A 72,089-nucleotide genomic window follows, 5' to 3' on the forward strand; every position below is an offset into this window, starting at 1 on the left:
AGATTTAATATATAAAATACCCAAATTGAAAAAAAAATTGTAAGTAATAAAACGAAACAAACTAAAAAAAACACAAAAGAAAAAAAAACTGGACTGATATTTCTCGATAAACAAAGAACATTATTATGTCGTCGACTCCGCTCCTCTAAATTCAAAGATTGAAAAGGGAGCTATATCATATGAAAATATTGAATAAGTGGACTCCAAACTTCCTCAAATTTAAGCGAAAGATCAACAGTGCCACTCCTAATTTTTTCGAAGTTTATACACGATATAGTTTGAGAGAACCATTGAAAAGTAGTAGGGGGTATTGGATCCTTCCTTTTATGCCAAATGGATCGCTTGGCCATTAGTGTAACAAAGGCAATCATACTACAAGCAGCAGCAGATAAGTGGCCAGATTCCACCATTGGTAGCCCAAAAACTGCAGTGATTGGGTGAGGTTGTAAATCAATATTCAATACAATTCAAATAATGTTAAAAATGTCCTTCCAATATTTTTCCAAAAGAGGACAGGACCAAAATATATGTGTCAGAGGAGCTACCTCGGAATTACATCTGTCACATATAGGATTTATATGATGGTAAAAACGGGCTAACTTTTCCTTCGACATATGGATCCTGTGAACCACCCTAAATTGTATCAAAGAGTGTCTGGCACACATTGAAGATGTATTAACTAATTGAACAATTTTCTTCCATGTCTCTGTGGGTAAAAGTATCTGGAGTTCTCTTTCCCATTCATTCTTAATATTGTCAAGTGAGTCTGGACGTATTTTCATAATTAGATCATAAATTATTGCTATCAAGCCTTTCCGATAGAGATTAAAGCCTAAAATCTTTCCGTAATTTCAATTTTATATGGAGTTGGAAAAGAAGGCATTGTAACTTCTAAAAAAATTTTAATCTGTAAGTATCGAAAGAAGTGTGATTTAGGCAAATTGTATTTATTAGACAACTGTTCAAAAGATAAAAAAAGTTATCAATGAATAAATCACGAAAACATGTTATTCCCTCCATTTTCCGTATTCCCTTCATTTTCCATAAAGAAAAAAACTAAGTCGATTCTGGATGGTTGAAAGAAAAAATCAGATTGAATGGGGTTTGAGAAGTTAAATTTATTTAATCCAAAGAATTTACGGAATTGAAACCATATTCGTATTGGATTGGTTAGTCATATGTTTACTCAATTTAGTAAGTGCTAAAGGGAGTGAGGCTCCTAAAATAGAAACTAATGAAAATCCTTGCACTGATTCATACTCAAGGTTTACCCATTTGGGACATTGAATTACATCTAAATCTTGTGCGCTAAAAATTAAATATTTGATAGTAATTGCCCAGTAATATAATCTAAGGTTAGGCAAAGCCATGTCACCATCCTTTTTTACTTTTTATAGATATTTCTCACATAACCTTGGGTTTTTATTCTGCCATATATATATGAAAGAATTTTAGAATCAATAGCGTCAAAGAAAGATTTCGGGATGAAAGTTGGAATCGCCTGAAATAGATATAGAATTTTAGTAAAAATATTCATCTTAACCGCATTAATTCGGCCTGTCAATGATAGAGATAATGGGGACAAATAATTGTTTAAAGTGATCAATTAAAGGTAACAAGTTAACTTTAAACAGGTCCTTATGCTTCTTGGTAATTTTAACACCTAAATACGTAAAATGGTATGTTACTAATCTAAATAGTAATTGTCTATAAATTGGGGTTTGCATATTTAATGTGAATAGTTCACTCTTATTAAGATTTCATCTACAACCAGAAAAGAAACCACTAAACTGAGCAAGCAGTGATAGTACTGCAGGGATGGATTCCTCCGGGTTTGAAATATAAAGTAACAGATCATCTGCATATAGAGATACCTTATGAATCCCCTGTCCACGAGTGATACCAGATATATTAAAAGAATCCCGAAGGGCAATTGCCAAGTGTTCCAAGGCAATATCAAACAATAAAGGACTTAGAGGGCAACCCTGTCTAGTACCTCATAAAAGCCTGAACAGAGGCGATCTCTGATTATTAGTAAGTATTGAAGCCATAGGTGTGTGATAATTCAGTTTGATCGCAGACATAAAATTGGGACTAAAATTAAATTTCTCAAGTGTATTAAATAAATATTCCCATTCGACTCTATCAAACGCCTTTTCAGCATCTAATGACAAAGCATATTCTGGAATTTTAGATGAGGGGGTATACATGATATTCATTAACCTCCTAATGTTAAAATCCAAATAACGATTCTGGATAAATCCTGCCTGGTTATCAAAGATAATTTGTGGAAAAACCTTTTCCAATCTAGAAGCCAATATTTTGGAAAATATTTTGGCATCCACATTTAATAAAGAAATAGGTCTGCAAGATGAACAGTCAGTGGGATCTTTATCCTTTTTAAGAATTAAAGAGATAGTTGCTTCATAAAAGGATTGGGGTAGTTTACCCACTGATAGGGCATCTTTAAAAATTTTTCCTAACCAGGGAGAAAGAAGATCAGAAAAAGATTTTAAAAATTCGACTGTATACCAACCAGGACCGGGTCTTTTACCCGAATTCATTGAAAAAATTGCCTTCTTTATTTCTTCCTCCGAAATGGGTGCATCTAATATTGAACGTTCATTGCGTGACAATTTCGGAGTCTTCAGGTCTCTTAAAAATTCATGCATTAATGTAGGGATAAATCAGGGAATTCTGATTGGTATAAAGAAGTGTAAAATTCTTGAAAAGATTTATTAATTTGTTCATGGTCCACCGTATAGTTACCATCTGGTTTACGAATTTTAATAATCTGACGTTTAGTTGAAGTAGCCTTCAATTGATTGGCAAGCAATCTACCAGATTTGGCACCATGTATATAAAACTGACTTCTGGGTTTAAGTAATTGATTTTCGATTGGAGATGCTAATAGTAAACTATGTTGTAATCGGAGTTCTGTTCTCTTTTTATAAAGCTCCAAATTAGGATTATCAGAATATTTTAATCGATTTCTTTAATCTTATCAGCCAATATACGTATTTCATTATTAGTTCGTTTTTTTCTTCAATCCAGCAGAATATGAAATAATTTGACCGCTGATATATGCTTTAAAAGTATCCCATATTATCCCACTGGAGATTTCTTCAATAAAATTAGTTAAAAAGAAAAATGAAATCTGTTCTTTAATAAATTGAAGAAATTCTAAAGCTTGCAATAGAGAAGGATTGAATCGCCATTGTCTAAGACCAAAGGGTACATCTGCTAATTTAATTGATAATTTCAACGGCGCATGATCAGAAATAACAATTGCATCATATTTACAGCCCATAAGAAATGGAGCTAATTTAAGCATATTTTTAAGAGTAGAATGACATCTCTCCAGAGCTCCCTGACATTCTGGATGATACGCAGATGATACAGTCTATTTTGCTCCTAGCTCATAGACTAATTATTGAAATAAACCCAACATAAAATTACGCCCCTGGTCGGACTGGCTTTCTTTCGGCAAACCAACCAAAGTAAAAAAAGTAAAAGAGTCTTTGACACAGTCTTGGCCTTAATATTTATGAATGGTATTGCCTCTGGAAATCTAGAAGTTGCACACATGATGGCTAACAAATACTGATTCCCAGCTTTAGACTTTGGTAATGGGCCAACACAGTCTACAATCACCTTGGAAAAGGGTTCACCAAAGGCAGGAATAGGCTGCAAAGGAGCCACCGGTGGGCTTTGATTCGGTTTACCTACCATCTGACATGTGTGACAAGTCCTACAAAACATCACAACACCCTTCCTGAAACCAGGCCAAAAGAATTGTTTTAAAATCTTTCTTTCAGTTTTATTCACACCAAAATGACGACCTAGAGGCATATTATGGGCCAGGTTTAAAACCTAATTCCTATAAACTTTAGGAACCACAACCTGGTGAATAACTTCCCATTCCTGACTAGCAGAGACATGCGTAGGTCTCCATTTCCACACTAACACTCCATTCTTGACATAATATCCAGTTGGCACTTTCTCAATCTCATCACATGAGAGTACTTTTTCTCTCAGTTCAGTAAGCTCGGGATCTTTAGTCTGGTCCATTATAAATTCTTTCCTGAGCAGAGACAAATCTTTATATTCAGGCCCAATAAAAGGATTTTGATCCTCCAGTGAAGGCAGAAAAGTCTCAGAAAGGTCATCATGACTTGCATCTGTTAAGGGGAACATCAGGCTGTATAGGACTATCGGCCTTGGCTAATTCCTTTGCCCTAGCTCGAGACACTGCACAGGATGGTAAACATCTGGATGGTTGTTGGACTCACCAATACTTGGTTTGGTCGGTAACCGTACCACAGGGACAATTTCTCCACCTGCAAGGTCATTCCTTAATAACAAAGAAACTCCTTCCACTGGCAAACTAGGTCGTATCCCTATCTAAACAGGTGTTTCTACGAACTTTGACTTTAAAATTACCTGGTGCAAAGGTACAGACACAGTGTCACCTGTAACGCCTCGCACTAGATTCATCTCAACAGTATCATTTTCTTCAGCAAAATTTAAAACACTGTCCAACTGTCGTCCCGAAATCAATTTCCCTATCTGTCCGCTGTACATAACACAGTGCCACGAGGTCGATTCGAACAAATACCTTTATTAGCAGTGCACCGCTGGGAGAATTCTCTTCAGCACTCACTAAGAGTCGCTTTCCGAGTTCTCTCAGTACAAAGGGGTAGACAGAGATTTATACAGGTGTTGTCACGCACACTTTAATGAGTCAGGTGCCGGAGTTCTTGGTTGAGCAGCAAACGGACTAAGGGCTACTGCAGATGGACAAAGAGCAGCGTCACACCACAGGTTCAGCTAATCATTTTGCAATCAGGTGAGACAAAGGCAGGTATCACCTTCATTGTTTGAGACAGCCTTCCCATTTCCCGTTAAGATCAAGCATAATGGGAATCCAATTAAGTTCCAGACACAGCAATTACCACACAGCACCCAGCCCAGGTAAGCAGTGGTGTGGCTGTTCTGGCCTGAAGGACACTTTTTAAATCAGTATTTCGAGCAGCCATAATCCTCATCCGATTTAAGATATCAATACAGTTCTAGTTTATTAATCCTACACCTTCTCATTCCCTCCTTTTTATCATTTCATGATAAACTAGAGCGGCGCTGAGAACGGGGCCGAGAGCTTATTAATAAGGACCTTGCAACAAGTATTTAGACAGGCCAGCACCACACAGCATACTATTATAATCACGATTAGTCCCACAGCTCCATGCAGCAGGTATGATGCCCACGATCCTCCTAGCAGCCACCCCAACCAACTTGTCCCTCCTGTAAATCCCTGTCTAAAGCTACCTACTTCCGTCTGAATGTCCTGAATGGCATGGGAGATGTTGTAGGACTCGTCTCTCACGTTGGTGATGCATTTGTCCCCAACTATAGCACATACTCCTCCTTGCTGAGCCAACTGGTAGTCCAGAGCATACCGGGTCTGCTGGGCATAATGTCAAAGCTCTGCCAGTTCCCGGTTCACTGCCTTCAGGCCCTCCATAGTACTGTTTCCCGGTGCAACCAGTCCACAAATAAGGTAGTTCCGGTTTTTTGTGGTTATTGTTCCTGCCGAACCCCCCAGAAAGAGAGTACTCAGGAATCCATAGCTTAACGATGCTAAGGGAGATCCCAATGACATAAGATCCCTCCAATCCTCACAGAACTCCTCACTAACTGACTGCACCACAAGTCTTCGTCGGACATGAGCCTTATGGGGGCAGGGGACCGTGACCGGCCCGATCGTTCCCATTGCAAACCAGGCTGGCAGAGTGGGGGTGGCTGTGGTGTAAATGCCATTAAAGAGGAACACATACCCTTCCTTAGCCCGGTAGCAGGTTACATTACCCGATTGCCGTGGACTGGGCATTTGAGAATACCAAGAGATCCCAGCAACATTTCTCCCATGCTCCCTCAGGTAATTCTCCCTGGTTAGCCATTCTAAAGAGACATTAGACAATCTTAAATGGGTTCCGTTCCCTTCCCCACAAACCCATCGCTCTCCTGCAAGTAACGTAGCACACCTGGTGGCAGCGCACTCACAGCTAAACCATCCCCCTTTAAACCCGCAATTCCTCTCTGTACATGTAGTGGCGGCACATGCTATCGTATGCTGTACAATTGCTAGCCCACAACCCCACCCTATGCCGGTGAAACAGTGGGAGAAGGACGGTTGGTTGGCAGTACTACTAGGTCCTGTTACTGTTCCTTGCAAGCATTTACCCGGCAGCACCCTCCTGTAAGTTCCCATCTGTCCAACACACTTTGGTTTTGGAAATTCATACTATAAGGGGGCCCTGGGGCTCCAGCTTGGTGTGGCTGTAAAAAGGCCTTCCACTGACTCTGCCAAGGGGTAACAAACGGTGCGATTCCCATGTGGCTGCATATGTATTTTGCAAAACAAATTATCCTCTAACGCCCACACAAGAGTACTGGTAATGGTGAGGAGTCCGAATTTAAAAGGTATTAGCTTTCCACCGGTGGCCATCGTTTGCAGTCGCTCAGATGAATCCAACGTTCCTGGCCTTTTACTTTCACAGCTGTCGGTGTTTGGAGTAGTATCTGGAAGGGGCCTTTCCACCGAGGTCCCAGTTTAGGGCGCTCCCAATCCCGTATCAGTACCGAGTGTCCGATTTCCAGGTCAGGCAATTCCGTGTTCTGCCCTTCAGGTGGTTTAAAGTCACTCTCCACCTGCGAATGAAGAAACTTTAAAGAGGACGTAAGTTGTCTGAAATACCTTTGTAGTTCATCCCCCATGATATTGTCAACTTGTGTGGGGGGGGTTGGGTGTCAGCGTCCCATGGGGTTCTTCCAGGACGACCATAGACAATTTCAGCAGCCGATACCCCGGTGGCTGAGTGGGGGGTGATTCTCATATGGTATAATGCTAAGGGGAGAAACTTCAACCAGTTTAGACCTGTCTCTGACACTAATTTGGTTAGTTTATTCTTAAGGGTGCTGTTAGCTCTCTCTACTACACCTGCTGACTGAGGGTGGTAGGTGCAGTGGAACTGCTGTTCGATATGCAATGCCTCGCACAATTCCTTATTTATTTTTCCTTATGAAGTGGGGGCCATTGTCAGAACTTATCCGTCGGGGTACACAAAACCTTGGTAAAACCTCTGTGAGCAATAACTTTACCACCGTTGAGGCCTTATTGTTGGTGGTTGGAAAAGCTTCAATCCATCTGCTAAATACATCAACAATAATAAGACAGTACTTGTAACAATGTACACGCGGTAATTCAATAAAGTCGAGTTGTATGCATTCAAAAGGACCACCTGGCAAGGGGGTTTTGCCTGGGGTGCACTTCACCCCTTTCCCAGCATTGGTTTGTTGGCATATCAAGCACGACCGTATTTTGCCTTGTGCTGCTTCCTCCAATCTGGGGTGCCACCAGGTATGTAGTAAAATGTTACTCATTCCCTCCTTGCCAAGGTGGGTGTCAGAATGTAGGCAGTCAATAAGCATTGGTAACAAAGAATCAGGTATACATACTTGACCGACTGGAGTAACCCAGAGGCCGTGTGGCGCAGAGTGCGTACACCCGTGCGCCTTCCAACATTTGTTTTTCTGAGTCAGGGGCGTCCCCCTGTAAGTGCTGCACAGTGACCATGTCTGGGGTGCCCGGCGTTGCTATGTTTGGCTTGCAAACAACTGCTTGTTTTTCCATAGTGGAAACGGTTTTAGACCCCTGGCGTGCTGCCAATTTCGCTTCTATATCTGCCCTGTTATTGCCCTGGGTTATTGGGGAGGCATCTGAAAGGTGAGCGGAGCATTTAATGATGGCCAATTTGTTTGGGAGGAGGATGGTTTGGAGGAGGTTCTTTACATAAACCGCATTCTGTATGGGGCTACCTGTAGAGGTCAGAAATCCCCTGTGTGCCCAGAGTTGGTCAAAATCAAGGGCAACTCCAAAAGCAAGCGGGAGTCAGTGAAGATAGTAGCTACTTTGTCCTTGGCTAAAATGCAAGCTCGGGTCAGGGCAAAGAGTTCTGCTTTTTGGGCAGAGACTGGGTGCTGCAGAGATGCCGATTCCACACTCTGGGCGTCGTTAACCACAGTATAGCCGCTAAGGCGGATGCCCTGTTCAGAAATGTAGGAACTACCGTCGACGTACAGGTTTAAGTCGGCTGACTGGATGGCCTTACCTGAAAGGTCCGGGCGGGGTGCAGTTAAAAAGTGGTTACGCATTAGACAGTCATGAGGTTGGTCCGCAAGATCCTCAGGTGGGGGCTCTAGGAAGGTGGCAGGATTAATGGTCGTACAGTAAGCAAAAGTGAGGAGTGGGTTATTCAGGAGTGCTACCTCGTATCTGTTTAAGCGGGCCTGGGTAAGGTGTTGAGTCTGGTGAGAAGTTAAGAGTGCCGTTACGGTATGGGAGGAATAAACCATCACTGCCTGTTGCAGGGTTATATTGGAGGCTGCTGTTACTAGGGAATAAATGGCTGGAAGCATTTGTGAACATGGTGGAAGTCCCCTTGCAACTGGGTCCAGCCGAGTGGAGTAGTATGGCACCGGTCTTTTCCTCTCCCCATGGGTTTGAGTAAGGACGGCTGTAGCGCAGTCCTCTAGGACATTCACGAAGAGCTGAAATGGGCGATCATACAAAGGGCGTCCCAGGGCCGGGGTTCTGGCAAGGGCCTGTTTGAGGCTATCAAAGGCCTCCCTTTGTTCCTTGGTAAGTTCAAAGCGTCCCACGGACTGGCTTGAGGCCAAGAGTGTGAGGTGCTTAGTAAGGAGCGCCACGTTAGGTAGCCACTGTCTGCAGAAATTTACTAACCCTAAGAAGGCGCGCATACCCTTTGGGGTAGTGGGCGGTGGGGTGGCAATGATGGGTGCAATACGTTCGGGAGTGAGCCGTCGCTCGGTAGCACTTAAGAGGGTGCCCAGAAATTTTACCTGGTGCTGGGTTCGTTTTACATTCTGTGGAGGTATTACGTATCCCCACGAGTGGAGAGCGTTAAGTAGTCTATTCGTGTCCGCGATGTTGGCGGGCTCCGAGGGGCTTGCTAGTAAAAGGTCATCTACATACTGGACGACGGTGTATTTATCAGAAAGGTGCAACCCCTGGAGTTGATTATGTAAAGCCTGGGAAAAAATAGTCGGGGAGTGTATAAAACCTTGCGGGAGGCACGTCCAAGTGTATTGCTGACCTTGGAAGGTGAAAGCAAACAGGTACTGCGAGTCGGGAGAGAGGGGAATTGCGAAAAATACATGCTGCAGGTCCGCAATGGTAAAAACGCAAGAGTCGGCGGGGATACTGCTGAGAATGGTAGCTGGATTCGGGACCACGGGATGTAGTGGCTCCACTATCTCGTTGACCTTACGTAGGTCTTGTACAAGGCGCCACTGTTCGTCCGGGTTTGGGGACGGGTAAAATGGGGGTGTTACAAGGTGATTGGCAAGGAACCAAGATGTCCGTCGACTGCCTCTCTCCGAAGGGGATACTGTGGGACGGAAGGCAGTTGTGCTCCCGGTCTTACACAGATCTGGACTGGGGTCACTGGGGTGTATCCCACCTCGGACTTCGATGCGGCCCATAAATTGGGGGTGGGTTCATCCGAAGGGAGTCGATGGGGCTGGTGATGGTGTAAACAGCCCGTCACCGAGAAAGGGACCCCCCTGGCAGAGCCTGAGGAACCCCGAAAAGGCCTTTGTCTGCCTGTACCTCAAGCCGGTGGGCTAGGAATCTCAGTTCCTTTGGTCTATGTCCCTCGTTAACTGACAGGGTAATGTGAGGGGACATCAAGCCTGACTGATTCCAGAATTCATTAGGCACTTGGACTAGAAGTGCTGCCCCCTCCTTCCCCACTACTTCCCCTAAAATAGTGACGGTCACCATGCTACCCAGGAGAGGAGCATACAACCCTTCTAGTTCCCTTGAGGCCCCAGTGGGGTCGTAAGCTAACGGCACATGCGGGTCAGTGGTTTCCAAGGGTGGGTTAAAGTCGCTGCTCGTGAGGTTCACCGTCCACCACTGAGGAGGCTGGTGAATCCAAAGGATCCTATGGTTTTTATTACCAGTAATGGTAATACCTTCATCCAGGCATTGTACTTTGAGTTGGAAGGAGCAGAGCAGGTCCCTTCCGGCTAGGTTAACCCCCAGGCTTGTGGTTACTGCAAACTGGATCAGGTATTCCTGATCTTCAAATTTAACTTGTAAGGGTTCAGTTAAGGGGTAGGATCTTTCCCGTCCCTCCAGTCCGCTCAATGGAACTGAAGCAGTGGACAGTTTAAAATCATGCTGGGTAATATAAGGGGCTTCAAGGGTCGAAGTATTTGCTCCCGTGTCTATCATAAAGGGAATCGAGTTTCCTACAACTAAGAAATTGACGATGGGTTCATCGTCCAGGTTATCGGTGAGGGCAGGGTACATGGAGAGGCTACTCTCCACGTCTAGTCGGGCAGTAAACGGGTTGTTGGTTGAAAAATGTTGTCTACCAGGGGGTCTGGTCTGCCGATGACGGTAGTGGGGGCAGTCCCTCCTCCAATGGTCAGGTGCCCCACAAAGGTAGCATCCCGTTGGCTTGGCGTTCGCCGGTGCGGGTTGTTGGGGTCCCCTGGGTCCTAGGTAATTACGAGAGGGTGGTGGTGGTGGCCCACAAGGGGGCCCGTACACTGGGGCTCTTAAGTCATTGAGGTATAGTGGGTATCCTTTACCGGACCAGTCAACCCCTTCTGGAACGCAAAATTGCCGCTCCATTTGATAGCCCGTATTGTCGGAGTAGGAAGGTTGGGGCCGAGGGGGTCTCTGCACCATTTCCTGTTTTATCCTTGTGGCTTTCGACTCGCCCCCGTTACTCCAGAAATGGACTAGCGCCCTCCTCATGGCTTGTCGTGTGTGGTCAGGCCAGTTCATGTCATTAGTGCGGATAGAAGAGGCCACTCCTGCAGGGATGCATTGTAATAAGAGGGCGTTAAACTGGGGGGAGGCATTACTTCTGTTGTAGGCATCGTCCTCCCGCATAGGTACCGTAAAGTGAACAGAAACGGTCCCAAAAGTCTGGGCCGTCCTCACCTTGTTTTGCTCGGCATTCTAAAACTTTAGTTATGACAATAGGCTGTTGGAGGGTTTTACGAAGGGCAGTTCTAATAGTGGCCACCTGGTCCTGAGGCCGGACGGCCGCCAGAAAGGCTGTGCAGTCAGCATAGTTCCCCAGGTGTTCTTTCCACTGTGCCACTTCATTAGTCGTAAGGGTCATGCAACAAAGGCTGAAAAGGTCTTGTGGGGCGGCCTGATACATCTGAATTGTCCCAATCACATAATCTGTGAAATCCTCCGGGTAGGTTTTAGGGTTGGGCGCCCGACTCAATATTAAGCACATCTCCTGAGGCTTCCAAGGGGTGTAAATTTGGATTGTAGGATTAGCGCTGGCTTGGGCTGGATCAGGATTGGGAACACTACTGTTGGGGAATTGTTTCTTAACCTTGGCTCCCTTAACCCCGTTCAACATGGTCGGTAAACTGGGATCTGTAGGGTCGCCATAATCAGTGGTATAATCAGAGTCGGTGTCCGTCTGAGAATCTATTGAAGGACCGTCCCTTGGCCAGAAAGCTCCGTCGTTTGTCTGTGGCCTTAGAGCCACCTGTCTGTGGGCTTTCCCTTCGACTAAGCCGCATCCTGGTTCGGGACTCAATAGGTTCATGGACTTGTCCTGTGGGCGGGATTTGGCTAGCAGTCGCTGGTGGTAGGGGCGGGACGGCTGGCGGGTTAGCCGCATTATATGGGGGAGGCAATGAAACTGAGGAGTAAATAGGGGCTGTGGGTCAGACCATCCAATCCTCCTCCTCTTCGTCCGTATCATTGCTTTGGAACAACAGGGGAACGCCAGACATGTCGGGAGGTACCTCCACTTTATCCTTACTACGTTTATTTTTATTTCCGCTCTTCTCCTTATACACCTCATTTACCTCTCCTCTCTCCCTTCTGTTCCTTTCAGCATCGTGGTCTCCGCACTGAGACTTCAGGACTCCCCAACTCTTAGGATTTCCCTGTTCATCACACACACTAATTCCCCTTCTGCGTGCATTATGTTCCCAGCTAGCCTGCTTAGATTTATTTGTTAAGTCTTCGGCCGTTTTTCTCCAAGTGGACATTAATAATTTCCATTTTTCCCCTGTATTCCTCTTCCAAATTGCCTTTTCTGCCTTTAGGCATTTATCTACGTCCCAAGTTCCCCCCAATGGCCATATTTCTTTTCCCAATTTCTTATTGAGGCATGCTGAAAATTTACGGAAGTTACTCTCGTTCTTCGGATCGTCTTTACATAACTTAGATAGTTGGGTATTGGACCCAGACTTATCGAGAGTTTGTCCCATATTTGTATTCTACCCGATCGGACGGTACGAATCGCTGCGATTACCTATAAGATCGGTCTCTTTCCTTCACCCACTTCAGGTTCCTGACCTACCCGTGGGGGATTTCCCCTCTTAAGAACAGGTCTAAGGCAGGGTGGTAGTACTGGAGAACCGACCTCAGAACTTAGAGCTCAAAACCTTGAAATTCACAACTTAAAATCCCAAATCCAAAACTGGGGACTCGAACCCCCAGCAGGACTTAACTTAACTGGGGACTCGAACCCCGAACAGAACTTAACTGGGGACTCGAACCCCGAACAGAACTTAACTTAACTGGGGACTCGAACCCCTTCTTACCTTTGGCACTCAGACAGGTTCGCGAGGAGTCCGTCAGAGGATTGTCGGTAAACGAAGGGATCTATCAGGTGTCCGACTGCCTGAGAGGGATCAAGGTGAATCGTACCTTGTGGGCCCGTCCGTCTCAGGTGACCTGTCGGTCGCTCACGCCGCTTCCGAAACCTCGTCTTGGACTCCTGGCTGGCTCGCCAAATTGTCGTCCCGAAATCAATTTCCCTATCCGTCCGCTGTAAATAACACAGTGCCACGAGGTCGATTCGAACAAATACCTTTATTAGCAGTGCACCGCTGGGAGAATTCTCTTCAGCACTCACTAAGAGTCGCTTCCCGAGTTCTCTCAGTACAAAGGGGTAGACAGAGATTTATACAGGTATTGTCACGCACACTTTAATGAGTCAGGTGCCGGAGTTCTTGGTTGAGCAGCAAACGGACAAAGGGCTACTGCAGATGGACAAAGAGCAGCGTCACACCACAGGTTCAGCTAATCATTTTGCAATCGGGTGAGACAAAGGCAGGTATCACCTTCATTGTTTGAGACAGCCTTCCCATTTCCCGTTAAGATTGACCATCATCTCCATAGTCAAGCATAATGGGAATCCAATTAAGTTCCAGACACAGCAATTACCACACAGCACCCAGCCCAGGTAAGCAGTGGTGTGACTGTTCTGGCCTGAAGGACACTTTTTAAATCAGTATTTCTAGCAGCCATAATTCTCATCCGTCTTAAAATATCAATACTGTTATAGTTTATTAATCCTACACCTCCTCACAACAAGATAGATTGGGAAGCCCCAGTATCTCTAAGGATTTTCACTGGCACTTGGGGTAACCCAACATTTCAGTGAAACAAAACTCTCTGATACATAACAACGGAATTACTCCCTAACCTCATCCAACTTTTCAAACTTTACCTCTGGCAAGGACTTATCTTTAACAACATGTCCTAAACCCTTTTGATTTTCGTGTTTAACTACGTGAAAATAAGCTTTTGGCACTGTAGTGAGAAAACATATGGCTGTCAGCTACGGGACCTATTGCGGCAAGAGATGTCCCATTTCCGCCCACAGGACCCTTCACCCACGGAATAGCAGACCCCCTGCCTCCTCCCATAGGATGAAGGCCAGTGTCCCCAGCGTATCTGCTCCGTCACCCCCCCGCTTGGGGAGATCTGAAGCCACATATACCTGTAGCAGTACACTGGGGAAAAGGGAACCTACAGAGGTGGATGACAATCGTGGACACGCGATATGGAGCATACCATCGTACCAGGGAACCCTGCTGTTTGGAAGGGACCACAGATGCAAATAGAGGGGTTAGGGGTCTCCCTTTTGCTAACCAACGAGGTTGAGGTCCGCATGGCCGTCGGGATCCAACCTTCCCTCCCCCCGAACGGTGGCCGTTTTAATCGCGGACTCGTCCGGGTGTATACTGGGGATCAATGACCTGAAGGGACAGTCCCTGCACACTAGTCGGGGCAAGTTTACTTTCGGAGTCGCCCGAGCCACGGTGGTGGTCGGGGCGGCTAAGTGGGAGCCAATTGTCGTCCCCCATCCCCCGCAGGTAGTCTACAGTCGACAGTATATGGTACCGGGTGGACACAAGTATATCACAGAGGCTGTGCAAGGCTTGCTGCGGGAGGGAGTTATTAGGCCCGCAGCCTCCCCTTTCAATAGCCCCGTCTGGCCCGTCCGGATAAAGAATGGGACCTGGTGCATGACGGTGGACTACCGGCAGTTGAAAAAGGCTGCCCCCCCCCCCCAATCGCTTCCGCAGTACCCGATATAATCACCCTCGTGGAGAACGTCTCAGGGCACCCAGACAAGTCATGGTACGCCGTTATAGATTTTGCCAATGCTTCTTCTCCATCCCCCTCCACGACACTTCCCAGGATCAGTTCGTCTTTACCTGGGACGGGAGGCAATACACATTTAGACGCCTCCCCCAAGGGTACATCCACAGTCCAACCATATGCCATGGGTTAATTGCACGGGATTTGCAAACCATTCAACCTCCCCAGGGGGTGGTAGCCACCTATTATATTGATGACGTCCTGCTGCAAGGACATTCCGAGGTCATTGTTGCAGAAGTCCTTGACATGGTAATTTCCTCTCTCAGAGAGCGGGGCTGAGCCATTAATATGGAAAAGGTAAAAGGCCCAGCCCAGGATGTATTGTTCTTAGGAATCCGCTGGCACGCTGGAGGGAGGGAGATCCCTGAGCCCGCAAGGAACAACATTTTGAATTTTGCATTTCCCAAAAACAAAACCTACACACAGAGGTTCGTGGGACTCCTTGGCTACTGGCGACAGCATATCCCGCACCTTACTATGATCCTGAGACCCCTCCATAGGGTTTCCCGAAAAAAGGCCACCTTTACCTGGGGGCCTGAACGGCAGGCTGCCTTTGAGACAACGAAGCAAGCTGTGGAACAAGCCCTGCCCCTTGCCCCCCGCCACGAAGTGGTCCCCTTTGAATTACAGGTCTCCAGTAGCGAGTCGATCGCTGAATGGAGCCTCAGGCAAAAGACACAGGGGCGCAGAGTCCCGCTCGGCTTCTGGACCAAGTCCTTGCCGGAGGCCGCTGCCCGCTACAGCCCTTTCGACCACCAGCAGCTGGCCTGTTACATGGCGCTCCTCGCCACAGAGCACCAAACTGGCATTGACCCCGTCATACTTCTCCCCCATCTGCCCATCATGCGATGGATCAAGTCTCCCGACTCCACTCACAAAGAGGGCCGGGGCCAGAGGTCCTCGGTGGTGAAGTGGAAATGGTACATCGCGGAACGGGCCGAGCCCGGTCCGGAAGGGGTCAGATGCCTCCACAGAGAGGTCATGTCCTTTCCCCAATCCCAGGAATCACTCCCGGACACCCTCCCCCGTGTCCTGGGGCCAACCTTTCGACTCCCTCTATCCTGAGCAGAAGCGTCATGCCTGGTTCACAGACGGCTCCAAGCCGCTGGAAAAACGGGAAGCAGCATTGGAAAGCGGCGACACTTCATCCCACCACGGGGACAACAGTGACATAAGAGGGAGCGGGAAGGTCCAGTCAATTGGCCGAGGTAGCAGCAGTGGAACTCACGCTACAGAACTCCACTGGCCAGTCCACATTTACACCGGCTCTTGGGCAGTGGCCAACGGTATGGCGGTGTGGATGGCGCGGTGGCACGAAACGGGGTGGGAAATTCACGGACGCCCCCGCTGGAGCCAGGAACATTTGCGCTATATTTGGGACCAAGCGGCCCAGAGACACATATTGGTCCACCACGTGGATGCCCATACACACAAAAAGACCCAGGAGGCCATCCATAATGCAGCTGTGGACCAGGCTGCCCAGATATGTTGCGCTACTCTTCCTCCAGATGAACCTGACCAGCGCCCCAGCTGCATGGGCGCACCTTAAGAGCGGCCACCTAGGGGCCGACGGTACGCGTCGCTGGGCAGAACGGTTCGGGGTCGTCATGTAAGACAACGGTCGTGAACTGCCTCATCTGCCAGCAGGTAAAACCACGAGGTTGGCGGACGGGGCCATCGGGTTACATTCGCGGGTCGCCTGTGGTGGATATATTACATCGGACAGCTCCCATGCCATAATAGAAAACAATACGCCCTAACGATGGTGGACACGTACTCAGGTGTCCTGGTGGCGGTGCCCTGTGAAAGGTCCGACCAGAATAGCACCATCGAAGGATTGTAGTACCTCTCCTCCATCTATGGAGTCCCATGGGAGGTACAGTCCGATCAGGGCTCACATTTCGCGGGGGCCAAGGTACAAAACTGGGCGGCAGAGGAGGGGATCTCGTGGCTGTTTCACATCCCCTATCATCCCCAGGCATCGGGCCTGATCGAGAGGATGAGCGACCTGCTGAAGGAAACGATACGCACGCTGACACCCTCCCGCACACTGCAGGGGTGGTCGGCCGTGCTACAGCAGGCAGTCGATCAGCTGAACACACGGCCCACTGACCAAAGGGAGTCTCCGTTATCCCGCCATCTGGCTTATTCCCCACCATCCGACTTGTGAGACCCCGAATCCCCCGGGACCAAGGAGTCCGGGAGGGTCCGGGTCCGACAGTCACAAGACCCTCTCAGAAGGGAGAAGTCATTGCGCGCTGTCCCGGGGACACTGGTTGGGTCGCGATTCCGAGTCGAACTAACCTGTACTGTCTCCATACCCGACACCTGACCCGCCGGGAATGAGTTTGTTTCCCCCGCTACAGAACGATGGCACTTCTCCGCCCCCTCCCTCTCCTCCTGCTGACTGCGATGGTTGACGAGATGTCTGCTCAACCTTCCCCTGAAATTACCCACGGATCCGCCAGCACCTCCAAAGACGGAACCGTGGAGCATAAGGAAGGGTTGAATCTACCCCTGAATCCCGGCACACACCGTTGAAACCTTGCCATCGACAATGATTCCCTTGGCTACTTGTCAGGATGGACTATTTACATGGTCTCTCTTTCTTTTTTCAGTTTTCCTTTTTTCTCTGTTGCGTCTGTCGGGTTCGGTCTCTCGGTGTTGCGCGGTTCGGTCTCCCTGTTGCGCCTGTCGGGCTCGTTATATCCATGTTCTGGGGGGCTGGATAGCAGTTCCTCATCACTTCCCCCACCAGTGCACATTCCATTCCAGGGATTCCGAATGGGGTGGGTGTTTTAGGAGCTGGTATTTCCCTTCATACAATTTGACCTCCACGCCTTTCCCGATCCTCAGAGCATTCCACAGTTACTGAGCACGGCAAGGGAATGCTGGTGTAGACTCCAGGATGAGTACAGTTCCACCTTTTCAGTTGGCCGTTGTGAGTTTGAGCGAGACTGGTGTCCAGGTGCCTCCATGACCACTGCTGATGGTGCCGCTAAGCTGGGGCTCCCTAAACTCCGAGTGGGACCCACTGGATCTCCGGCTCCAGTACCTACCCGTGGCTCCCCACGGGCTGGTACAGTTGCTGTCTTCTAGTGTTTGACGGTGCCCTGAATCCACACTCGATGAACAGGGGGAGCACCCAGCACACAGCGGGTACAGGGACAGCAGGGCCGTCACTGAGGCGGAGAGTCTCGAGAGGATAGCCTGCCCCGTATTGCACAGCCAGACTGTCCCATGAGAAACGATGACGGCAGCAGAGCTGGCTGCAGTCAGGCTGGTAACCTGGTGGTATCAGACGGCCCTGGATGGTCCACTCGCTGCGAATGGTGGTACATGTGCGGTGATTACAAGGGAGCGCTGCACCTTTATCTCTGATAAATCCAGCAACCCCTCCAACCCGGCTGCTCACTTCGGGGACTCGGTGGCCAAAACTCAGAACCAAGGGACCAGCTCCTCCAGCACAACACCTTATGGGAAACAAGTGGCCGTTTGGGTCACTGGGGGATGTTGGGCTACTGTCACCCACTGGCCATTGCCCTCCTTTTGTTGATTATGATTTCTGTGTACCCTGATAGCTCCTCCCTTGTCGTCTAACTTCCGAGGAATATAGTGAGAAAACACATGGCTGTCACGTGAAAGTAACGACACTGACCCCCGCTGGTCGGAGGACAGCATTGCTCCTCGGATCAGAAGTGATACCACTGTCAATCAAGGTGCTGCTCCACCCACCCCTCAGGTGTGAGAGGACCTTTTGTCTCTGAACTCGCCTGACCATTGGCTGTGGCAGCACCTTTGTCCTTGACCCCCAAACCATTGGTCCTTTTAAATCACAACAGTGAGGCTCCACCCAGCCCCCTAGCACCACAAAAAGGGCTGCAATCCCCAGCCCTTCCTCTTTGACGACCCCAGGAGTAGTGAGACAACGCTGCAGAGATCACTGGTAAGAGTGCATCACCATGCGGTTTGGGAGCGTTTCACTCAGACTCAGGGAGCGTTAAGGGCCAATGCTAGTGTGGGTCAGGCATTGAAGAATTATATCCTGAAGTTGTACATTGCTATTGTGTGCTTGTGTGTATCAGTGTGTGTGTGTGTGTGTGTGTGTATCAGTGTGCGTGTGTGTGTGCGTGTGTGAGTGCGTGTGTGCGTGTGTGTGTGTGTATCTTATCCTAGTTGCGATTCCCCCTCATGTTCGCTTTCTCCTGCGTGTGTGTGAGTGTGTATCTGTTCCCATCCATTCTGTCCCCGCGTTTGCCTTTGTGATTAAACTAGTTTTGATATCCAAATCTCGTGTCCAGAGCCCTTCGTTCTTAAGGTCTAAAAGAACCATTTCACACAACACCACTTCTGCACCCAGCTCCCCCACTCCCTCTCCCCATTGTTCCAACCCCTCTCCCTTCCTTTCCCTGATCCATTTACTTCCCTATCTCCACACCTCTTTCACGAATTTCTCCAGCCCTTTCCCATTCTTCCCGACCACCTCGCCCTTCTCTTTCCCCACACCATCTCCCTTCTGTTTCGCCACCAACTCCCCCGACTTTCCCTATTCCCGCTCCCGCCGCTTCCCCACACATTCTCCGCAATCCTCCCAACCCTTTCTCCCATCTCATTCTCCATCCATCTCACCCTTCTTCTCCCCCAATTCCTCTGCTCCTTTCCCCGTCTGCCCCAGTTCATGAAGTTCTGTCGGTGAGCGACGCTGTGGGCTGATGTTATAGCGTTCCGCTGGTGTTCTGCCGGTGAGGGACGCTGTGGACTCACGTTGCGCTGCACTCCGCTGTTCAGGTAGTGTTGGGCTCTCGAGGCCGCTGTTGAAGCACGGGGACTGTTCCGCAAATGCAGGCGCTGTGTGCCGCTGAAGTTTCCCGTCACGCATTTTCCTCAAGACAGGCACAAGCCAGACACGAAGACAGGAGCTCACAAATGAATTGAGTTCACCACGCCGATTGTAAATTAAATACTGAGTAATTTACCAACGTTCGGGTCAAATAAACTGCTTACATTTCAGTTCCGATCGCACACAATTAGAAGACATGCGACAATGAGCGGCAGGTTGAATAATCAGTGCCGTTTATCAACGTCATTCTACACCAGAAGGAGTTGCAGGACTTTCTCAATCTTCACACACATTAGTAGCAGGTCCAGGGTCAACCATTGAGGTACTTTAGAAATTATGACCATAATTTCTCCCCGACTCACTTACTGGCATCACTGGTGTCCCAGACGGTCCCCCACCCTGGACCACTGGATGCCGCTAACGGTGTCCCAGACTATCCTGTCTGTGTAATCACCCAGGGTCCACTAGGGGGAGTCCAGCCCCGGATATCCGAGGTAGCGGTCGGGTTACATGTCAGGGGGTTCCCACGACGTCACAGCGGGAGGGGCGCGCACTCCACTCCAGCTGGGAACCGTTACGGCCGTTGGGATTTAAACCGGGAGCGCGCGCGTTTAAAGGGGAGGTCGTGAAACTGGCCAAAACATACTCCCATCCCGCGGGCGGGGATGTCTGTACATTGGACGTTCACAGGGCCACACTCAGTCCGCGTCTGGTTCCCTGCAACGACTTCAGCTGATTCCGTCCATCTGAGCTGAAACGATTGCCCGCCAGCCTGAAACAGAGTGAAGAATAAGGAGGGAATAAACAGATGACACATCAGTATCTCTAACTGGGGACTGGGGTTAATGTTTCAACAACACTTACAGACAAATGTCACCAGAAAAGCCCGCGGATCCACTGATATTTTATCACATTAACCATGAACACAAACACTCACCCGATCCATTCCAGACTCGGGAGGGGCAGGATGAGGCGGCGGAGAGCGGGGACAGATCGGTCTGTGAGAGAGTTAAATCCCAGGTCCAGCCCCGTCAGTGAGCGGTTTGTACTGAGAGCGGAGACGAGATCCTCGGCACCAGAATCTGTGAGACGGTTCCCGCCCAGCCTGGAGATGAGAGAGAGTGAGGGTGAGGGACACAGAGAGACAGGAGACGGTGCAAATCCCCAGGGTTTATGAGTAACAAATATTTCCCACATTATTGTCAGTGTCAGACACCAAATGACTGTAAACAATCTCTCACAGTCTGGGACTTACCGCAGTTCCTGTATTTTACACTCCGGGTCCCTCAGAGCTGCAGACACCGGTTTCACTTCCGAATCTCCCAGGTCATTCTCCCCCAGTCTAAGCACAGACAGACAGAGTGAGGAACAAACTCATTCACACTCAGTGTCCAGTCAGAGTCTGACATAACAGGATATAACTCGGATATTACGAGACATTTCAGGAAATTAATTACTAATTACACCCCTCAGTTCCCAGCTCCTGGTCGCTCACGGAATGTTAGTAACTTATCCAATAAAGTTCTGTGTAAACTCTCCAGCTTCAGTCTCAGTGTGTGTGTGAGAGCGAGCGAGAGAGACTGGCCGGGGGACGGGAGAAGTCACCCACACGCAACGCGTTAGGAGGTGAGAACAAAACTAAAACTGAGGAAGGGAAAGGGAGAGTTACACTGAGGGAGAAGGGAGACTGGTCCAGCCAGGGGTGGGTGGTGTGAGTGGCCGGGCCGGGTTGGGGATGTGAGTGGACGTGCTGGGGGTGGGGGATGGGGGAGAGTGGACGCGAAGGGGGTGTGGGGATGGGATGGAGTGGATGCGCCAGGGGTGGGGGGGGGGGGTGGAGTGTAGACGCGCCGGGGGTTGGAGGACGGAAGAGAGTGCTGCCGAGGGAACAGATGAAAGAGAGAGTTGCACCGGGAGATGGTGGTGGGGTGGGAGTCACACAGAAACAAGACAGTTCAGGGTAGTTTTACAATTTAGAATTAGAAACAAATTAACGGTTACCGCAACACCCGGCACTTGCGCAGCCCGGGTCCCAGCCGCTGGAGCCCTTCACACGGAATGAGGCAGCGCCACAGATCGAGGTGGTTTATTGTATCACAGAACCCAATGACATGAGACAGGACAGCGCAGTCAATCGGCGTCAGTCGTAATCCACTGAATGGAAGTGTTTCCACAGATCCCACTGCGCCCTGAGCCAGTCCACGGTTCTGAGACTCAAACAGGTAGTGCAGTATGTTGAGGAGGCTCCTTTTACCGGCATCACTCCCTGTGTTTCCACTCTGACGTTTCACCTCCTCCTTCAACCAGTCAATCACTCGGGCAGATTGTTTGATGGGGAAATGGACCCAGAAACTCCTCCAGCCCCCGAGCTGACCCTGGGGAGGAAAGGCCAGCAACAAAACGGAGAAATACCTCAAATCGCCCGTCTATCGTTCTGTGGGCTTCAGTGAGGAGTTTCAGGATGTCCCCGGGATGCGGGGTCAGGAATTGTGCGAGTGCGGCTACAAACTCTTGGATGGTGAGGTGTGGGAATGTGTACACCGCGCTCCGGGCAGAGTCCTCTCTCTCCAAAAGTTCTACCAGGAACCCGGACAGGAACTGGGAAGGCTGCAGATTGTAGTTGATCAAATCTCCATCTGCAAAAACAATCTTCTTCTCGAAAACTCCTCTGAAGGCCATCTGACCAACTCTCAGTAACACATCACGGGCGCTTTCAATCTCACGGCCGTGGTTTTTCAGGATGTTGTAAATATAGTGGGAATAGAGTTGGGTGATGGTCTTGGGAACTCGCTGCGGGTCCTTGTGTCTTTGTGTGAAGAAGGGGCCCAATGCCAGACCGAGGATCCAGCAGTAGGATGGGTTGTAGCTCATGGTGTACAGGATCTCATTCTCCTCCACGTGTTTGTAAACAGCTGCTGCCACCACCTGATCTTCAAAATACCTGTGGAAGTATTCCTTCCGTTCCTCACCGACAAATCCCAGGATTTCAGCCCAGACACTGATCTCCGCCTTTTCCAATAAATGTAATGCAGTGGGGCGGGTGGTCACCAGCACTGAACACCCTGGGAGCAGCTTGTGCTGGATTAAACTGTACACAATGTCAGACACTTCACACCACCACTCAGGATCTGTGCACATGTGCTGAGGTTCTGTGTCTCTCCGACTGTCAGCAAAATCGATTCTGTGCTTGAATTCATCCAAACCATCGAATATAAACAGCAATCCCTTTGGGTTCTTCAAGACATCTCCCAAAATATTCCCAAAGTAAGGATACTGATCTAGAACCAGTTCTCTCAGATTTATTCTACATTTAATGGAGTTTAAATCCCGGAATTTGAAACTGAAGACAAACTGGAAGTGTGGGTATATTTTCCCCGTGGCCCAGTCATAAACAATCTTCTGCACCATAGTTGTTTTCCCGATCCCCGGGACTCCGGCCACAGCTGCCGAACTCCCAGATTTGGATTTACTCCGGGAAAAGCTGCTCTGGAACAATTGATCAGTCCGGATTTTTTCCAGCTCTCCCCGGAGATGTTTCTCTCTCCACTCCTCATGGTCGCGGCCTCTTACCAGCAGTTCATGTTCCACAAGACTCCGATCTCGAACAGTAGAAATGACCGTGAGCTCAGCGTATCGATCAACCAGCTGGAAAACCTTCACCTTCTCCCTCATTAGGATCGTGTTCACTCTCAGTGTTTCAGTCTGTGCCCGCAGAGCCTCCTTGTGTTTCTTCTGAACATCTTCCATGGGAACAGAGAGAAAATTGTCTCACAGTAAGATGTCTAAAGCAAAGAGAACTTATAAACTCCCAACAATACTCAGATATTAAGATTACGAGACATAATTCAATGCGTTCAGGGATGTTATGGCCGAAAGTAAGACTCGGCTCACAGAAAAGTGACTTTGCCGTCTGTATTGGTCAAGAAAATATCAGATCCTCCCATTTTGATGTTAACTGAACTGTGAAGGTGAACGTTCGCCCACTACTTTATGATATTCCTCCTGCCCCCTCATAGACACCTTCTGTTACTGCATCTGTCATTCTGTTGTTGTCCAATCTTTGAGAACCGTTGTCTTGATCTGGTGTGTGTAGATGGGGAGCAGGGCATTGGGTATTCTGGCAAAGGGACAGATTGCGGATTCACTGCGGTTGCATCAAAATCAAAACAGATTGTGCTCGAAATGCTCAGGTCGGGCAGCTGCTCTGGAGAGAGAAACAGGGTAGAAGTTTCAGGTCGATGACTTTTGAAGTATGTTGCAGAGAAGACAGAGGGAAGGGGATATCTGACATGGGGTGAAAACCAAAACAGTGTCAATGATGTTTCAGGGCAGGAATGTGTGGCGAAGTCTTGGCGATTGCTGGTGAACTGTCTGGTGGCGGGGGTGGAGACCGCGGATAATAGAAGACGAAAGTGAGAAGAATGTTATGTTGGAAATGTGAAAAAAACCAACAGGCCAGGCAGAGGAATTATCGAGTTGACAGTACAGATTGACGAAGTTTTGGAGAGAAAATTTCATACGGACTGGAGAAGCTGGTTATCAGGAAATATTTTATTCAACGTGGATCTCACAAAGTTGTGGCGTGCCATGTTGAAGATGAAGTCTGTTTCCTGGAGCTCAGTCTGGGCTTTATTGGAACAGTGTGGGAGCCCAAATCAGAGAGGTGAGACTAAGCGTGGGATGGAGAATTCACGTGGAAGGCAATTGGAAACTCAGCCTCCCTTGTCAACTGAACGGGCTACACAGAGGGGGAGTCGGACTGCAAAGTGGTCATCCAGGTTGTGTTTTGTTTACCAGTTTAGAGGAGGCCACATCTTCAGTACTTGATGCAACGCATTGAACCAGAAGTGCAACTGATCACTGTTTAAACAGGGAGGTGACTGTGTCCCTGGAGGGTGGGAGCGGAAGTGAAAGAATAGCGAAGATGCTTCAGGTTGGCGAGTCGCTGTTGTTGGAGATGGAAGAAACAATGTCGGTATCACGAAACTGGCGGTTGCTGCTACTTCAGACCTTGGCCAGGTTGTCTGGGGAACTCTGCGAAGTGGGACAGGAGCAGTGCGTGAATAGACGGAGTTTCTACTGGGACTGCATCAGTCCCGGCCTTGGTTATACGAGTTCTCAGTGCACTGGGTCAGAAACAGAAATCTAATGGATCGTTTCCATTGAACGTTCCAGGTGAGCCTGACTTGGGCTCCTGATTGCATATCACCCAACCCCAATCGCACTAAGCCTCGTCCACTTCAGCTCGACAAAATCGCTTCCCTGTTTCTCGGTGCCCAAGGCTAAAACGGCCGGTTCACTTTATTCGTCCTGGACTTCGAGTTGGTCTCCTTTCCTCAACCTTCATCAGTTTAAACTTTCTTGCAGCAGTTAGCGTAACACTACCTCAGCGCCAGCGACCCTGATTCAATTCACGCCACTGTCTGAAAGGAGTTTGTACGTTCCCCCTGGTGCTCCGGTTTCCTCCCACATTCCAAAGACGTTCAGGTTAGGAGCTGTGGGCATACTACGTTGGCCCCAGAAGAGTGGCTACACTTGCGGGCTGCGCCCTGCACATTATCAGTAACACAAAAAGCGTATCTCACTGTGTTTCGATATACATATGACTAATAAATAAATATTTAATATCTTCAATGGCCTTCCCCAATTCGCAGCAACCCATTCAACCAACAACCTCACACCTCTCTCGACTTTGACCATCACTCCAGAAATGCGTCTAGATTAAGGAAAGATAATTTCCATTAATGAACCACAACACGTCCACACAACCTCCCTGCAACCTGCTCCACTCCTCATGGTCCCTGTGTTCCTCCAATTCACTCCATGCAGATCCTCCCAAATTTCCAGACCACTGATGCCTTGCCTTTAAGCTTCTGAAGATGTAAACGACAACCTTCTCTCCCTGAACCTCCCCACTTCATCTCAGACTCTATTATTGTTTCGGTAGATTGCCTGGTTATCCAGAATACGGGTACTTCTGCTGTAACGCATGGTTTCTCAACGTGAATTGGTGATAACGTGATTGCTGGATCAGTGAACACTATTTGCAATGCACAGGCCACACTGGTTATCGCACGATCGGGAAACCTGTTGAGATCGGTGCTTTGAAGGCAACTAAAGTTTGTTTTGCTATAACGGAGCATCCTAAAACGCGAGGTTTCTTAGGAATGTAACCACCGCATGAAAGCAGAACTTCCTGTACTCTACACGCAGAGAGGAATAGAACATGAAAACACACAATAAAAATGCCTCGATCAGGACTAGGATAAATAATGTGGAATATTTCATGAGGGGAGTGTTCAAGAGACTGACCATCCATTGGGATGCATTAAAATGTTACAAATAGAATTCCCAGCATTAGTGTAAGAACCATGCTCACAATTCCCTAAATAATTAAGAGAAAATGAAGAGAATAATTATTTTTTTCAGCCCTGAAGCAAAGGGGAAAAGAAGTGCTATCTTCCCTTGTCAAGATTCGATCACCAGCTCTGGAGGCTGACGGGACATAGCAGGTAGGGTCAAAGGGGAAGTACCCGTGTTTCTGTGGACACTGGGGATGGAAGTTGGAGGTGGGTGCCGGGTTGCCTCACTTCCTACAGTGATGGGTTTAATTAGACCACAAGGTATATTGCAGGCGCTAAACATTCCCAAGCTATACTCCGTTTCTGAAATTGCAAATATTATAGGAGCTTTATGCATATTCCTGAATTCCAATTTGGAATAAAGTTCTGTCCCCACTAAAATGTATTAATTTCTGTAACCCATGGACTTCTTTGGGTCCAAAATGAGTCCTGAATGAAAGGAATGTTCTTTGTAAATTCATAACTGTTCTCTGTATCTATGAATAGAAAACCAGCCCATAGTGACACATCCAGTCTCATCTTTCCTCCTCTGACTAACCCGTCGTTAAATGGATATATTTTCATTTTCTTGGATGGGATCTCACAACTCCATACGACTCATTGATTGCTGTGAATTTACAATATTCTCACATTCCACATCCCTTTTCCCGAACCTCCCGATAGGGTAAGTTTCTAAGTGCGTAGAAACACACAGCATTTGGTTCAGGTGGCAGCTTTGTGAATCTAGAGATCTGTGCAATGAGCATGTACTTGTGGTGGGATTTAGTGCCCAGTCAGTCCTCCAAAGAACACATCAACAGATTGGTATTTATACCGTTACTTCATGAGTGACTTTAAATCCTGGACGTGAGAGTGATGCTGAACAAATGAACCAACAGAACAACTTCAGGAAGATACCAGGTGTGTCTGAGGTTTCACAGTGCATCACTTAGAGTCCAACCGGGAGTACATTCTCCCATGGAATACGGTTGTTTTTTTTGAAGAATCCGCTCAGCTGCAGGAATTGAAATTTAAAGTTTTTGTCTGAGCTCTTCCAATGTAGCATTTCAACGACATGATCACTAATCAGGACGCATCCAGGAGTGTCCGGGGTTTCACAGTGTATTAGGACTCTGCCAGGTGTGGTGGGCTCAATATAACACAGCTGGATGAGCTGAAACACTGAATTGAGATATTTAAACAGTGTGACAGAAATGGTATGATTTGTAACTTGAACACACAGATCAGTCATTCACTGACAGTGAATTCTGTGACATCCATTCTATTCCCCAGACGATGACGTTTGAACTCTCAGATTCTGCTACCTCTCAAACAGCTGCAGTTCGACATCAGTTATGTAAAGTAATTGGTTTGAATCGTGTTCCATCACTCACCCTTCAGCTGTGCGGATAAATCACATAAATCTCGGCAGATGTTCATGTATTCATATGGATCAGGACCTGTTTAAATTAACAAGGTTTCATGAACCCAGACCTGAATAATAAATTAAGTAAAGTGTTTCAATGTGACTTTCAGTTCAGTGTTGTTTTACCGTACCGAGCTCCTGGATTTCATTCAGTATTTTGTCCAACTTTGGTAACTCATTCCGCATTTTTACAAAGGATTCCCACATCACCCTCCGGGCCCGGGATCCCTTCTCCATAACCAGACTGAAGAAGAGTTTGGAACTCTCTATCCGGTTTCTCTTCTCCACCAGCTCAGTGACTTTCTGTAAAGAACAACAGTGAAAGTATCTAGGAGTGGGCTGATGGGCACAGAACACTGACGAAAATATCTGCTCAGTGATGGGACGTCCCAGTTATTTTGAGCACAGCAACAGTCAGTGGCAGCCCCTTCATTCATTGTGTAAATCTCTGGATTCAGTCTTTGGCAGCGAAACACTAACTGTAGAAATTACAAATCAGAGTATTATTGTTGCAGGGTGAGGGATCACTGACTCAGGTTTAAAGTGATTGGTTTCCTCTGTCCTTCATTCTCCAACGTTACATCAGATTACTGACAAACAGCACAACTAACTTGTCCAAAAGCAAAACACAGATGTTGGAAATCCAAAATAAAACCACAAAATGCTTGAAATATTCAGCAGGTCAGGCATCATCTGTGGACAGATATTTCGCGTTTATATTTCAAATCATTCATCTGGATGGGTTCCAGTATTTTTCATGTTTAGAACATGGTTGGATTTAATAATCGATGATTCACTTAAGAACTAGCAACAAATAAAAACTCCACCAACTCAACAAAAGTACTTTAACTAATGGGGACAGCTGAAAATCTGGAATTACCAACGGGTAATCTCACTCACTTCTGTTCATTTAATCGGAGTCAGCAACCAATTAAAAGAATGAAATATCTAATCACTTTACTCCTGCCGACAGTTTTCTTTGGCACATCCACTACTGGTACAAAACCTCAGCGACCTGGACCACGTATCCAGCAACTGGATTTCTTTGGAGGATTTCCATCAACATCATATGCAATCCAGATAAAACAATTCCAGGGAAGGACGTGGATGTGGACCAGAGAGAAAATGCAGATACCATCAAGGACAATGGTTGATTGTTGGCGTGGACTCAATGGGATGAAGGGCCTTTTTCTGTGCTGTTTATCTCCCCCTCCGGGACGAAGGGATGGTAAGGAAAGGGCGATGTTATGGAATAAATTTCAAGGGCAGAGGTCGAGTTGGGAAACAAAGGGAGGTGGGTGATAGGTGGGGAAAATGGGAGCCAGATTGAGTCATCTTGAGGAGGGAGTTGAAGTTACAAGAGGCTGGAACGGGTGACAAGAAGGGAAATGAGCCTGCACGTGTTGGAATCTGATGTAAGGAACGGATAAATGGGAATAAAGTAAGGGAGAGATGATGGGCAGATGATGGGCGAGGGGATCCAGTGCTTAATAGGCGGATTGAACCAGTTGGGTAGGCCTGTGGGAAACACAAAAATACGTGATGGGATCAGGAAGGGGATACGGATAAAAGTCAGAAGGACCAAAGGTGGATCGGAAGGAAGGAGGAGAACAGGGGAATGTTCCTACCACTGGGTTGTAGACTAGCCACGCAGAATGTAAGGTGTTGTTCTTCTTGTTTGTGTTGGGCCTCGCCCTGGTAGTGGAGGAGGCCGGGGACAGGGCGGTGGGTGTGGGAATCGAAACGGTATTTGAAATAGCATGAATACAGGAGCTCAGATGGCCATTGTGGACAGATCCCAGGTGCTCTGCAAACCGGTCGCATAGTCTACACTTGCTCCCGTTCATGTGGAGGAAGCCGCCAAATGCAGAAGACCAGGTTTCAAGAGGGTGTATTTGAATCTTTGCCTCATCTGGAAAGGCTGGTTAAGTCCCTGGAATGTGGGAAGGCGGGTGGAGTCGGAACTGGTGTGACACCTCCTCCGGTTCCAGGGAGAGTGCCAGGTGCTGTGGAGTGATGAGTGGACGAGGGAGTTACAGAGAGAGGGTGGTCATTACTATTTGCTCTCACGGCATCAACATCCTTGACTTCGCCGCTTCCCCCGCCTTCTCCAACCTCACACCAAGGACGGAGCACTCCACTCACTTAGTACCAAATCGACATCAGCATGAAATCCACTGACAGGGGTGATGTTTTTGTCATCTGCAGACTGACCTCTACCTTCAAGAGCCAGATCTGGCTCCACCTGCCCATCATCCACCCCTTGTCTGGGTTCCATTATCATCTTCCTCACTTATCAGATACCAACATTTGCAGACTCTTGTGTCCCCATTTATTATCCTCCAGCCTCTGTATCCTCACCCTCACCCCCAAAGTTGGCTCCATCTGCTCCCCACTCTTTCCCCACCTTGTCTGTCTCCACCCTATCATCTTCCACCTTCAAGCGGCATCCCTCAGAAACCCTCAGGGACAGCACTGATTGAATCAGAATGTGCACTGAGTCACCGCCAGTGTGTGGTTAATTTTCCATGACTGGATATGACAGGAATGCGGAACTTTGAATTGCTCCATTGGCTGTGGGATCATCGATCTGTCGACAATGTCGGTTTGAAGCCAGAACACAGCAGCGTTTCAGATTGGCTTATTTTGAGGAACATAAGCCAATAAGTGAAAGGCAGGCTGAAACGAAACAGCTGTGAATTGCAAGTGCAGTGTTTGAGCATAAGTGCTGAGGCTGTGGCTCGAGAGTCTTCGGCGAGGATGCTGAGCAGAGGAACAGGTAAAAGCAGGTCAGGATTTTCTTCAAAAATTACTCCGGTTCAGTGCAGCTGGGATGGCAGTGAATTCAATGGTATGCTCCTGCTGCAGGATGTGGAGATCAGGAAAGCTGCCAGCACACTGAAAACTTCTCCTGTTGGAAGTGCAGCCCATTGCAGCTCCTGACTGGCTGCGTTAAGGAACTGGAGCTAGACGGACTTAACATCATCCAGGATGCTGAGAATATCGTCGATGAGAGTTTTACCAATTGTCACAACTAATGGTGCAGGCAGCAGATGGTTGGGTGATCACCAGGAAAGGTAGCGGGAGCAGACAGACAGTGAAGGATTCCCCTGTGGTCATTCCCCTCAGAAATAGGTGTATGCCTTTAGATACTGCTGGGAGGATAAGCTATCAGGGCAGAGCAACAGCAGCCCGATCTGACGCTCAGTGAGGAAGGGAGGAATAAGCAGGTCAACAATGATAGGAGTCTCATTAATATATGAATAGTTAGGGGAACAGACACGATATTCTGTGGCCGCAAAAATGTGGAAATGTTGGTGTGTTGCCTCCCAGGTGTCAGGGTCAATGATGTCTCGGAGCGGCTACGGAACATTCTTAAATAGGGAGGGGGGGGAATAAGCATCCAGAGGTCCTGGTACACATCGGCACCAACGTCATAGTTGGAAAGGGAGATGAGGTCCCGCGTAGTGAGTATCGGGAATAGGAAAGAGGTTGAAAAGCATGACCGATGGTAATAATCTCTGGATTTCTCCCGGTACCAGGTGCTAGTGAGAATAGGGACAGAAAGATTGAACAGATGAACGAGTGGCTGAAGAGCTGATGCAGGAGGCAGGGTTTCAGGTTCTTGGATCAGCAAAAACTCTTTTCGGGCAGGGACAACCTGTACGGGGGGGGGGGGGGGCGTTGGTGGGGTGCAGATTGAATCTCAACTAGAAACCAGGCAGTTACGTTGTTGTTACACGGCAGCAGCGGGTTCCTCTCAGGTACGGTGAGAGTGTTTGAAAGCCTTTTGTGTTTCCGCGGGCTTTTCTTTTACAGAATCGGCCCGGGAGCCGTTGGAGAAGCAGTTCCCTAACAGGTAGGGACGGAGTATTTAAAACATATGTGTTGATTGGTTGATTAGTGTGAGTGAATACTTGAGATAAGGAGGGGTAACTGAAGAGGATCGGCCAGTGTGTGAGTGGCTCAGCGTAGCAGTGGAGCTTTGAGGCTTTGGCTCAAGAGGCTTCGGCGAGCTGAGGACGAGCTTGCTCCCAGAGAGGTAAGGCCGGGTAAGTTCTTTTAATTAATTTAATTAACATAGGAGTAGGTAATGAAGGCAGCAGTCAAGGCAGTCGAGTGCTCCGTATGCAGTATGTGGGAAGTCAGGGAAGGCACACTAGTCCCTGATTACTACACCTGTAAAAGGTGCATCCACCAGCTGCAGCTCCTGACAAACTGAGTCATGGAACTGGAGCTGGAGCTGGATGAACTCCGGATCATTTGTGAGGTAGAGGCAGAAATAGACAGGAGTTTGAGGGAGATAAGTCACCCCTAAAAGTCAGGAGGTAGGTAGCTGGGTGACTGCCAGGAAAGGAAAGGGGTATAGATGGACAGAGCAGAGCACCCCTGTGGCCGTCCCCATCAACAATAAGTATACTGTTTCGGATACTGTTGGTGGGGACAACCTACCAGGAACAACTTGTCGTGGTTGCGTGTCTGACACCGAGACGGGACCCTCAGCTCAGAAAGGAAGGAGGGAAAAGAAAGAGCAGTAGTGATAGGGGATTCGGTCGTTAGGGGGACAGATAGGAGGTTCTGTGGGAGAGATCGAGAATCCCGGATGGTCTGTTGTCTCCCTGGTGCCAGGGTCCGTGATATCTCGGATCGAATTCTCGATATTCTCAGGAGGGAAGGTGAGCAGTCAAATGTCGTGGTCCATGCAGGGCCCAATGACGTGGATAGGAAGGAGGAAAAGGTCCTGCAAAGTGAGTTTAGAGAATTAGGGGCAACGTTTAACAGGACTCTCTAAGGTTGCAATCTCAGGATAGTGAGGATATAAATAGGAAGATAATGCAGTTAAATGCGTAGCTAAGGAGATAGTGCAGGAGGGAGGGCTTCAGGTTTCTGCACAATTGGGCTTTGTTCCAGGGAAGGTGGGACCTCTTCCGACGGGACGGTTTACACCTGAACTGGAGGGAGACTAACATACTTGCGGAAGATTTGCTAGTGCTGCTCCGGAGGGTTTAAACTATCTTACAGGGGGAAGGAAACCAGAGGGATAGAGCAGATAGTGAGGTGGAGGAGGATAAATGTCATGCGAATGACATCAAAGGTTTGTACTGAGGAAGTGAAGGGTTAAGAATTGCAACCATACCTATAACTGGCAAACAAAATATATATATATGCATTTATATTTCTTTATCAAGGACTAGCAAGCTGCTGACCCACTAGTTAGGTTGGAATGTTAAATATGTTAACTGCCTTTGTTTCGGGTAACGAACCATTCCGATATGTCAGACGGTGGCGAGACTGAGTGTAATTAACAGCGAGGTGAAGACTTGGTCTGAACAATGAAGGGTGATACCTGCCTTTGAAAGCCTTGATTATAACTCAATTATACTAAGACAAAAGGTGTGATAGCTGTCTCGGGATCTCTATAGCTTGACCGAAACTCGCGGCGCCGTTTGCATGGGATGTGCGTGATAATTCCTGTATAAATGTCTGTCTGCCCTTTGTTCAGGGAGAACTCGGGAAGCGACTCTTCGTGAGTGCTGAAGAGAATGCTCCTAGCGGTGCACTGCTAATAAAGGTATTTGTTCGAATCAACCTCGTGGCACTATGTTATTTACAGCGGACGGAAAGGGAAAATTGATTTCGGGACGACAGTACATGATTGAAATGTTCTCAGGTGCATCTATTTAAATGCAAGGAGTATTGTAGGTAAGGCAGATGAGCTTAGGGCGTGGATTGGTAGGTGGTATTACGACATTATTGCTATTAGTGAGACTTGGTTGCAGGAGGGGCAGGACTGCCAGTTTAATGTTCCGGGGTTCCGTTGTTTCAGACGTGATAAGAGGGGGAGGGATGAAAGGGGGAGGAGTGGCATTACTGGTCAGGGAAAATATCCAAGCTGTGCGTAGACAGGACAGCCATGAGGGTTTGTCTACAGAGGCCATATGGGCGGAGCTGAGGACAGGAAGGGTGTGGCCACACTAATAGGGTTATATTATAGACTGCCCAATAGTCAGAGAGAATTGGAGGAACAAATCTTTGGAGAGAGAGAGCAGACGATGTAAGAAATAGAAAGTTGTAATAGCAGGGGATTTTAACTTTCCACATATTGACTGGGACTCCCACACTGTGAAAGGGCTGTTTGGCATAGAATTTGTGAAATGTGTTCAGGAAAAGTTTCTGTATCAATATATAGAGATACCAACGAGAGAGAATGCAATACTTGATCTCCTATTAGGGAATCAGACAGGTCAGGTGACATAAGTATGTGCAGGTGAACATATTGGGTCCAGTGACCATAATGTCATTACTTTCAAGTTAATTATGGATAAGGATAGGTCTGGTCGTCGAGTTGAGGTTCTAAATTAGAGAAAGGCCAATTTTGTGGAAATGAGAAAGGATCTGGGAAGAGTGGATTGGGATGTTGTTTTCTGGTAAGGATGTCTTCAGTAAGTGAAAGGCCTTCAAAGGAGAAATTTTGAGAGTACAGAGTTTGCATGTTCCTGTCAAGATTAAAGGCAAAGTTAACAAACATAGGGAACCTTGGTTTTCAAGTGATATTGGCGAACTGTTTAAGAGAAAAAATAGTTGTATGACAGGTATAGGCAACTAAAAACAAATGCGGTACTTGAAGAGTATAGAAAATATAAGAAAATACTAAACAAAAAAAGAAATCAGGAAGTCAAAAAGAAGACATGAGTTTGCTTTGACAGATAATGTGAAGGTAAAACCGAAAGGTTTCTACAAGCATATTAAGAGTAAAAGGATAGTAAGGGACCAAATTGGTCCCTAGAAAATCAGAGTGGTCGGCTATGTGTGGAGCCTCAGGAGATGGTGGAGATCTTAAACAGTTTCTTTGCATCAGTATTTATTCAGGAAACTGGCAAAGTGTATATAGAAGGAAGGGAAACAAGCAGTAGTGTCATGGAACATATAGATATTAAAGAGGAGGAGGTGCTTTCTGCCTTACAGCAAATAAAGGTAGATAAATCCCCCGCGCCTGACAAGATATTACCTCGGACCTTGAGAGAGACTAGTGTAGAAATTGCAGGGGCCCTGTCAGATATATTTAAAATGTCCTTAGCCACGGTGCGGTGCCGGAAGACTGGAGGGTAGCTCATGTTGTTCCGTTGTTTAAAAAAGGATCTAAAATTAAACCAGATGATTACAGGCCTGACATCAGTAGTAGTTAAATTATTGGCAGGTGTTTTGAGAGATCGGATGTACAGGTATTTAGACAGCCAAGGGCTGATTAAGCTTAGTCAGCATGGTTTTGTGTGTGGTAGATCGTGTTTAACGAATCATGCAGAGATTTTAGAGGAGGTTACCAAGAAAGTAGATGAAGGGAAGGCTGTGGATATTGTCCACATGGACTTTGACCAGGTCCCACATGGGAGGTTAGTTCAGAAGGTTCAGACACTGGGTATCCATGGAGAGGTTGTAAACTGGATTCGAAAATGGCTGTGTGGAGAAGACAGAGAGTGGTAGTGGATGATTGTTTCTCAGACTGGAGGCCTGTCACTAGTGGTGTGCCGCAGGGATCTGTGCTGGGACCATTGTTGTTTCTTGTCTATATCAATGAGCTAGAGGATAATGTGGTAAATTGGATCAGCAATTTGCTGATGACACTAAGATTGGAGGCGATCTGGACAGCGAGGAAGGCTTTCAAAGCTTGCAGAGCTTGCAAATGGAAAAATGGGCCAGAAAATGGCAGATGGAATTTAATGCAGACAAGTGTAGGATGTTGCATTTTGGAAGGACAAATAAAGGTAGGACATACACAGTAAATGGTAGGGCACTGAGGAGTGCGGAGGAACACAGGGATCTGGAAGTTCAGATACATAATTCCTTGAAAGTGGTGTCACAGGTAAACAGGGTTGTAAAGAAGGCTTTTGGAATCCTGATATTCAAAAATCAAAGTATTGAGTATAGGAGTTGGGATGTTATGATGAGGTTGTATAAGACATAGGTGAGGCCAAATTTGGAGTATTGTGTGCAGTTCTGGTCACCTAACTATAGGAGGGATATCAGCAAGATTGAAAGAGTGCGGAGAAGATTTACTAGAATGTTGCCGGGTCTTCAGGAGTTGAGTTACAAGGAAAGATTGAACAGGTTAGGACTTTATTCCTTGGAGCACAGATGAATGAGGGGAGATTTGACAGAGGTTTACAAAATTATGAGGGGTATAGCCAGAGTTAATGCGAGTAGGCTCTTTTCACCTATATTAGGAGAGATACGTACGAGAGGACATGGCTTTAGTGTGAAAGGGGAAAGTTTTAGAGGGAACATTAGGGTTAAGTTCTTCTCTCAGAACGGGAGTGTGGAACGGGCTGCCATCTGACGTGGTAAATGAGGGTTTTAAGAATTGGTTTTAAGAACAAATTAGATAGATACATGGACAGATATGGAGGGTGCAGGTGAATGGGACTAGCGGAATACCGTTTCGGCAGAGACTAGAAGGCTGAATATGTTCTATGTTTCTATGGGATTGTTTAAACTAGTGTGGTAAGGGGATGAGAACCAGTGCACCAGATCAGAAAGAGGACGGAACTGAGGGGAAGGTAGATGTCGTGACCATGAAGTGTGCAAGGAAGGACGTGCAGGACCAAGGTAATAGAAACATGTGGCAGAGGGCTGAAGCGTGCTTATTTTAATACAAGGAGTATTAAGGGTTGGGGAGATGACCTTAAAGCATTCTTCAGTACTGGAACTATGATGCTGTGGCCATTAGAGGCTTGGTTGAGAGAGGGACAGGATGGGCTGATTACTGATCCAGGGTTTCCAGGCTGTAGAAGAGATTTAGATCGAGAGGCAGGTAAAAGAGGAGGAGGAGATGCATTACGAATCGGGGACAAGATCACAGCTGCGTAAAACCTCAGTGGAAGAGTCGTTAACTAAGTCAATATGGCTAGAACGCAAAGTTCAGTAAGGTGCAATCACTGCAATGGGTTAACACTAAAGGTACCCCCAATACCCACTGAGACGTTAACTGATATGCTGGCAGATGAGGGAAATGTGCAAAAACAACAGTGTTGTCGGAGTGGATGGCTTCAAATTTCTAGAAAGAGGTTAGGAACTTTTTAGTGCAAGGGGTCAGACGGAGGAGAATTTGTTAGGTGCATTTAAGAGAGTTTCTTAAGTCACTATGTAGAATGTCCAACTAGAGGAGGGGCCACACTGGACCTGGTATGCACCTTGCGGAAAAGTTTGAAGTTGAGGCAGCGAAAATAAAGAGAGTGTTAGGGACGAGCAAGGGAGAGATAACCGGGAACAGTTGATTTTGGCAAATGCAGATTTAAAGACAAACTGCACAGAGTGCAGAACCAGTATGCTCCAGTGGGAAAGGAGGACAAGGATGGCAAGAGAAAGGAACTTTGGATTACGAGAGGTTGTGAATTTCGTCAAGAAGGCAAACAAAGCACATTGAAGATTTGGGAAGCTAAAATCGAACAAAGCTCTTGAGGAATATAAAGAAGCCTGAAAAGAGTTCAAATTAGGAGAGCCATGACCGGCCATGAAAAGTCACTGGAGAGCTGAGTTAAAGAGAATCCCAAGACATTCTACACATACATCAGGAGAAAAAGGATAAACAGGAAGAGGGTAGAACCACGCATGGATTAAGGAGAGAAAATGTACTTTGTGACGGAGGATGTGGGCGAGGTGCTTACTGATCACATTGCGTCGGTATTCATCAAGAAGGACGTAGAGGATCGTAAGATCAGAGTGAAGCATACTAACATGCCAAGACATTTTGAGATAAAGAAAGAGGTGGTGTTGGGTCTCTTGAGGAACATTAAGAAAACGAAATCTTCAGAGCCTGATTTGATATACCCCGGGTTTATGAAGGAGGCAAGAGAGGAGATTGATGGGGTTTGACCTAGAACGTTGTGTCATCTCTAGACACAGGTGAGGACATGGAGGACTGGCAAGTGGTGAATGTGGTTCATTTTTTTCAAGAATGGAAGATATAGACCGGTGAGTCTCACATCAGAGATGGGGAAAATATTGGAGAGGATTCTTTGGGATAGGATTTATGAGCATTTGTAAAAAAAAATATGGCCTAATCAGCCAAAGTTATCATGGCGCTGTGTGGGATAGGTCAAGTCTTACTAAGTTGGTTGACCTTTGATGAGGTGACAAAGGGAAAGCAGTGGATATTTCCCACATAGATTTCAGTAAGGCATTCGACAAGGTCCCTCATGCCAGACATGCAGAAGATTAAGCTTCATGGGATCTACGGTGACTTGGACATTTGGATTCAGAGCTGGTTAGCGCAGAGAAGACAGAGAGTAGTGGTCGATGGGTTCTGTTCTGGAGGTCGGTGACTAGTGGTGTTCTGCAGGGATCTGCAATGGGACTTTTGCTGTTTGTGATATCATTGTCAGGAATCAGGAAGTTATGTTGCAGCTTTATAAAACTTTGCTGAAGCCACATCTGGATCGTTGCATTCAATTCTGGTTGCCCCATTATCAGGAGGATGTGGAGGCTTTGGAAGGAGTACAGAAGATGTTCAGAAGAATGCTGCCTGGATTTGAGGGCATTACTACAAGGAGAGGTGGGGCAAACTAAAGTTGTTTTCTCTGGAGCAGCGAAGAGTGAGGAGAGACCTGATAGAAGTTTATAAAATTATGGGAGGCATAAATTGACAGCTTGTATTATTTTCCCAGGGTCAAAATGTCTAATACATGCCCTAGCGGTCATGCAATTAAGGTGAGAGAGGGAAGGTTCAAAGGAGATGTGTGGGGCACGTGTTTTGTTTGGAAACAGAGTGGCGGGTGCCTGGAATGCGTTGCCAGAGATGTGCTGTGGAGGCAGATATGGAGGAGGGGTTTAGGAGGCTTTGATAGGCACACAAATGTTCAGAGAAAAGAGGGATGCGGCCCATGTCCGTGCAGAAGGGATTGGTTTTTATTAGGCGTCATTAGCTGAACTACTTCGGCCTGTTCCTGTGCTGTACTTTTCCATGTTCTAATGCGGCTTCCGCTACCCAGTGTCAACGCAGACGTGTGGTACAGCTTTATCAGCTGGGCGACTCCTTTACTGTGCTGCTGGTGCTGCTTCTGATCTCCCCTCCCAAACACCATCATAAGCCCCCCCACCCCCAGGTTTCATGGTATTGTAGGTTATGGTGAAGTGAGGAAGATATTGGCCCATGAGCCTGTGGATTATGGTTGGTTACAACTCTGCTGCTGCTACTGAATATAATGCCTCGTTGGCACTGAGCCTTGTTCTGCTATATCCTAGTTTGCATTTTATTCTTTCATCATGGTGGCAGTGACACCGATGTGTTTAGTGTGACGGCTTCATACCCACAAGGACTTGGGGTGATCGTCCCTATATTTACACCCACCACAGCAGGTTCGATTATGTTGGGTTGTTGCCTGACTCGTCTCTGGGACAGCTCTGCCAATTCCTGTTCATGACCTTCGCTCTTTTATGGAGCTTGCAGGGTTCCGCGGGCTGATGTGCCCTGATCCCATGTGAGTCTGTTGACTGAGTCTCTTCTCCTTTATTACACTTCTTTAAAGCTGTTTTGTACAACTGAGTGGTTTCCTGGGCCACAGGATATTACCAAAAAGTCAGTCACCTGGTTGTGTGCAACAGTCACATATCCAACGGGTGTGGTTAGCAGGGTTCCTTCCCCAAGTGGCAGCAGTGAACCGGGTGGATTTAGATGATAATCTGACAGCTGTGGGTTATTTGTAGTTTAATCAAATGAAATGCCCTGATGGGATTGAATCAGGTGATCAGTTCTAGTTCACTACTCCCATACCACTGTGTTAAGCACAGCGTGCTTGAAAGGAACAGATGACTGAATCTGCAGTTCCCAGCTCCCTGCCTCACAGAATTTAGACTTGATCCCGGATCTGTGGGACACTTCTGATCAGAGATCCATTTGCACTGCAGTGAAGATCCCCGAAAATGTGAGAAAGGAGCTAGACTGACCTTGGTCTCCCTTCCCTCTGCTGCCTCAGTTCCGTGACGTTAGAATAAACAAGAAGCAGTGTTCCTCCCACTCACCTCATGTTCCTTTCGACTTAAATGTCTCTTCTCTCTCAACATCAAGCTGAGCCCTTCAATCGCGGGTTTCAGTCTCTCCCGGTAGAAGTTTGACAACTGGAACAGTTGGTAATCCTCGCACTGTGTCAGGAGCTCGGACATCGTTGGCTTTGGATCTGTGAGTAAAAAGAGAAGCTAAACTCCAGCCCAAACGCAAATGGAATATATATGACTATCCGGAACACAAATGAAAAAAAAACTCCGAAGGAATAAAACCTTCCTCTGCTCAACCCTCACCACCCAGCCCACAGATGATCCTCACCATCCGCTCTCGACAATGAAGATTTCTCCTTAGGTTCAGCAACATTTCCACTGCCACCAACTTCATTAGAAATTGAGTGAAAGATGTGGATCTCCAACACGACAACCAGCTCTGCCAACCCCACCCACCACCACCTACAATGTCCGTAAGTAGCAACTTCCAGCAAGAACTGTTCCAGTACCATTTGTCTTGAGGTACGTACTTCAACATGTTCCCTTAATATGCTCATGCACAGGACATGACCACTCCCAAGGTCGCCCGTTACTGTATATCACATTGCAGAGGTAGGGAACACCTCCATTGTAGAGAGTAGTCAGGAATCATCTGCATTCGGTCTGGAGTCACACATAGGCCAGGGGTAACACTGTCAGGTTTCCATTCATGAATGGGATGTGTGGAGCAGTTTGGGACCACAGATAATCCAGCAGTTACATGTTCACCAAAACGGACACTGTTCTATGACAGATCTATTTTATCACTTTATTATTCCAGACACTTTGGTGGGATTCCAACCCATCTTAGTACAGGTCTCTGGATATGCACAATCCAATAAATGCCGCCCTTTTCGCTATTTAGAGAACTCCGTATGCCTCTCGCTCATTAACCTTCCAGTTTCCCTTTTTGACTAATGAGGGATATTCGCTGATGATTGCACAACATTCAGCACTATTCGTGACTGCTCAGACAATGATGCGAATACACATCCAAATGTAGGAAGACGTGGACAATATTCAGGCCTTGGCTGATAGGTGGCAAGCGACATTCGTGACACACGTGCCAGGCAGTGACGATATCCAACAAGAGAAAATCCAGCCATCACCCCCTGACATTTAATGGCGGTACCATCACGGAATCCCCACTATGAAGGTTAACATTGATCAGAAACTGAATTGGAGCAGCTATGTACATCATGTGGCCACAAGAGCAGGTCCCCAAAGCCTGCCCACCATCTACAAGGCTCAAGCCAGGAGTGTTATGGAATAGTCTCCACTTTCCCGGATGTGCAGCTTTAACAACAATCAAGAAGCTAGACATGATACAGGACGCCACACAGAACCATTCACTCGCTCCACGACCGCAGAACGGGAGCAGCAACTTGCAGCATCTACAGGATGGACGAGAGCAACACACGACCTTCCAAACCCACCCACAGTCTCTCCCAGCTAGAATGACCAGGGCAGCAAAACCATGGGAAGACCACCAGAAAGTTGCCCTCCAAGCCACACGCCATCCTACTGTGGAAATATATCGCCATTCCTTCGCCGTTGGCAGGTCAAAATCCCAGAACTCTCGGCCCTAACTGCATGGTGGGTAAACCTGAACCACAAGGACTGTAGAGGTTCAAGAAAGCAGCTTCACACCACCTTCTCAAGGGCAATTAGAGATGGGCAACGGGATGCTGGCTGAACATGAAAAGCCCACTTCGCTTGGACAAATAAAAAAGGCTTCAGTCCTAATATGCCCAGACACAAACATTATTGGCATTATTCTGCTGGAATTTGTGATTTTCTCAACATCAGTGATGTTTTATCTGCGTACGTTTGCCTCTGCAGTTGCTCTGCCAGATTCTGCTATTAAACATGTTCCTCACCACCATTTCATCTATCCCTTCAAAGCCACCTTACGATCACCTGGGTTGCAAGTGTGACGGAGACTCAGGCTCTGCCCTGCGGATACAGGATCACTGGTCCACTCGAAGAATTGGCAGAGGAGGACATTCAGCCCGTCTCGACTGTTGTTGCTTCCAACCACGGCTGCTTTCCTTCATACCTCCCTTCCCAGAGTAGCTCCCGCCTTTGAAGTCTTATCTTTCCTTTACCTCCATGGAGGCACCATCCCTGTGTGGTATCTGCTCCCTGGAGAAGACGCTGCGTATTCTACCGACAACGGGAACACCACCAGTCTTTCACTCCTTAACGGTGTCTGACCTGCACATCACTATCACATCACTCTGGGTCAGTGTTTCTCAGGAAGCCTCTCTCCTCACATGAATGCACACCTGAATCTTAGTTCCACTACCTCTTAAACAATCTCTCTGTTGCCCCTGTGGAGGTTAACTGTCTCCCCTCTTTCTCAGCCCATTTCTTATTCCCTCTTCCGTTGTCAACTGCAGGCCGAAGCACCAGATCCGGAACTGATGCCAAGACAACATTTATATTTGAATGAATTATGGAACACACCTGTGTCCTTCCTTAATTTTGAGGTCACTGTATCCCGTCCCCTTTTGGCATCTTCAGGCATGGTGGTGACAGGGGATCCCGACATCAGGTGTTCTGTAATAAACAGTATATTAACAGGACAATCAGACAATAATTAAGATGACAAGAAAGATTTTGTCTTGTGAAGTGGGAACCACTACCAACATCCTGGGGATCAGCAGTAACCAGAAACTGAACTGAACCGGCCACTTCAATACTGTTACTACAACATCAGGTCACAGGATGGGAATCCTTCAGTGAGTAACTCCTCGCTCAACAGCCCACATTTAACCCTGATCTACAAGGCAAACGTCAAGATTTGATGCAGCTCCAACACCATCCAGATCAAGCAAACTGCTTGACTGGCAGCCCATCAGTCACTGGAGTAACCGGGTCAATTTTGGATGAGGAACGGACAAATAGTCTGGTGCCACAGGGATCAGTGCTGGATCTCAACTATTTACAATCTATATTAATGACTTGGATGAAAGGACCATGTGTACTCCAGCCAGATTTGATGATGAAACGCAGAACGGTTCAGCACAAGAACAGTCCCTACACCCACTATGTCTGCGCCAACCATGATCTCAGTTTAAACTCATTCCACCTGCCTAAAAATGGTCCACGTACCTCTATTGTCCGACTGTCCATGAGTCTGTCTGAATGATTCTTAAACTTTGCAGTTGTATATGCTTCCACCACTTCCACTGACAAAATGTGCCTCGCGCATTTCCTTTAAACTTTCCTCCGATCACCTCATATCTCTGCCCTTCAGTATTTGATGCTTCCACCTTCAGAAAAGACCTGTCTGTGCCCCTTGTAACGTTAGATGTCTTTATCAGGTTGCAAGTCAGTTTTTAACGCTCCAGAGAAAACAGTCCAAGTTTCTTCTCTTTATAGATGATACTCTCTAATCCAGGCAACATCCTGGTGAGGCTCCTCTACACCCTCTACAAAGCTGTAGGGAAAGACCGAAATTTGCTAGAATCGTATCCTATTCCTCCTTGGTGTGTGCAGAAATGGTGTTTGAAGGACAAAATGGTGGTAGCTTATATTGTGAGAATATCGTGAGAAAGTCAAAGGGCACGAGTCCACAGCCTTGAAGAGTAGATAATGATGAAAAGCATGTTGGTCTGGGAAAGGAAAATGATGTGCAGCTGTAGGAACCACCTGATACCGTACCATGAAAAGGATTAGGGCAAGGGCTTTTAAGGGTATAAAAAGGGGCTAATTCTTTGTGCCGGGATACACTCGCTTTGCGCTCCAGTCGCGATAGGTGAATTGAGTGACAGACGGAAGTGTAACATGGGGAGCTGTGAGATAATGCCAGACAATGGAACTCACAAGGAGTCAAGAGGTTTGCGGGAGAGTGAAAATGTGGCAGAGCAAACAAGATCTGACTGAATGACAAACAGGTCGGGGCGGGAGGGGGCGGCGGGGTGGTGGGGGGGGGGATTCACTATTCCTGTTTCTGATGCTATTTTAACATTCACTTCCCACACCAATGAAACATGGTGTTGACACTCTCTGCCAGCTATACGATGAAATGCAGTTATTTACATCGTCTATTCTGACAGCACCTCTTAAACCAACGAGGTCTTTCACCAAGGATGAAAAGCGGCGTGAGTAGAGGCGAATACCACTATCTGTACAGCAGCATTTTCTCAAACACACCTCCCTGAAATAGTCTCTACATCTGGACGGTTACCTTTCTTCTAATACACATCCCGGAAATCTCAGCAGGGGCTACGTTCCCATGTTCCCACTGATCCCACATGCTCCCACCGCCCACTCCCTCTCCACCTCGTGTGCTGCACTCGTTCCTTCCCTCCCACTCTATTTCCTCTCTTCTCAGTTCTCATTCCCCCAATAAAACCTCTCACTTTCCTTCTTCTCAACCTCAAAAGTTTGCATCATTCTGCTGCTCCCACTCCCCTCACATTTCACTCACCTGCTCCTTGGTTGAGACTTGATGATTCCTTGGTGAATGAGCCTCCGATGTCACAGGGAATCGCCTCAGTTGGGCCGGATCCATGGCCCTGAATCGTGGCTCTGATCCCACTCCAGCTGGGCTGACTTTGTTCCCTTTCCTCCAAGGCCGGAACACATTCCATTGGGACCCTGCCCTCAATCTGACCTTGCTTTGGTGTTGTAGTTCCTGTGTCCTGATCATCTTCACTTGATGATCTGACTGGCAAAAGTCTCTTGAAAACTTTCTCTAAGGAAGTTAATTGCCTACCTGAAAAACCACGAATTACAGGTCACAGTGGAGTGATTGAGAACTGAGCAAAATACAGATTCAGAATGGGTGGCTGCAATGTGAGCCGAGGTTCGAGGTGAGCAGATTTTGCAGCGGGACTATGCTGGTGAATGTGAACTGGGTCACTTGAGGTATGTCCATCTCGAGAAGCAGGTGACTGGACACACCCACTGTCTGACAGAACCAGGCAGAAACAGTAATATTGATTATAAATTACACAATAGATTAATACACTGATGACCAGGTGATCTTTATGGCACTACTGCGGAGGCAAATATTACTGGGATTATCCTCCACAAGCAAAGCCCTCCCCGGGTCGCATACTGTCCGATTCCCCCATGTCCTATTCGACCCAGGTCACACATTCACAGTCCCTGGGACCCCATCCTCCCCAGGACACACAGTTCACAATCGCCTAGGGCCCACCTTCGCCATGCCACACACTTTCCAAACCCCTGGGCCCACCCCCCCCCCCCACCCCCGGTCACACCCCTCCGAAACACCGGGGTCCATCCTTACCGGTTCACAAACTGTCCGACCACTGTCCTAGTGAATTCCTGCCCTCTGCCATGTGATCACACCTCCTGCCTCTGACATTTCAGATATCCTTACAATGATTTTTTTTATTCAGATTGAAGAATGCAGCACATTCATCCCCTCAGACCCAACACCCACGACTGCTTTTCCTTTACGTCCTTTCCCAGGCTGCTCCCTTGAGAAGACTGTGTATTCCCATGACAAAGGAAACCCCATTACTGTCTCTCTTCCATTTCTGCATCTGACCTGTTCACCGCCACTGCTCCACTCAGGGTATCCTCCTGCTTCCCAGTTCACTCCATTCCTCAGATGACTGCTTTCCTCAGTCTCTGTCCTTATGCATAGCAAAACCCTCAATAACGGTGATTATTAGACAATTCCTTCCACGATATCTGCACTGCCGCCTGGACATGTCAACTCTCTGTTCTCAGCCCCTGCCTTGTTCCCATTTCCTTCGTGAACCTCGGATCCAAACCCACTATCAGGACTACATTTATATTTTCGAGAAGACTGCACACACGTGCGTGTTTCCTTGCTGTGGAGGTCACTGCATCCCCTCTCCTGCCGGCATGTTCAGCCATGATGGTGACAGGTGGTCCCAAATTCCGGTGCTCTGGAATAAACAATATCAACAGGAACATTAGACAATAATTGAGAGGAGTAGGGAAACATTGCCTTGTGAACTAACAGACACACTGTCTGATCCAATGGACCAGATCCTCCCTGCATCACACACTACCCAATTGCATCTCAGGTTACACTCTGCATGAGCGCTGACAGCCCTGGGACCCACCTAATCCGCATCACACACTGTCCACCCCCCCCCCCCCCCCGTTCGCATATCGTCCGATCTCCGATGTCCACCTTCCTCGGGTCACACACTGCACAATCTACAGGGACCCATCCTCCCCGTGTCACACTGTATGACAGCCCACCCCCACCCTATAGACCACCCTCCCCACATTACACACACCCAGTCCGATCCCCAACCGCAGGATCATTGAATTTGGGACAGAGAAGGTTTGAGGTATGCACGACAGAGGTTTTCATAATCCTGTGCAAATCTGATGGAGGAAATAACCAGACGATCAGTCCTCTGGGAAGTGAGTCGGTCACTGATGTGAACAGATTTCCAACAACTTGCCAAAGTCCACAGAGAAATCAGTCTCGGGGTTTTGTCAACATATCGTGACTTTAGGATCGAGAATAAGGAAGCTGGCGGGGGGAGGAGAGGGGAGGTGGAAACGGACAGACACAGAGAGACCCGCAGCGACCCCGGGTCCCTCCCACACCCCAAGGATGGGCGCTCGGGTGGGACACACAGCGCCGGGGTGGGGAGGGTCGGACACCGCCGGGCTGGGGAGGGTCGGACACCGCCGGGCTGGGGAGGGTCGGACACAGCTGGGGTTCGGACGGACGGACACCGCCGGGGCGACAGTTAGAGGGACACAGACACCCGCAGTGACCCCCGGTCCCTCCCGCACCCCAAGGACGGGCGCTCGGGGCTGAACCGGCTGCTGCAAATGGGGCTGAGTGGGGGGGGGGGGGGGAGGGACGGGAAAAGGGCTTCACAAGAGAGCGTGCCCGGCCTGTGGGGAGTAGCTGGCGGATCCGGAGGGAAATACGGAGGGGGCCGGGGCTGCGGGGATTCCTCCCCCGGGGGCCGGCATGGAGTCGATGGGCCGAGCGGCATCCTCCTGCCTCTCACCGAGAAATCAGTGAAGTCACCGGCTCCGGCCGCAGGAAGCCGCTTCACTCGTCGGTGGGGAAACCGGTTCCACCAACCGCCCCCAACTCCCCCCGGAGAGAAATGGGAATAAATAGAAAAGCGGGACATTTGCGCTGAGGTTTGTTCGGGTTTGACCGGAGGGAGCGGGAGGCGGGGTCTGGGGGGGATGCCGCCTCCGCTATTGGTTATAACCAGTGATTGACGTCCCTTCGCACCAATGGGATCACAGTAGCTCGCGCGTCTTCTGTTGACAGTTGGCGGGCGCGGGCTCGGCCGTTAAACCGTCTCCACGCGAGCCCGGCAGCGCGTGTGTGACGTAAGATCTGCGTGCGGGGGGCGATGGGGAGTGTGTGCGGTGAGTGACAGGGAACGGTGAACGCCTCCCCCGGTCCCGGACGGCGCTGCCCGGATCACCGAGTGAGTCAGAGGTTCGATCCCCCCCCCCCCCCCCCAAAGCTGGATTTGAATTTTTAATTAGTGTAATACTTATTTTCTATTCAGCCAACACACAATTCACAGGTCCCCTTGTCTGTGGTCTTTGCATTGGTTATTACCTATTCAGTTGTCAGATCTCTTCTTGTGAACATACCAGTACGCAGAAGTGGGACACTCGGCCCCTAGAGCCTGCTGCTCCAGACAGTGAGATCATGACTGGTCTGATTTAAACTTTCAGTCCGCATTCCCACCTTCCGCTCCCTGTTACCCTTCACTCCCACTTCTTATCAAGAACAGAGGGGTTGAACAAAATCAAAGACTTTTCTGCCACTGGCCATTGAGGAGAGGAGTTCCAAACACCCACAATCAACTCAGACAAAAAGAAAAAGTGTGAGTATTCATTCCAAGTAAGACATTTTGAAAAAAGGAGCTGGTGTTGTCTGTGCAGCTCTTCGCACCTTTACGTTGAAGCAGTAACCTCTGGTTCTCGAATTGTTCTTAATCCTGACATAAGTTGTGGAGATCAGCAATTTCACGACACATGTCAGTGATAATAAACCTGATTATGAATCTGAAAATCTCAACCATGCAAACGGGAAACAGCAGGAACGCAAACATCAGCACCGCCAGAAGAGGCTTAAAACAGAGCCAATATTTCCTGGATCACTGATCCAAAACGGCGACAACGGGTTGAATGGAAATAAATATGGAAGCTGAATGATTCTCACCTTAAATCCCCAAGAATGCTCTGTCTCTCTGTAGATATATATTCAAGCCATATCCTTCTTACTTCATTTCAGCCAGTCAGGCGAGGCATCACTGAGTGACTTGGGAGGTGGAGTTATTGCTCAGTGAGAGTCAGAGCTCAGTGTCGGTGTGCAAGCAGCTGCCTGTCCACAGGATGGATTCCAACCCACACATTCCTTAGAACAGGGAGCGACCTTTGTGCTGAAACCAAATCCAATCGGATCGACAATCCACGCTCACCTCTAACTGTGAACAAAATTGGTTTGATATTGTATGTAACCCTTTCTGCTACAGAGAAGAGCAGTAAAACCCATAACTATACACAAATCGAACCTGGAAGGTTCCTTATTGCAGTTGCTGCCCGACTTGCTGCGAATTTCCAGCATTTTGTTTATACATTAGACTCCCATCATATGCAGCTTTTCTTCAATTATTTTAAAGATTCCGTTAAATAAATCAATCTGTGACATTCCAACTGCGATATCCCTTACAATAATACCCCAGGGTCTTCCTGTTGTTCTGAGTAGTTACTTTTCCATGGAGAGAGAGAGATGGGTGACGGGACCCTCCCCCGTGCGGGATTTCAAACGTCCCGACTGTGTGAGAAATGCTTTTCACACGGACTCAGTATAAAACATCCTCTCACGTTGCAACCAGACGGCACAAGTGCGATCCCGGGTAACCACGGTCTAAATTCTCGAGAGTGCGATAATTGACCTGTACTTGTGTGCCCACCCTGCACGGAGAGTTCAGTCTGAGCTTCTGTCCCGAGGCCGTTCGCTAACGTCCATAAATATTCCGACAACGAATGAGTCCGTCACACATTACAGTCGGAAAAGTCCCCGGCCCGGTGTACAGGCGGACTGCGGCAGTAGCGATTCCTCCCACCCTCAGTGAATGGCCGGATTCCCGGCCCGGGATGGGGGAGGTGGGGGAGAGGAACAAATGGAACATTTGAGGCTGCGTGAACCTTACCTCACTGCCGCAAGTAGTTTCTGCCTGGATTTCCGTGTAGATCTCACAAGTTCTCTCCTTGTTTTTCCAGCCCAACCAATGGGGCGGATGTTCCCTGTTTAACTCAGCGAGTCCCAAGCTGTGAATTGGATCCGCCCCTGTTTCTGGGAGGATTGAGCTCCGCCCTCTGTGTGAACCGTGCTGCCCGGCTCAGGACAAGATTCACCTCAAATATTCCTCACCTGTCCCGGGTCAAGGAGCCACCTCTCCGCCGAAATCAAACAAAAGCCCTTCAGCAATTTAGTTCCTCTTCAATTCTCAATAAGTTCGGTCAAACCTTTCTACTCGTTTCAAGGGAGTTCATTGACACTAATCTTAAGAGATTGTTACATTCCCATCCGGGCCATTGCTGCGCCAGGCCCGGCAACCTCCTTGCCCGCAGTGAAGAGTAAATGTTGTTTTGCAACCGGAGTTGTTGATCCACACCCCGCCAGAAACGTTTGTGGAATTTGTCTTCCTTAAAAGAGAATCGTGCTGGACTCGATATGAAGTCTGGACAATGAAAGTACCGTAACTATTATCTATATATACAGGATATACTGTATATAATTTATTTCGTAAATCCTACATCATATTGAACAGTAATTACATTGAGCCATGGAGCACGGAATCAGGCCCTTCGGCCCAACTGCTCCATGCCGACCAAGAAACTCATCTGAGCTCGTCCCATTTGTCCGCGTTTGACCCAAATCTCTCCAACCCGCTCCTATCCATGTACTCGTCCAAGTTTATTTAAAATAAGACGTACCTGCTTCAACCTCTTCCTCTGGGAGCTCATTCCATGTGAGAGCTCTTCCTCTGGGAGCTCATTCCATACCAGCACACACCGCCAAACCACCACAACGCCCCCATCACACGACGCCGTGCTGCCTATCCCTAATCATTCCATCTTTTCCAATGTATATACTTATCATACCCAATTGTCGAAAAGTGACATGTCCGAGAGGAATTCATTCCTTTCAACCCAGCGCGTTCAGTCCGTCCTTGGGGAACCGGATACGATACTCTGGATGCTCGACACAGTGACAGCGTTATCCATTCCCTGTCAGTACTGTATATTCCATTAGCCTTGTGCACGCAGTGGCAGGAATTTGTTAGGGAGTCAAATGATATGTGGGTCTTCATTGCAAGAGGGTCGTTGGTTAGAAACATCAAGTATTGTTATAATTGTACACTGTATTGGTGGAGACCGACCTGGAACACTGTGCACGGTTTTCGTCCCCTTACTTATAATAGCTGACATACCGGCATTTGAGGCAGTCGAGAATAGATTCACTGCACTAATTCAGGGAACAAGACGGTTGTTCGTTAAGAGGAGTTAAAGAACTTACATCTATTTTCCTTGGCGTTCAGAGGAATGAGGGGAAATCTTACTGACACATCCAAATCCTGTGGGGCGTCCCAGGGTAAACGTCAAGATGTTTCCAATTACGAGAGAATTTGGAACAGATGTCACAGTTACAGGACAAGTGGGCGGCCATTTAAACTCAGCCACGTTGGAACTTCCTTTCAAAGGAGAGGAACTTCCGAAGAAGCGCTCGGAACATATTTAAAAATCAGGAATGGGCAACTGGCAGGGAAACGAAGCTGAAAACGGGGGAAGATCCGCCATCGACCGACAGGGTAGGACGGAGAGGTCGGGAGGCCTACTCCTGCTCTTATCTTGTAAGTTCTTGTCTTTATTGGTTTCTGAAAAAATATATATTCAAGTGGATCAACAGTAACACGGTGGATGTTACTGGAGGAAAATGATGGAATGAGTGGGTAACTGTTCCAATTTCAGATGCCAATGTCCAATCCTTGGAGGTGTTGATGGACCAGGACGGAAAACAGCCCAGGATTCTGACTGTGGACCAGGGGCAAGGGGTAAGGACCGGGCATCCCTATGTGAAATGCACCGCATTCATCCGGCACTGGGAAACATCTGATTACAGCAAAAAAAAAGGCTTTTAAGGTAAACAGAGAGTGGATGAGATCAAGTATGTCCTGTCTATTTGCACGGGCTTTGCAAACTGGCCCTTGATTATTTGAGGTGCGCCTCCCCTGGTGAAGACAGGAGTCAGGTGAACCTCTGGTGCAGCGGGCAATCCCTCGACCCCCACAACACCATCTCCTCTCTGGTACCTCGTCGGCCTCGCCTTTCCTTTACTTTCATTTGTTGGTCTTTGTCACAAAGTCACAGAGTCACACGATACAGAAACGGGCCCTTCGGTCCACCCTGTCCACATCGACATTCAGGTGCACATCTGTGCTCATCCCTTTCAACCGCCCACGGTCTGTCGCCTTCTCTGCCTTGGCATTGCAAGTGCTTGTCTCGATACTTCTCACACGTTATGGGGATCGCTACTCCCACTGCCTAGGCAGGCAGTGCATTACCGATTTCACCCATCCCTAGATTATGCAAAAAACATTCCCAGACCGCCTTTAAACCTCTTCACCCTTACACTGAACCTCTGCTATGGATGGAAGTATCCTACTATATGCTCTGCCCCTGTCCCACATAAATCCTGACACCTCGAGCAGGTACCCTTTCAGCCCGCTGCTCTCAGCAGAAAAATACATCCAGCCTGTCGCGTCGCTCCCCACAGCTGAAACCCTCCGTCCCATGCAACGCTCTCTGCACCCTCCACAGTGTAGTCCTGTACTTCCCATGGAGTGGCGACCAGGACTGTACTCAGTACTCCAGATACCGCCCAACCACCGTTTTATAAAGCTGGACCATGACTTCCCCGCTCTTGTTTCTATGTTCCCGCAGCCAATTGGGATACGTGTCCTGTGTACCTGCCTCACCACCTTATCATGCTCTCACCTTCAGAGATCATGAAGCTGCGGGGTCCCTTTGTTCCTCCATACTGCCCAGGATCCTACCACTGATGTGTGCGCCATTTCCGTATTCGTCCGTTCACAGTTCACCATTTGGCACAGATCGGGATCACGGTCCATCTGTGCTGCTCTGCCTTCATTAACAACTGATCAACATCGTCCTGTATCAGAGGCGATTGTTCATTCTAGGGAAATTATTTCTTGTGTCATCTACAAACTTTTTAACAATTTCCCTGAATTATTTCCAAATCATTAATATATGACAGCAAAGAACGAGTTCCCAGCAATGGGCGCCGCAGAAACCACCCTCCTCCGCCACGTTCTACCTCCTGTTAACAAGTTGAGATCTTCAGGTTCCTGGGTGTAAACATCACCAATAGCCTGTCCTGGTCAAACCACGAAAATGCCACGGCCAAGAAAGTTTACCAGCGCCTCAACTTCCTCAGAAGGCAGAGGAAATTCGGCATGTCTTCGTTGACCCTCACCAATTTTTACAGATGCACCACAGAAAACATCCTATCCGGATGCATCACGGCTTGGTATGGAGAATTCTCTGCCCGTGACTGCAAAAAACTGCAGAACGTTGTGGACACAGCCCAGCACATCACGAAAACAAGCCTCCCCTCCATTGACTCTGTCTGCACTTCTTGCCTCGGTAAAGTAGCGAACATAATAAAAGAACTCGACCATCCCGGACATTCTCCCTTCTCCCCCCGCCCATCGGGAAAACGATATAAAAACTTGAAAACATGTGCCACCAGGCTCAAGGATAGCTTGTATCCCGCTGTTATAAGATTCTTCAACGGACCCCTTGTACGATAAAATGGACTCTTGCTCTCCCAACCTACCTCGTCATGGCCCTTGCTCCTTATTATCTATCGGCACTGTGACTGTAACACAATAGTCTGCATTCTGTTGTTGCTTTTCCCTTTTACTACCTCAGAGGACGTATGTTTTGAAATGATCTGTGCTCATGGCTTGCAAGTATTAGTTCTTTGCTGTATTTCGTTACATGTGACAATAGTAAACTAATCCCAAGTCAATGTTGGATAAAATGGGGGGGGGGGGGAGTCCCAGAGAGGGGGAGCGAAGAGAACGAAGGAGAGAAAGAGGAGGGGAGAAGAGGGGAAGAAGGGGTGAAGAGAGAGGAGTAGCAGGGTAGGAGGCAGAGGGATGGGGAGGAGAGGGAAAAGAGTTGGAATAAAGGGAAGGGGAAAGGAGGGGGCAGAGAAGTAGGTGAGAGGGATGAGAGGGTAAGAGAGTGGGGAAAGAGGGGGCAGAGAGGGAAGAGGGGGAAGAGGGGAAGAGAGGGGGAGAGAGAGGAAGGAAATGGGATAAAGGGGAGGTGCGGAGAGGGGGTGAAGAAGGGGAAGGGGAGGGTTGAGGGAGACGGGGAGAGGAGGGGAGGAGGGGAAGATGGGTAAAATGAGTAAGGGAGTGGGAGAAGGGAAGAGCGAGGAGGGGTTGAGGGGGAAAGGCGGAGCGTTCGGGAGGTGAGGGGAAGATGGGGAAGCAGGGCAGAGGGGGAACCGGGGAAGGGTCTGAACATCGGATCTGGGAGCCTCAGCTCCGATCCCCACAAGTTGAGCGGAGGTCACGTTTTCATCTCAAATCATCAGAGATCAGAGAGCAAGTGAGGCACTGACAACGGTGGTGAAAGTTGGGGGGGGTGAGTGTGAAGAGGGGGAAAGAAGGGTAGAGCGAGGGAAGAGTGGGCCGGGGAGAGAGAGAGGGTGAAGAGGGAGAGGGGGCGAAGCGAAGCGGCAGTCCCAGCCTATGACAGGAAAGTTAAAATCCCCTGTTCTGACAACTCAATTATTCTTGTGACCTCTTGTCTTCTCCCTGTGGCGCAGGAGAAACGTTGGGACTTGCACAGCAAAGAACGCTGCTCTGGCACAGTGCCAGAGACTGCTTTGTTCTGGCCTGCCTCAATGTTCAACACGGTACGAAAAAAACATTCTCGTTTAGTTCAGTGACGGTGGACCGTCACCCTTCACATAGTAGTTTTGGGTGCGGGCAGTTAATAAACAACGCTTCCATGACGCTGGCAACACGGTAGAGGTTGAGGGAGTTAAAGTGAGAGCGAGGGTGAAAAAGAGTTGAGACTGAGAGCGAGTGAGTGAGAGAGAGGGAAGAGAGAGTGTGTGTGTGTATCTGTGTATTTGTGTGTACGTGTGTTTGTGTATGTGTGTGACTGTGAGTGTGTGTGTGCGAGTGAGAGAGAGAGAGAAGGGAAAGAGAGGAAAAACCTCACAAAGTGGACACTCATTGTTGAGTATTATCTTTTGCTTGTTTTTGGCGAAATATAACTTCTACTGATTAGTTTTGAAGAGGCAGAGTTTCCTGATATGACGCTAAAGCAGCCCATCTAAAAGTTAATCTCCATCCTCCCCAGCCGTCACTTTGTACTGGGTATCTCTACTTTGGAAAGTTGTTTGTCTGCGTCTGATTTAGCATAAGTATTGTAACAGTTATTAACTCTGTCCATTTAACCATACATTTAATGAGACTGACCTGCCTGCCCCAAACTGCGCTTTAACTAAGCAGATTGCAGCGGCGAGGGGCGAGGAGGGGGGGTGCCTTTTGGGGGGGGGGGAGGTGTGGTGGAGGGAACATCACTAGGAGCTGATGGGAATGCAGTCTCAGTCTCTCTCTCACTCACAAACACACACACACACGCACACACACACACACGCACGCACGCACGCACACACACACATACACACACAGAGTTCAAGAGTAGCCAAGGGGGCTAAGAGACATGAAGCAAATTATGCCCCGGGTGGAAAGGCAACAACGTATTTGACCGGTTTGGAAAGCTTCCAGGCCAAAAGAGTTTTTAAACAGACGTTTTTAGGCATACTTGTTCACAGTTGAAGGCGTGGCAATTTATCAATCCCATTTGATTTGTTTTCATCAGAGAGACTTCTCCCTGTCCTGGGGCAGTTGAGGAATGTTTGTGCTGAAAATCGTTCTACACCTGGCAGTACCCTTCACACACAGTAGGGGCTCAGAACCTCCCAGAATAAGGAGCGGATCAAATGGGCAGCTTGTAACTTGCGAGAGTTAAACAAAGCCACGAAGGGAAAAGGATTCGGCTTATTAGACAAACAGAAATAAAAGCAGAAACGTCCTGCGGCTTAAGGTAGGGTTTCCTAACCCCATAAGATTCATTTCCCTGTTTTTACTCGTTGACCCATTTCCCCCACCTACCCTTCACCCCGTTGTCTGACCCGCTCTCCACCGCCACCGATCCAGCCAGTCTGTGAGACTGGGCTGGAAACGGGACCCAAAACTCATTTTACCCCTCCCGGGAATTCACTGTTCAGCCCGCTCCGTGCCCCCTTCCCCCGCAACATTCTGTCTCCCACCAGCACGTTTTAAGGTTGGTCATGCGACACGGATCAGCATCCCGAACCCTGAGGTTTTAACCCATTCTAATTCGGAAACCTTTTCGTTGATGCGGGAATTTGAATTCCCGATTGACTCGCTTTGTGACTTGGTTCCTGGCGAACCCAATGGGGTCGTATCCAATTGTAACACGCAGTGAACAGCGTAGTGTCCGGATTGTTTGTTTCAGTATAATTGGTGATCTTCAGCAGAAAGACCTCCCCCTGTTCTGAGGAGCGTGTCTGTGTTGGAATCCGTCCTGTGGACAGGCAGCCGCTTGCACACAGGCACAGAGCTCTGAATCTCACAGAATAACAACTTGCAGGTGAAAATCTGTTACATGCAAAGGAATCAAGACAGCTGATTGGCTGTAATGAAATAAACAAACGAAAATGTACGTGCAATGGGGAAAGATTAATCGTGGTACCGTCAGTCTTTCCACTGACAATGAACCCAGGAATTAGTTCCAGATTCGTTGGAAAAATAAATGCGAGGTGTTTCACTTTGGGCGGACAAATGTGAGGGGAAAGAAGCCAGTAAACTCCAGAATCCTCAGGAGCATTGATGTACAGAGGGATCTTGGGGTGCAAGTCCACAGCTCCCTGAATGTGGCAAAACCAAGTGGACAGGATGGTAAAGAAAGCGTACGGCATGCTTGCCTTCATCGATCGGGGTGATGAATATCAATGCCGCGAAGTCATGTTGAGCTGAATGAAACTTTGTTTAGCCCGCATTTGGAGTAGTATGTGCAGTTCTGGTCACCGCATTACGGGAAGGATGTGGAGGTTTTGGTGACGCTTCAGAAGAGGTTCGCCAAGATGTTGCCTGGTTTGGAGAATATTAGCTATGAGTAAAGGTTTGACAAATTTGATTGTTTCCTCAGGAGCGTCTGAACTGAGAGACCCCCAGGTTACCCTCATATACAATGTCCTTCTGTGCCCAAGTTATCTGCACGTTGTCCTGCACGGCCTTCACTGTCACCCGACAATAAATTATCCCCACACCTCCGTCCCTTGTCAGACCTTCACTGCACTCAATTAACCGCGCACCCGGTCCAAAGACAAGCCTTTAACTCCCTCGTTTCCCCCACATCCCGCTACCTCAGACGTGCCTGATTTCCAAACGGAAGAGGTGTCCGTTCAACCACCAGCACATCACGTGTCCGGTGTTGGTTGCCCCCGTGCATGCGGCACCTCCATTGGACGTCTGCTTTAATTAACTTCTATACATTGTTCTGCTGCAAATCGGAGTTTTTTCCCCCCGCAGTTAGCGACTTAACAGACATGAGGAACTTTTTCCGGATACTTCGATGGCCTCGTAGTTCATCAGCGAGAAGAAATGAACAGACGGCGACAGCCAGCCTTCCTGATGTGCCTCCTAGTCCAGGAGATACGGAAATCCGAGAACCCCAAGCCTTGCTGAAGAGACCGGTCAGGAGACGGACATTCCTGTCAATGTCAACATTGTGGGGCATAGAACAGTACAGCACATGAACAGGCCCTTGGACCTCCGATGGCAGTGATATCCATGATATTAATTGGCCACGGTACCAATATAAACAACACGTCTGCCTACGTAAGCCACTACACGTGGCTTATATCCCCCAATTCTCTGCCTGTTCGTGTGTCTAAGTGCCGTTTAAAAGTTGCTACAGTATCTGTTTCCACTACCTCCCCGGCACCGACCTCTTTCTGTGAAAAAGAAAACTTGCTACGTAAATCTTCTTTTAACATCCTCCCGCTCACCTTAAAAATCTGTCCTCAAGTATTTGACAATTGCATACTGGAAAATGATTCTGACCATATATCCTGCCTAGTCCGCTCATGGTCTTTCATACTTCTATCAGGTCGCCCCTGACAAAACAATCCAAGCTTGTTCAATCTCAGCTCATAGCTAATACACTCCAATCCGGGAAGTGTTACTGGCTGTGTCCGGTCTTGCAGTAAATCTTTGTCCAATCGTGCACTTACTGACAGTGACCTAATGTGAAACTTTGCAAACATGAAACTTGCGATGTATTTACAAGTCTTCTCTCTGAACTCGAACCTGCTGGCGCTACGGTGCAGGGTCAATGGTAGCTGGGAATGGGGCGGGGGGGGGGGGTGCTATCAGTTCGATATAAAGTGCACGGCACTGGGACAGTGTGTGCCAGAGTGCCAGGCAGGGCGCTGCGAAATTTAGTTGCTTCGCTGGGATGGTACGGGTGCGGGGCAGAGCCGGTGTGAGAATCGGGTCCGGCACTGCGGCAGTGGGGATGGCTGTTATTGGGGAGGCAAATGTGAGAAGTCGGTGTGCGTGGGTGCAGGTGCGGGTCGGAGTGTAACGAGGACAATGAGTGACTCGGGGGCCGCGATGATTCAGTGTAGGCACGAGAAGCAAGTGACCAACTCCTACTCCTAATTCTCATCCCGTTGTGTGCACTCTCAACTACAAGCACCTTACTGTCAACTACCCGGTATCGGATCCTCAGCCGTCTTTTCCTGGTCTTATATTTGCCGGGATCTCGCAGTCCTCTGCTCCCGTCATCTCCTCCTGTAGCACGGGCCTCTCACACTGAACTGTCCTGCAAGAGGGGCTGCGCTGGAGGCACGAACTATTTTTTTATTGATTATTTATAGATTATTTTTTGTAATTTATAGATTATTGATCTCGGGATGAGAAGTCTGAGAGAAGATCGGAGCTTTAACATAGTGGGGTGAAAACAGAATTGGGTTAGGCTGAAATACAAGACGGACATTTAACTTCCTGGATGACCAGGGCGAATTGTTGATATAGCAGCTGGTCTCTTTGGCAGGGTACCCTTGTTCACCTGTGATACTCAGCCAGCCCGTTACCGTGATGTTTATTGTGAATTCGGGTTTCAGAGAGATTGACAGTTTGTGGAATGGGAAGTGCCGCGCTGGAGATAGTGTTATGCGGGGGTTGGGAGGTGGGGGAGTTTCTGCAGTTTATCACGGTTAATAAGGCGTTCTTCTCGTGTTAATTATTGACAAATTTTCATGTTTTTTAATGAATTCCAGGGCAAAAACATTTGGGACCGACTGTCCCCATCGTAGTGGAGAAAGCCGACATGATAGCAGATCCAGTGAAGGGCACAGGTTTGACATAAAGTTCTTCAAATTATAAATGTTGTCTTCACAACAGATCCGGATCTGAGGTTCGTAAAAGAAGAGGGAGTAGGGAAGAGGCTGAGCAGAGAGAGGAGAGAGAGCTGATATCCACAGGGGCAGCTCTGTCACGAATGGAGGGGGATAAAGTAACTGACTGGTGCATCCCCCTTATTGGTGAGTGTAACGGGCATAAATACAGTGTCTGAGGAGAGGGGTTTCCCGAGGAACAGAGTGAGCCGGCGAGCTGGAGTGGTGGAGACAGGCAGGTCAGACACAGTAATAGGAGAGCGATAGTAATGCGGCTTTCATTGTCAAGGGAATTACCAGATATGGGGGCACTGCTGGATAATGACCCTGGAGTGGAAGATCAGGAGTGGATTGCTGATTGACGGAGCGAGGACACAAGGCAGTACGGCCTCTTACTGATCCTGGTTCTTCTGTTCAAATTCCCTTCAGCTAATATGCTTGAGAGTTGTCCCTGGTCCCAGTGGAAAAAAATGCTGGATCCTTAAACGGAGTTAAAAAGACGGGAGGAAAAACTCGGTCTGAATTACCTAAGACGTCATGTAATAAATTAGCTTGCCTGAACCGAAAGGACGCCTCTGTCGATACTGGGAGGGAGTATTTGCAACTAACACACGGACAATGAGGGACACTGTAAAGACCAACCTTTATTGCTCATTAGTTGTTACACTGTGTGACCTGACGGACCAGTCCACGGGGCAGCTCAGAGCGAGCTACATTAACTGGACTGTAGTCACTTGTAGATCAGACTGGGTGAATGAAGCAGCTTTCCTTCGGTGTCCGTTATAATCCCGCTTTGTTGTACAAAACAATCCCGTTGCTTCGCAGCCACCGTGAGGGATCTTATGGGAACTGACAACATCGCATTTGCTTTTAAAACGAGACTCATGCCGACACCTTTACTTTTATTTCTTGCAAGTCAGCGGCCGTCTCCGTCGTTGTAAGCAAATTGTTGATCTGGGCAATTCTAGGTCAGATTAGTGATCTTTCAGTGCGACGAGAGGTAGTCCAGGATAGATCGGAACGGGTTCATTAGAGACACGTGGTAACAGGCGCAGATGATGCTCATTTGTAAAGTGCTGACTACGTGACCAATGAAATACAATATCGGAGGCATGGGTGGGTTGTCAGATTTAGATTGGGCTCACAGTGCCTCTGTCATTTATATAGAACATGGATCAGAAGCAGCAGGAAGCGTCTCGGTCCCTGGAGCCTGTTCCTCCACGTAATACGATTGTGACTGATCTATATGGTAACCTCACCTCCTCCACTTGATATTGAGATAAGCATCCTTCTCTTTCACCCATCAACTCCCATCTTCTGAGATCATTCCCCTTCATCCCCCTTCCCCCGCCGATGGACTCAGCTTTCACTTTCCAGCTTGTTCTCCTCCCCCGGCCTTTTTATTCTGCCTTCCGCTCTCTTCCTTTCCAGTCCTGGTAAAGTATCTGGACACGAAACGTCGACTGTTTGTTTCCCTCCATAGATGCTGCCTGACCTGCTGAGTTCCTCCAGTATTTTGTGTGTGTTGCTCCAGATTCCAGCATCAGCAGAATCTCTTGTGTCGGGGTAACAGTTACGATTGAAATGCTTAAAGGGTGTTTCGACAGGCTGGTGAACCGGCAGGGAATCGGGGGATATGGACCATGTGCAGGCGGGCACTGTGGTCAGCACGGGTACGCGACTATGTCCTGTGTTTTATTAACTATTTACCTCCGGTTTAAACATTTTCAAAGATTCTGCTTTCACACCCTTTACGGTTTTAGCACCAGATGGAACTTGCCGTTCGATAGGAGAGCGATTTTGCCCTGCTTTCTCTGTTGTCTTCAGCAGTTCCGAGCTCGGAGATCACGGAGCTCCTGTCGAATTGGGACGATTTCAACCTGTTCCAGTTGACAAAATTCTACCGGGACAGGCTGGAACAGGCGACGGAAGGAGGGGTGCACGGAGACAGTTCGGCGTTAACGGACGAGAATCAGTTCAGTGGATGGGAACATCGGCTGAGTGGGAAGGAGAATGACCGAGTGTGGGTTATTCACACATCACAGGACTGACGGGATGTCGGAATTTGGAATCAGCTGTTGCTGAGGAAGAAAAGCAGCGGCTGGGAAATAAATGTATAAAAACTGAAAATATTGTGAATACGAAGCTTTGCTCCAAACGGGTAAAATGGCCAGCAGATTGTTGGATATCTGTAAATGTTCCGTCGGAGGGGAGGCAGTTCATGTCAGTGTGGGATCAGAAGAAAGTCCGCTATCTGGGAACAGGACACACGGATGCAGTCAGTTCTTTCCTGAAAATATTGCACCATGTGATAAGGGAAGCCAGAGAGACCCGGGATTGGTGGTTCGGTCATACACTGTTATATTGGGCACCCGCGGAGGGTAATTAATCACATCAACACTTCCCCGTCTTCTCGGTGATTCCTCTCTCTCCTTGAACTATCCGCGTGATTTCTATCTTAGTTTCGCGTCATGATTTAACACTTGAGTCAGTCTCGTCTTGGGAGACATTTCTCCTGTCGCTTCCAAGGATTTGTACGGAAGTTAGGAGGATGGTGTCTGGTCACACATCAGCCAGGAGCTCATCGACTTATAGAACAGGCTTGAGGGTGAATGTCCCTCCCTATGCTCTGCTGTCAGAATGTAGACTCCGTGCTTAGATAGGATCAGCACCCATCCCGGTGACTGCTCACTGTGTCCGGAACAACAGGAGGATTCCATCACAGAGCAAGTCAATTCCTCATCATTCACTGTGTGAATGTGTCAGTCCGATTCTACTGTTACTCTTCCCAGACGGTCGCTGATAAGGGAGGGAGAGACGGCTCCAAACTGCTCCTGAACCTGGTGATGGAGAAAGGCTCAGGGGCCAGGAGGGTGATGTGGCAATCCATTGTGAAAATGCGAAATTCAGTTCCAAAGCTGGAAAAAAAATACTAGAAGTACAGGAACACGGTGAGAAAATATCAGAAGATGAATTTGGTTTTGGATTCAAAAATTGATCATACGATTATTTTATATGGATTGATGTCATTAAAATGAAATAATTTTGACAGGTTATGTCCCAGCAGAATACTCCAACAGCACCAAACGTTTGTCTAATTGTTCTAGTCATCTGAAAGGTAAGAGATGAAACTGCTGCATTCAACCATTCCACGCCCTTGTATTTGTTCTTCTTTCCTTTCCAATCTTTTTATTAGTTTCCAAATTAATACAGATTGATATATAACATCAATGTTTGTACATGTAATACAAAGAGATCAAGAGAGCAATCATGACATAGATAATCAAAAAATTAATGAAATATAAAAAAATCTTTAGGTCTCAGAATCTCTTAGTAGATGAATATAACATAAAAGAAAAGAAAGAAAAAGATTTATTGTATATATTAAAAAAATTACCAAATAAATAAAAATTGTAAATAATATAACAGACTAAACTATAAGGAAATTTTCAGAAAAAAAGATTAAAAAAGGAAAAAAAACTGGATTGAAATTTCTCAATAGAAACAGGGCAATATTATGTCGTCAACTCCGTTCCTCTAAATTGAAAAGTTATTGAAAAGGGATCTATATCATGTGAAAATATTGAATGGACTCCAAATATCTTCAAATTTAAGCGAAGGATAGAAAGTAACACTCCTAATTTTTTTCCAAATTTAAACATGATATAGTTTGAGAGAACCATTGAAAAGTAGTAGGGGGCATTGGATCCTTCCATTTGAGCCATTAATGTGAAAAAGGCAATCAGACGGTAAGCAGAAGCAGATAAATGTCGAGCCTCTATCGTTGGTAATCCAAAAACTGCAGTGATAGGGTGAGGTTGTAAATCAATATTCAATACGGTTGAGGTAATGTTAAAAATGTCTTTCCAATATTTTTCCAAAAGAAGACAGGACCAAAACGTATTTGTCAGAGAGGCCACATTCGATTTACATCTGTCACATATAGGATTTACATGTTGATAAAAAAGGGCTAGCTTATCCTTTGACATATGGGATCTGTGCATTACCTGAAACTGTATCAAAGAGTGTCTGGCACACATTGAAGATGTATTAACTAAATGAAGAATTTTCTTCCATATCTCTATAGGTCATGTCTGAAGTTCATTTTCCCATTCATTCTTGCTTTTGTCCAGTGATTCTGGACGTATTTTCATAATTAAATCATAAATTATTGCTATCAAGCCTTTCTGATGAGGATTAACACCTAATTTTTTTTCCGTAATTTCAGTTTTATATGGTGTCGAAAAAGGGGGTGTAATAGCTTTTAAGAAATTTCTGATCTGCAAATACCGAAAAAAAGTGTGATCTAGACAAATTGTATTTATTAGACAATTGTGCAAAAGGTGCAAAACAGTTATCAATGAATAGATCCCGAAAACATACTATTCCCTTCCATTTCCATATGGAAAAAGCTGAGTCAGCTCTGGATGGTTGAAGGAAAAAATTAGATTGAATGGGAGTTGACAAGTTAAATTTATTCAATCCAAAAAAATTACGAAATTGAAACCATTTTCGTATTGTATGTTTAACAGTTGGGTTAATCATATGTTTACTTAATTTGGTAAGTGCAAAAGGAAGTGAAGCTCCTAAAATAGAAACTAATGAAAATCCGTGTACTGATTGATGCTCAATCATTTGGGACATTGAATTACATCTAAATCTTGTATTCAAAAAATTAAATATCTGATATCAATTGCCCAATAGTGTAATCTAAAGTTAGGGAGGGCCATACCACCATCCTTTTTTAGTTTTCATAAATATTTCTTACTTAACCTTGGGTTTTTATTCTGCCAGATATATGAAAGAATTTTAGAATCAATAGTGTCAAAAAAAGATTTCGGGACAAAAGTTGGAATTGCTTGAAATAAATATAAAAATTTTGGTAAAATATTCATCTTAACCGCATTAATTCGGCCTACCAATGACAAAGACAATGGGGGACCATTTAGTAATAATTGTTTAACATGGTCAATTAAAGGCAGTAAATTAACTTTAAATAATCCTTATGTTTCAGTAATTTTAACAACTAAGTACATAAAATAGTCAGTTACTATTCTAAAAGGTAATTGCCAAAAATTGGGATTTGCATGTTTAATGGAAAAAGTTCACTCATATTAAGATTTAATCTATAGCCAGAAAAAAAAACGCTGAATTGATCTAGTAGTGAAAGTACTACGGGGATAGATTCCTCCGGATTAGAAATATAAAGTAACAGGTCATCTGCGTAAAGAGACATCTTATGAACCTTCTGTCAGCGAGTAATACCAGATACATTTGAAGAATCCCGGAGTGCAATAACCAAAGGTTCCAAAGTAATATCAAATAATAAAGGACTTAAGGGGCAACCTTGTCTAGTACCTCGAGAAAGCCTAAGCAATGGGGATCTTTGATTATTAGTAAGTATTGAAGCCATAGGTGTATAATAAATCAGTTTGATCGCAGATATAAATTTAGGGCTGAAATTAAATTGTATTTGTATCCCATCAGTCAACTCGTGAGCGGACCCACAGTAAACCACGAGAAATTCAACAGAGAAATGTTGGCGTTGCGACGCACAGCAAATGGTCGGCCAGATGGAGGGAACAAATTTGTTATACTGCTAGCTTTAAGAACTCTATAAAGGATGGGTTAGGGTCACTGCTCCTTTAGGTCTATTAGCTGAAGACCCTTCGGACAGGGTGTCTTTTCAAGTCTAAATAATTGCATCAGTTCTCCACACAAGCAACTGGCGTCCCAAATTATCTTTCTTAATCTCCCCGGTTCCTTCAGGTTAGCCGTTACATTTACCTAAAATTGTGTTACTATAAATTGTAAAATAATGGAACAGTTTCCCTTTGTTTAAGATAACACCCGAAGTGACCGGCCGAATCCAGAAGCAGCAAATGAACTTCATTGTATTCGTAACTGCGCCTGCCAGTGCTAATAATGGTCTATATAACCTACACAACACAATAATCCTGGAATGTCCATCAGGAGTCACAGAGTATAGACGGGGATGAGGGTAGTGATCCTGAGTTGTGGTCCGGAAGCTAACGCACGGACATACGTGGTGTGCGATGGAATCAACGGAGGCCGGAGCTGAAGGAGCAGAAATACCCCAGCGCCTTTAGGGGCCCGGGGGGAGGGTGGTGGGCTGGAGGGGTGGTGGTTACATCAGAGCGGAAGGTGCAAAGGTTTGGACACACAAACAAACATTAGAAAGAGAAGTATTCCAAAGATAATGCCGCAAGGAAGTTAACGTGCATCATTGAGCACAATGTTGAGGTGTGATTGGGGCTTGGTAGGGGTCAATACAGGACCAACGGAAGTTCAGGGACTTCCCATTGACGGAGTGAGTTGGGAAAGGCACCACTAAGGAATGCCAAGGATGACATTTCCGATTCAGATAAGGGCAGACTGGGGTACAGTGGAATTAGATTTCAGACATTGCAATATTTAGGCCGACACGAAGCCACATTTGATTGTTTTCATTGAAGCTGTTCAACAGAAACACGGGAAAACTCTGCGAGCAGAAACCGAAACGCTGAGAGTGAACACGATCCTGATGAGGGAGAAGGTGAAGGTTTTCCAGCTGGTTGATCGATACGCTGAGCTCACGGTCATTTCCACTGTTCGAGATCAGACACTTGCGGAACATGAGCTGTTGGCAAGAAGCCGGGACCATGAGGAGTGGAGAGAGAAACATCTCCGGGGAAATCTGGAAAAAATCCCGACTGGTGAATTTTTTTTGAGCAGTTTTACCCGGAGTAAATCCAAATCTGGGAGTTCGGCAGCAGTGGCCGGAGTCCCGGGGATCGGGAAAACAACTATGGTGCAAAAGATTGTTTATGACTGGGTCACGGGGAAAATATACCAACACTTCCAGTTTTGTCTTCAGTTTCAAATTTCATGATTTAAATACCATTAACTGCAGAATAAATCTGAGGGAACTGATTCTGGATCAGTCGCCTTACATTAGGAATGTTCCGGGAGAGGTCTGGAAAAACCCAGAGGGATTGCTGTTTATATTCGATGGTTTGGATGAATTCAAGCACAGAATTGATTTTGCTGACAGTCGGAGAGACACAGAACCTCAGCACATGTGCACAGATCCTGAGTGGTGGTGTGAAGTGTCTGACATTGTGTACAGTTTAATCCAGCACAAGCTGCTCCCAGGGTGTTCAGTGCTGGTGACCACCCGTCCCACTGTGTTACATTTATTGGAAAAGGTGGAGATCAACGTCTGAGCGGAAATCCTGGGATTTGTTGGTGAGGAACGGAAGGAATATTTCCACAGGTTTCTTGAAGATAAGACAGTGGCAGCAGCTGTTTTCAAACATGTGGAGGAGAAAGAGATCCTGTATACCATGACCTACAACCCCTCCTACTGCTGGATCCTTGGTCTGGCACTGGGCCCCTTCTGCAAACGAAGACACAGGGACCCGCAGCGAGTGCCCAAGACCATCACCCAACTGTATTCCCACTATATTTACAACATCCTGAAAAACCACGGCCGTGAGATTGAAAGACCCCGTGATGTGTTACTGAGAGTTGGTCAGTTGGCCTTCAGGGGATTGCTCGACAAGAAGATTGTCTTTACAGATGGATGTTTCATTGAGTACAATCTGCAGCCTTCCCAGTTCCTGTCCGGTTTCCTGACAGAACTTTTGGAGAGAGACGATTGTGCCTGGAGCGTGGTGTACACATTCCCATACCTCACCATCCAAGAGTTTGTAGCCGCACTCGCACAATTCCTGACTCCAGATCCCGGAGATACCCAGAAACTTCTCAATGAAGCCCACAGCACGACGGACGGGCAATTTGAGTTATTTCTCCGTTTTGTTGTCTGTTTCTCCTCCCCAAGAGCAACTCAGCACCTAGAGGAGTTTCTGGGTCCGTTTCCTCATCAAACAGCCTACCGAGTGATTGACTGGGTGAAGGAGGATTTTAAATGCCAGAGTGGAAACACAGGGAGCGACGCCGGTAGAAGGAGCTTCCTGAACGTATTACACTACCTGTTTGAGTCTCAGATGGTGAACTGGCTGGAACCACACTGGGATCTGTGGAATCACTTTCATTGACTGAGTTGCGACTGACCCCGATTGACTGCGCGGCGCTGTCTCATTTCATTGAGCTCTGTGATACAATAAAGCACCTTGAACTGCGGTGCTGCCACATTCGAAGGATTGCAACGTCTGGCACACTGGCTGCACAAATGCCAGCAATTGGGATAACTGTTCATTTGTCTATTACTTCAGTTTTTAAATGTCTGCTTAGTTGTGTTGTTGCGAAATCGCAAAACAGGGGAGAGCAGCGTCAATGCTGCAGAAAAGCAGATCCCAATGATCCGGACAAACAGTGGGAAGTAATTCCTCAATGGCCTCGTTGGAAGGGATGTCGGACAGTTCATCAGATCAGTAATAAATTGTAATTAATCGCGTTTATTTTTGTGTTTGTCACTGCCTGTGACACGTCCATTTGTGAGGCTTCTCCTCACGGTTACTGGCACACAAACCGACACAAACTGCAGTAGTCCATGTGTCAGAGCATGCCACCCTATTCCCGAGAAGGTGCATCAAGTGACAATCAGCAGACCGTCAGTGTCAGCGGGAGAGGGAGCAGAGACACCACACATTTGGCTACCAAGGACAGAGCACAACTGCAGGCAGGCGAGCTCAGCTTCCTCTCCAATGACATAACCCCTCACACCCTTCAATCGTGCCACCGGCCCTTCTCCCAGTGGACAGCTCTCGCCCCGATGTGACTGATGGTTGTGGATTCGGGCCCAATGTTTACCATCTAGGCCGAAGGTCAGTGATAAATGGGAGCTGAAATCTGCCAGTACGTGACTTCAATCTACTGGGTAAAGGGGTTAATCCCGGGAGAATATACACACTGGTGGACGAGTAAACTAGAACAGTAAACCCGGGATTTTCCCTGCAATCCGACCCAAGTGTATTGTCCCGCTCCTGTGCGGAACGTCCGAGCCCTCCTCCGTCAACCCAACCCCAATCATTAATTTCATTACCTTTCACATTGAGAGAAATGATGTCAGATCCAGGGTCTGATTCAGTTTATTTCTCACTCTGCTTGTGTTCAGATTGGGGAAAAATTAACTGGGAGATTCAGGCGTGAAACTGCTCTCTGAGACTCTGACGAAACCGGACTGTAAACTACAGGCACTGAGGTCAGTACTAGGTGTGAGAGACGATCATGGAAATAATTAGGTGTCAGATATTACACAATAATATGATCAGCTGCTGTGCTGCTAATAAGTACTAATAAGTAATAAGATTCCCGCTGATGTCTCTCTGTTTCTTTACCCTCACTTGCTCTGATCTCCAGGTTAAACAATAATTTCTTGTGCCGAGGATCTCGCCTTCGCTCTTAGTACAAATCTCTCACTGACGGAGCTGGAGCTGGGTGGTAATAAACTGGGAGATTCGGGAATGCAAACCGGACTGCAATATAGAGAAACTCCAGTGAGTACCGGGCTGTGAGAGGATCAGGCAGGTCTTCCGCTCCGTCACCCTCCAACTGTTGGTGCAGCCGCGCAGCACAAGTAATGCGCCCTCGCCCTGGGCTCCATTGGCTTCGGTCACCTTCCTTCAATGGTCCAGAACGTTTTCAACGCAGCCCGTTCGGTGCAGGCGGTAAACGGGTTCGGGGAGTGGGTCTGAGTTGGAATGGATTCTTCCAATGGGCCTGTGCGTACAAGGAGATTCGAGACAGCTTTATCCATTTTCCAGTTTAGTACATGACCACAATGGGGAACTACTGAACAGTTGGGAGGATGAGGTGTCCCAAGGAGAAAAGTGTGAAGAAACACAGACGTGGGTTGAACTTGTCAGGGAAAGGTTCTTGGTGGAATGTTTCCATCGAAGTTGGATGGATTTTATCAGTTTTTCTACACCTTTTAGTTTTACAACCTTTGACAAAAATGGATGAATGTTATTGCTGTACCCGAAAATGTTGGGAAGCTTACATATAAGTTGAAGGATATTCTGTAAGGTAACGAGTTTCCAGTGCGGCAGTTTTCCGAGACACCAGTGTGTCAGTGTGGTGATTGGGGCTTGGGAGGTGGAGTTAACACAACGGATGAAAGAAGCCCCGCTCAGGTTGCCTCCAGTAGCACGGAACGTCTGCCCAGTCTGAGGGCTGAGTCGCGCTGCGGTGTAACAGGCTACCAAAAGAATACAGTCTGCGATGAAGAGAAGCAACGCGCATTTGCGGCGGGTTTTTATGGCGGGATAGCACAAACGCAGAGGGTCCCAGAAATACTTCAGGTCGTGCCGCCTCGTTGTCCTTCAGCATGGCAGCGCATTCCTGACACGGCGTCGGACCCGAGCAATGGGGATGGAAGTGTTTATGATCACTGCATATCTGAAATTGAACGTTGCATTTTCTGCAGTTGTAATAAATACTGACCGTTACTGAGGAAATGAGTGAGAATAACGCGAATAAGTCCGATGTTTGCTCTAACGGCTCTTCTCTCTCTCTGTCTCCCCTTCCCTCTGTCTCTCTCTTTATGTCTCTCTCTCTGTCCCTCTGCCCCCTCTCTCTCTCTCTATCTATCTATCTATCTATCTATCTATCTATCTATCTATCTATCTATCTATCTATCTATCTATCTATCTATCTATCTATCTATCCCTCTCTGTATCTCACACACACACTCACTCACTCTCTCCCACTAACCCGGCTCTATCTCCCCTTTCACCCTCTCTTTCCTCTCCCTTTCCCAATTTTCCCCTTTAGCCGCTTCTCCCCCTCTTTCTCTCACCTCTCTCTCTCTCCCTCACTCTCTCGTCTCTCACTCTCTCTCGTCTCTCCCATTCTGTCGCCATGTCTCCTCTTCTCTCCTCCCTCTCCTCTCTCCTCCCCTCTCTCTGCCTTCACTCTCTCTCTCTCTCTTTCGCTCTCTCCATCTCTCTTACCATCTCTCTCTCCCTCTCTCTATCCATCTATCTCTTTTTCTCGTCCTCAGTCTCCGGCAGCTAAGTCCCACCGCTTCCTGTGCAGAGGATCTCGCCTCTGCTCTCACTAAAAGCTCTTCATTGAAGAGCTGGACCTGGGTTCCGAAAAACTAGGTGATTCCAGCGTGAAACCGGTGTGTGCGGTTCTGAGGAACCTGGTCCGTAAATTACGGAAACTACAGTAAGTTAATTGGGAGAGACTATTTTTTATACCAATCACGGGTAGGGGGCAGTGAACTGATATCAATCAATAGGATGGGTAATAGCTGATCCACATCATTCAGCGTTTGTTATCACGTAATGCACACTGAAACGCGACGATCTTGCACTGGAAAATGTCTGCCGTTATAACTTCCACTGACTTCCTTTTGTCTCTTTCGTCTTCAGTCTCTGTGCTGCCGGTCTCACCGCTTCTTGCGCCGAGGAACTCGCTTCCACACTCAGTGTAAATTCTTCACTGACGGACCTGTCACCAGGTTTTAATGAACTGGGAGATTCCGGAGTGAAACTGCTGTCTGTCCCTCTGAGGAAGCCGGAGTGTAAAATACAGAAACTGAAGTAAGTACCAGACTGTGAGCGATTATGTTTACAGTCAGTGGGTGCCTGACACTGGACACTAAGAACTTCCGCCGAGAGCTACCGCTGACTCGTACTTGTTCACACATCCTGAAGCTCTGTGCTTGTCTGTGTTTCAACAGCGGAGTGTCCATGGAGACCAACAAGGCAGCGTCGACTTCCTCTGATTCTCCAGCTCACAGGCTGGGAATTCTGCCCGTGGATCCGGCACGTCCAGCGGACCCCGTGACATCAACGGGAGGGGCGGCTGCAGGGAGAACCGTCAGTGGGACTGGGCACTGGAGTTCATTCAGCATGTGTGCTTCACCGTTTCCAGGTCTATGGCTGACATTTCACTCAAGAAGGTCAAGGTTTGAATATTATTTTAGTTTGTATCAGGTCCAGATTGGATTTCAATGTTTGGATATCGGACATTGTCGACATTCAGTCTGAATGACAGCTTTGACAGCGGTGATCTTGGGCCGGGACCTCACCAGGTGCTCAACCTGTCTGTCCAGCGCAGCCCGACACTGACGGTCAGTCACCGCCCGCAGCCCAACGGCTGGGAACCACCTGCCGGTGGAAAACTAAGCCCAAGCCCACACCAGAAGGAATAGCGCGATGGCGCGGCAGGCTGCCTCTGAACAGTGGGAGATCTGGCCCATCACTCGTGTGGGCGTGACTAACAAACTCCGGGTACCCCCTGACAACTGTGATTTCTCCCCTTTCTCCAAACCCTCTTTCCCCACACTTCTCCCCATATTTCGCCATCCTCTCCCACCACCCCTCCAGCCACTTTCCCCACCTTCCCACCCCTTTCCCCTCTGTTCCCAACCAGTCTCCCTCTCCTTCCCCAACCACACTGCCCCTTGCCCCGTTTCCCTACATCTCTCCAATGACTTCCCCATCCTGTTCCCGATCCTGCCCTCCTCTTCACCACTCCGCTCTGCAAGATTCCTCACGACCACTTTCCCAAACCCTCTCTCGCCACTTCCACACACCCCTCCAACTCCTCCACAAACCTTTCTCCTATCTCGTTCTACACCCCGTCTCACCCGTTCTTCTCTCCCAATATCGCCCCCTTCACCCCAACTCATTAGATAATGCAACTGTCCTGTCGGTGAGGGACGCTGTGGCCTGGTGTTACAATGTCCCCCTGGTGCTCGGTTGGTGAGGGACTCTGTGGGCTGATGTTACAGTGTACCCGCTGGTGTTCTGTCGGTGAGGAATGTTGTGGGCTCACGTTGCAGTGTACAGCTGGTGTGGCAGTGTTGGGCGCTTGAGGCTGTTGAAGCACTGGGACTGTTCCGCAAAAACAGGTGCTCTGTTCCGCTGTGGTGTCCGGTCGCTCACTTTTATCAAGACAGGTACAATTCAGACCCCAAGGCAGGAACTCAGAACTGAACTGACCACGGTTTATTGAGTTCACTTTGCCGATTATAAAATAAAACATGAGTAACTTTCAGACGTGCGGGTAAAATAAGCTGCTTACAATTCAATGCCATTCGCGCACATTAACAGACAAGCGACACTGAGCGGCAGGTTGAATAATCAGCCCCTTTTATCAACGTCATTCCGCTCCAGAAGGAGTTGCCGGATGCTCTCTGTCTTCACTCAAATTAACAGCATAATAATTGTAAATCACACTTCAGGGCCGTGTCCGAGAACGCTGCAGGTCTAGGGTTATCTATTGAGGTATTTTTTACAAATTATCACTGCTGAATGGAGGAAAAATTCCATCCCTACTCCCTCAGCAACGTGGCCAGGAAGGTTCCTAACCTGGCTGATTGCCCCCGCTCCCCCCCCCCCCCCCCCCCCGTCTCACTCAATGGCATTACTGTTGTTCCAGGCTGAGCCCCACCCGGGGCACTGAAAGTCATCACTGATGCCCCAGACTGAGCGCCACCCCAGACGCTGAATGTCATTACTGGTGTCACAAGATAAAGGAGCAGAAGTAGGTTATTCGGCCCATCGAGTCTGCTCCATGAGCTAAGCCAAAACTATTCCTATCTTGCCCCAATTTCCGCCCTTCCCCCCTCCCCATCCCTTGATACCTTGACTAATTAGATACCTATCAATCTCCTCCTTAAACGCTCCCAATGATTGGGCCTCCACAGCTGTATCTGGCAAAGAATTCGATAAATTTACTACCGTCTGGCTGAAGAAATTTCTCCTCATTTCTGTTTTAAACCGGTACCGTCTAATTCTAAGATTGTGCCCTCTGGTCCTGGACTCACCCACCAAGGGAAACAGCTTAGCCACATCTACTCTGTCCAGTCCTTCCAATGTGTAATTTCACCAATGGTTCATAGTGCAAGAATTTAAACGGTTACAGACTCTCGAGTCAAAAGTGAGCAATGGCTGATAAAAGTCACACGTTCATACTTGGACGTTAACTGCTGTGAAGCTGAACATTCCCCTGATGGTTCACTGATTCCTGTCAGATCTTTATTACCCACTCCTACGACAACCCCACAGCCATATTTCTTTTCATGTCGGACAAATGTGGACAACACCAGTGTTGACAATGGAGAACCTACACTGGGGATTTGTTGACACTGTTAACAAATAAACGCAATCACCAGTTACTGTTTCAAAGTAAAAACAGAATATGGTGGAAATACTCAGCAGATCTGGGAACCTCTGTTGATAGAGAGAGACACACAGAAAGACACACAGAGAGAAAGAGCGACAGAGAGAGAGACACAGAGAGAGAGGGAGACAGAGAGAGAGACACAGAGAGAGAGAGACAGAGGGAGACACACAGAGACAGAGAGAGAGAGACAGAGAGACAGAGAGACAGAAAGAGACAGAGAGATGCACAGAGAGAGAGACAGACAGACAGAGACAGAGAGAGAG

General features: G+C 47.6%; 1 protein-coding gene across 3 annotated transcripts; it reads right to left on the minus strand.

Annotated features, from left to right (window-relative positions):
- Positions 1 to 21,524: 21,524 nt before the first annotated feature.
- Positions 21,525 to 48,315, minus strand: LOC127566802 (NACHT, LRR and PYD domains-containing protein 3-like). 3 transcript variants are annotated; one of them, XM_052009317.1, is made up of 8 exons: positions 47,338 to 48,315; positions 44,966 to 45,058; positions 43,600 to 43,887; positions 41,631 to 41,723; positions 39,150 to 39,304; positions 27,266 to 27,437; positions 27,103 to 27,168; positions 21,525 to 23,107 (listed from the first exon to the last, which is right to left on the minus strand). In XM_052009317.1, exons 2-8 carry the CDS (start codon positions 45,024 to 45,026, stop codon positions 21,675 to 21,677), a joined length of 2,268 nt encoding a protein of 755 aa, XP_051865277.1. In that variant the 5' UTR covers positions 45,027 to 45,058; positions 47,338 to 48,315; the 3' UTR covers positions 21,525 to 21,674. The 3 variants fall into 3 exon arrangements, with proteins under 3 accessions (XP_051865277.1, XP_051865279.1, XP_051865278.1); XM_052009319.1 differs by lacking the exon at positions 47,338 to 48,315 and having other exon boundaries at positions 44,428 to 45,017; XM_052009318.1 differs by lacking the exon at positions 47,338 to 48,315 and having other exon boundaries at positions 43,600 to 44,078; positions 44,966 to 44,988.
- Between the last annotated feature and the right edge of the window lie 23,774 nt (positions 48,316 to 72,089).

Source organism: Pristis pectinata, chromosome 45 (genome assembly GCF_009764475.1).
Source record: "Pristis pectinata isolate sPriPec2 chromosome 45, sPriPec2.1.pri, whole genome shotgun sequence".
In the NCBI taxonomy this organism is placed as follows: domain Eukaryota; kingdom Metazoa; phylum Chordata; class Chondrichthyes; order Rhinopristiformes; family Pristidae; genus Pristis; species Pristis pectinata.

What these genes read in the sequence shown, in the direction of transcription:
- LOC127566802 (XM_052009317.1), bottom strand. Translation starts at nt 45,026, where the DNA reads ATGGCTGAACATGCCGGCAGGAGAGGGGATGCAGTGACCTCCACAGCA. An exon ending in AAAATTAAGGAAGGACACAG is followed by an intron (nt 39,305 to 41,630) that starts GTGTGTTCCATA and finishes TTTTACTCACAG; the next exon opens with ATCCAAAGCCAACGATGTCC. An exon ending in GAATGAAATCCAGGAGCTCG is followed by an intron (nt 27,169 to 27,265) that starts GTACGGTAAAAC and finishes TAATTTAAACAG; the next exon opens with GTCCTGATCCATATGAATAC.